The sequence below is a fragment of the Dendrobates tinctorius genome, unplaced genomic scaffold (assembly GCF_039654945.1).
Source record: "Dendrobates tinctorius isolate UK_male_01 unplaced genomic scaffold, ASM3965494v1 ptg000159l, whole genome shotgun sequence".
Taxonomy (NCBI): Eukaryota; Metazoa; Chordata; class Amphibia; order Anura; family Dendrobatidae; genus Dendrobates; species Dendrobates tinctorius.
Window position 1 is genome coordinate 10,430,305 of NW_027361826.1, and position 72,089 is coordinate 10,502,393.

General features: G+C 49.7%; 1 protein-coding gene across 1 annotated transcript; it reads right to left on the reverse strand.

The window, feature by feature from the left end:
* Positions 1–18,727: 18,727 nt before the first annotated feature.
* LOC141052304 (uncharacterized) lies at positions 18,728–23,773 on the reverse strand. The gene has a single exon (XM_073549506.1). The coding sequence runs from the start codon at positions 23,771–23,773 to the stop codon at positions 22,349–22,351; it is 1,425 nt and encodes a 474-aa protein (XP_073405607.1). The 3' UTR covers positions 18,728–22,348.
* Positions 23,774–72,089: the final 48,316 nt, after the last annotated feature.

Here is a 72,089-nt window from a genome sequence, read left to right on the forward strand (position 1 = left end):
CCTGACTTGCAGGTAGTTGCTGGGGTGAACTCTGGGTCTGGGCATCCCCGCTGTAGGTGGTTCCCTGATGAGGAGCGATCTTGAGGGTCCAGAGGCCCCTCATTAAGGGGAGGGTACTGACATGATCCATGCTGGATCAGGACTGATAAAAGGCGCAGGTAACCTCTTTTTTTCTTAAGCTGTGCTTAAGTTTGGTTTTTGCCCCCGGTGGCCATTTGGATTATTGCACTGTGGTGCCGTTTGTTCTAAGTTTGCCCCCGGTGGTGTGTGAGCGTCATTGCACTCTGGTTTCTTAGTTAAGTGCACATGATAATAATGCAGGTGTGATTGTTCTGGCTCTGCTATAAAAGAGTCACAGGTGCTGCAATCAGTGTTGGTGATAGAGTTCATTTCAACCATCCTTGGTGGAGGAAGGAGCTGGAGAGCGTTCCTTGCAGCACTGTCATAGCCCTGGTGTGGAAGGAGTCATAGGGGATTTCCTTGTAGCTCTGACAGAGCTTGGTGGCAGCGATTCAAGTGGAGAGCTGCATTCTGGTGGTGGACTCTGTTGCCAGGAACAAGCGCAACAGAGTAAAGCTAACCAGCCTCACTGGGCACTCGTTTACGGCCTTCCCTGCCATTTGCTGTATGCCAGCGCGCATACTACCCCGAGAGTGCTGCGGCCTGGATTGCTTTGGCTGCACAAGTTCATGGACTAGGGACTCAGTGGAAGGTACCAGAGACCAACAGCTGCCACCAGAAGACGAATCCTCGTTCAAAGAAGCACCTCTGTGAACATCTTTCCGGCCGCTGTCGGTGCTACAATCAAGAAAGAGTTTAAAGTTATCGGCATGTAGTCGTCAGACGTGAGGAGGTTCAGGGTTCCAACGGTGGCACTGACAACAGCGGCGCAGGTTGTCTCGTCACTGTCTCTGGGTGACGAGCAATTTTCCCGTGCCTTACAATATCTGGCATGGTACCGAGTCCAACGTGAGATGCCGCCAGAACGAGCCTTTGCGGTTATGATTGAGTCACCGTAGTAGGCAAAAACAAAAATGCTAGCTAAGTCCAGAAAACCAGAGAGGTTGGCAGCTATCGGATTGCAGACCCCTGATCCTATCACAACAACTAACAGTAGCCGTGGGGGGTTCCTACGATGCCCTAGACCCCTCGATCACAGCCGGAGAATTAAATAGGCCTAAAGAAAGAAAGGGGAAATCTAAACTGCCCCAGAGCAGACCCCAAAGCTATAGGCAGCCCCCAACATATAATGACGGTGAAGCAAGATGAAAACACTAACACAGACAGAAAGATAGACTGAGCAAAGACGGGGCCCAAGCTACCTAGATAGGAAAGGACAGGAAGGCTGCTGTCTGCAATCCGTGAAAAACCCTATGAAAAGAGCCAACAGACTGACAGTAAAAAAGGCCCTGAAGACGCTAGGCTTCAAAAAAGCTATGTCAGTACTCAGGAATATTCTGAAGACAGAGCAACCAGCAAAAGGAGATTCAGCTCATCCCAGCAGGGAATGGCAGAATCCAGAAAAGCAAGGAAAACAAACACAAAACATAAATGCAAACAGGCAAAGCCGAAAACTTAGCTTTAGGGAAGCAGGAATCAGACTGGTGTCCTAGAAGTCCACAGAGAAATCACCCGCAGGGCAGAAGGGCGTCGGCAGCCTTATATCCAGTCAGTGACTCCACTCAGCCAGTCCTCCTCATTAGGCTCAGGTGCCTGATAATCAGGCTCATTACCTTCCTTTACCAGAATAGGGAGTTCACAAGACCTCAGTGACGAAGGGGAAAATGAACTCACAACAGTACCTCCCCCTTGAGGAGGGGTCACCGAACCCTCATCCACGCCACCAGGGCGATCAGGGTGAGCCCGATGAAAGGCACGCACCAATCTTTTGGCATGAATATCAGAGGCAGAGACACAGGAATTATCCTCCTGACCATAACCCTTCCACTTAACCAAATACTGGAGTCTCCGTCTAGCCAGACGGGAATCCAGTATTTTCTCTACCTCATATTCCATGTTACCTTCAACCAATACAGGGTCTGGAGGTGCCACCCCAGGAACAACTGGTTCAACAAACCTCTTCAATAAGGACTTATGGAACACATTATGGATTTTAAATGTGACAGGAAGAGCCAAACGAAAAGAGACCGGATTAATAATCTCCAAAATCTTGTAAGGTGCAATAAATCTAGGCTTAAACTTAGGAGAAGCCACCTTCATAGCAATATTATTTGATGATAACCACACCATATCACCAATCTTAAACTGGGGACCAATGGTCCTATGTCGATTGGAAAACCGCTGGGCCTTTTCCTGGGAGAGAGATAACTTATCCACCACTTGGTCCCAGATCTGGTGCATTCTCTCCACCACAGTGTCAACACCTGGGCAGGCAGAAGGCTCCACCTGCCCTGAAGAAAATCGAGGATGAAACCCAAAGTTACAAAAAAAAGGTGACATCAAAGTGGCAGAACTAGCTCTATTATTTAAAGCAAATTCGGCCAATGGCAAAAATGAAACCCAATCATCCTGATCAGCGGAAATAAAACATCTCAAATACGACTCCAAGTTCTGGTTTGTTCTCTCTGTCTGCCCATTGGTCTGAGGGTGAAAAGCAGAGGAGAAGGACAACTGAATTCCTAGCTTGGAACAGAAAGTCCTCCAAAATCTAGACACAAACTGAACTCCTCTGTCAGATACAATGTTCTCAGGAATCCCGTGCAAGCGAACCACCTGTTGCAAAAACAGGGGCACCAACTCAGAGGAAGATGGCAACTTAGGGAGTGGTACAAGATGAACCATCTTAGAGAACCTATCACAAATCACCCAAATAACAGTCATTCTTTGAGAGACCGGCATATCAGAGATGAAATCCATTGAAATATGGGTCCATGGCCTCCTGGGGACCGGCAAAGGCATCAACAACCCACTAGAGCGAGAACAAGATTTAGACCGGGAGCATGTCCCACAGGACTGCACAAAATTCCTGACATCATGAGACAAGGTGAGCCACCAAAAAGAGCGACTCACCAGATCTCTAGTACCAAAAATACCTGGATGACCAGCCAATGCAGAGCAATGAACTTCAGACATCAATCTCTTCTTCCGCTGGTCAGGAACATACAACTTTCCACTGGGACAACGCTCAGGTTTGTCCTCCTGGAACTCTTGCAGAGCAAGTCTCAAATCGGGCGAGATGGCAGAAAGAACTACCCCTTCGCCTAAGATGGTAGCAGGCTTGGTTACCACAGGAGAATCAGCAAAGAAACTCCTAGAGAGGGCGTCTGCCTTGACATTCTTAGTTCCAGGAAGAAAAGAGACCACAAAATCAAAACGTGTAAAAAAACAAGGCCCACCTAGCCTGTCTAGGGTTCAAGCGTTTAGCCGACTCTAGGTAAATCAAATTCTTGTGGTCAGTGAGGACCACAACTTGATGTTTAGCTCCCTCCAACCAATGTCTCCACTCCTCAAATGCCCATTTCATGGCCAACAGTTCCCGATTCCCCACATCATAGTTACGTTCAGATGGAGAGAACTTTCGGGAAAAGAAAGCACAGGGATTCATTTTAGATGTTACAGGATCCTTTTGGGACAAAACAGCTCCTGCACCAATCTCAGAAGCATCCACCTCTACCTGGAACGGGAGTGAGACATCCGGTTGCCGCAAAATCGGGGCGGAGGTAAATCTTCGCTTCAGCTCCTGAAAGGAAGCAACAGCCTCCGGAGACCAATTCAACACATCAGCACCCTTCTTAGTCAGATCAGTCAATGGCTTGGCAATACTAGAAAATTTTGCTATAAATTTCCGATAAAATTTAGCAAAACCCAAAAACTTCTGGAGGGCCTTCAAAGAAGTGGGCTGAACCCAATCATAAATGGCCTGTACCTTGGCCGGGTCCATTTCAATAGTTGACGGAGACAAAATAAATCCCAAAAATGAAATCCTCTGTACTCCAAAAAGGCATTTCGATCCTTTGACATACAGGGAATTCTCCCTCAAGATCCGGAACACAGTCCAAATATGTTCCACATGAGAATCCCAATCCTTGGAGAAGATCAAAATATCATCCAGATAGATAATCAAAAATTTATCGACAAAGTCTCGGAAAATATCGTTCATGAAGCACTGGAAGACAGAAGGGGCATTAGTGAGCCCAAAAGGCATCACCAGGTACTCAAAATGTCCCTCCGGAGTATTAAACGCCGTCTTCCATTCATCCCCCTGCTTAATGCGGATAAGATTATACGCCCCCTGAGGTCAAGCTTGGTAAACCAGCAAGCACCTCTAACTCTAGAGAATAGATCCGAAATCAGGGGTAACGGATACTGATATTTAATAGTCATTTTATTGAGGGCACGATAATCAATACAAGGCCTTAAAGAACCATCTTTTTTGGCCACAAAAAAAAAACGGCACCTAAGGGTGAAGAGGATGGTCTAAAATGACCCTTCTCCAATGCCTCCTTAATATAGGACCGCATAGCCTCGTGCTCGGGTACAGATAAATTGAAGAGCCGACCCTTGGGAAATTTACACCCCGGGCTTAGTTCAATTGCACAGTCATAACTCCTATGAGGAGGCAAGGACGCAGACTCATTCTCACTAAATACATCATAAAAGTCCGCCAAATAGTCAGGAACATCATGCGACTGAGGAGAGGTGGAAAAAACCGGAGCCTCACTAAAGGGCACACCGAAAATCCCAACTCACCACAGACACAGACTTCCAATCCAAAACTGGATTATGAATTTGCAACCAGGGAAACCCCAGAACAACGGCATCATGCAGACCATGCAACACCAAAAATCTGCAATTTTCTTGATGGTCTGGGGCGACCCGCATGACCACCTGGGTCCAAAACTGAGGTTTATTTTTAGCCAAAGGAGTAGCATCAATCCCCCTCAAAGGGATAGGCGTCTGCAGAGGTGTCATCGGAAATCCACAACGTTTAGCAAAATCCAAGTCCATTAGGTTTAGCGCTGCTCCCGAATCCACAAAAGCCTTGGCGGAAAATGTGGACAGGGAGCAGATCAGATTAATTGCCAGAAGAAACTTAGGTTGAACACCACCAACAGAAAACGTGTGTGCAAAGCGTTTCTCTCGTTTAGGACAAACAGAAATAATATGCGAGGCATCTCCACAGAAAAAACACAGCTTATTACGCCTTCTGAACTCCTGACGTTGCGCCTTAGACAAAACTCTATCACATTGCATAGGTTCAGACGTCAGTTCAACCGGTGGCAACACCTCTCGTGCAATCCTGCGTTCACGTAAACGCCGATCAACCTGAATGGCTAATGACATAGAATCGTCCAGACCAGAGGGAACAGGAAATCCCACCATAGTATCTTTTACGGCTTCTGACAAACCCTTCCGAAAGAGAGCAGCCAAGGCATTATCATTCCAGGTAGTAAGGACCGCCCACTTTCGGAACTTTTGACAGTACAACTCTGCAGAATCTCGACCCTGGTTTAATGCCAACAGGGTCTTTTCAGCCTGATCAATAGCATTAGGTTCGTCATACAACAACCCCAAAGCTTGAAAGAATGCGTTCACATTAGTCAGAATAGGATCATCTGGTTTCAAAGAAAACGCCCAATCCTGGGGATCGCCACGCAGCAAAGAGATGACAATTTTAACCTGCTGCGCGGAGCTCCCTGACGAGTTAGGCTTCAAGGCAAAAAATAATTTACAATTATTTTTGAAACTCAAAAATTTAGATCGATCCCCAAAAAATACATCAGGTGTAGGGATCTTTGGTTCAACAGCATGCGAACGAGCAAGGTAGGCGGAAATTCCCAGCACTTCCGCAGCGAGCTGCTCCACACGATCAGACAATTGCTTTATCTCCATTGAGAGAAAAAAAAATTCCCCCCACGGCCTCAGAGATATAGAGGAAAGAATATACACACACTTTTTTTTATTTTTTTTTTAAACACAATTCTTTCCTGCTATTGAGTACCCTAGGATCTGCGGTATGGCAGGTGATTCTGTTATGATTGAGTCACCGTAGGAGGCAAAAACAAAAATGCTAGCTAAGTCCAGAAAACCAGAGAGGTTGGCAGCTATCTGATTGCAGACCCCTGATCCTATCACAACAACTAACAGTAGCCGTGGGGGGTTCCTACGATGCCCTAGACCCCTCGATCACAGCCAGAGAATTAAATAGGCCTAAAGAAAGAAAGGGGAAATCTAAACTGCCCCAGAGCAGACCCCAAAGCAATAGGCAGCCCCCAACATATAATGACGGTGAAGCAAGAAGAAAACACTAACACTGACAGAAAGATAGACTGAGCAAAGACGGGGCCCAAACTACCTAGATAGGAAAGGACAGGAAGGCTGCTGTCTGCAATCCGTGAAAAACCCTATGAAAATAAGAGCCAACAGACTGACAGTGAAAAAGGCCCTGAAGATGCTAGGCTTCAAAAAAGCTATGTCAGTACTCAGGAATATTCTGAAGACAGAGCAACCAGCAAAAGGAGATTCAGCTCATCCCAGCAGGGAATGGCAGAATCCAGAAAAGCAAGGAAAACAAACACAAAACATAAATGCAAACAGGCAAAGCCGAAAACTTAGCTTTAGGGAAGCAGGAATCAGACTGGTGTCCTAGAAGTCCACAGAGAAATCACCCGCAGGGCAGAAGGGCGTCGGCAGCCTTATATCCAGTCAGTGACTCCACTCAGCCAGTCCTCCTCATTAGGCTCAGGTGCCTGATAATCAGGCTCATTACCTTCCTTTACCAGAATAGGGAGTTCACCAGACCTCAGTGACGAAGGGGAAAATGAACTCACACTTTGCTCTGCAGCATATGACAGTTCTGTCCTATCAAGACTGGGCCCCCCTTGGCTTTTCTCCTGGCGTTTAGTCAACGGTCCAGTCAGTGACTTCAGTTCGGAAGCTGTCAGGGAGGAGGCGGAGGTTTGTCTGCGGATCGCCTATCAACCGAGAGTACCGCTGCAGGGGGTCTGTCAGGGTGCTCGGCCCCACAAGATACTCTGTCTTCTCAGCAGTGGCAGCTCTCGATCCGCCACTCAGCTTTCCCACATGGGCTCTCATGTTTTCCCGCGTGGTGCGCTATATCTGCCCTCCTTCCTCAAGTCAGTCACATGACCCGGTCTGTCCTGCGCTTGTAGTCTTTCCCCCACAACATGAGTAACAGTCCCTGCAGTTCCGGCACCAGTGTGTAAAAGCCATCCTGGCTCTGGCACTTCTCCTTACATTCCCCCTTTCTTTTAGCTCGCCATTCCACAGGCGAGAGTTTCTCTATTTCACGCCGGCATTCTTCCAAACCTTGGACTATCTGTTGCCATACAAATTGATCTTGATTGTAGCGAATAGGGGGTACGCCTGTGGTGGAGCGTTCGGAGTGCCATAAAGTAGAAGGAGTAGTAGATCCTCTGGGTACAACTGGTTCAGTTTGTTCTTGAGGACTGGTGGACATGTTTCCCTTGGCCGGGCTTTCAACATCAGTCTCTTCCTCCTCATCTGTTACAAGGATGGCTGGAGCTTCACATGAGGTATTCCGACAACTGTTGCGCTGGGTTAGAATCTCTTGACTCGCAGGGTCGTAGCATGTTCCTGTGTACAATGTGAGTGTGAACTCCATCTGTCCCTTCAGGCTGGATTTCATATACTGGCCCCTTGGCAACTACTCTTCGCTTCACCCGACAGGGGTGCTTCTCCCACCGGGCCGCCAATTTGTTTTGAGAGCGTTTCTCCCTTACCAGAACACAATCTCCGGCACACAGAACTGTCCCTCACAGTGGAGCAGTTTGAGGATGTTCCAGCTCCTGACGCTTGGTCTGCACCAGACGAAATAGGGTCTGTAACTGATGTCTATGTTCACGAACTCAGGAAGACACCCCCGTCCGTGGGTAGTCCTCTTCAGGCTCCAACTCCAATTCAGTGATCCCTTTCCCTGTATGAGCAAATAGGAGAGAGTAAGGGGTATAACGGGTGGTACTATGTCTTCTGATATTATAGACCCACACCAACTCAGCTACATATTCGGGCCACCGGGCCTTCCTGTCCTCTTCCAAAGTTCTTAACATCTGTATTAGGGTGCGGTTAAATCGCTCACAAGCTCCATTCCCTTGGGGATGATAAGGCGTCGTCCGGAACTTTCCGATCCAGTATAGACTGTGAAGTTCTTCCATCACTTTCCCAAGGATGCAGGCTCCCTGATCTGAATGTATGCGTTTCGGGCACCTGTACACCTGAATGAAGTTCTTACAGATGGCATAGGCAGCAGATTCGACGGTCTGGTCTCGGGTGAGAGTCAAAACAGCAAACCCCAAGAAATGATCTATTATCACTAAGCAGTGTTCATACCCTTGATGTGCTGGGCCAATGATGAGATAGTCTATCATCAGAAGTTCCAATGGAGCAGATGTCACTATGGCTTGTGTAGGAGCCCTCTGTTCAGATGGCTTAGCCAATTCAGAGGCTCGACAATGTCGGCAAGCCTCTTCCACGGCTGACTTTAGCTGGGGGTGAAAAAACAGGCGCTGCAGCCACTGAGGCCCAAGGTGAGCTCATGTGCCTCTGTAGTCACCTGGGATAATATCTTTTCAGGAATGTCTGTCTGCCAGGTACTCCCCAGTTTCTTTGGTAGCAGGGTTCCATCACTTAGCTGTAAATTTTCCCAGTGACGCAGCATCCGTAGACCACTAGGAGACAGAGCTTCCCTCTCTTTCTGACTGGGCAACTGCTCAGAAGACACCCATCGCCTGAGTAAAGCCAATTCTTCATCTTCCTGCAGCACCCGGATCCACTCGTCCAGGGACTGGTCCAATAGATGGTTCTGGTCCATCGTCTGGGTTTGCTCCCATGTGGCTGCCACCATCCTAGCAGAGTCTCGAAACACCGGAACCTCTTCAGCTTCTAAGTATTCGTTACAGTTGCGTCAAGGCTTCCCATAGTTCACTCAGGACAGGGCATCAGCATGGGTATTCTCGGCCCCACTTTTATAGGTAATCTTGTAACGGAACTTCGCAATCTGAGCCACCCAGCACTGCTCCAGGGCCACCAACTTTGCTTTCTCCAAATGAGCCAGAGGATTATTGTCCGTGCGCACATGAACTTAAGACCCAGACAGGTATTCAGCTAATTTCTTTGTCATGGCCCACACCAATGCCAACAGCTCCACTTTAAATGCACTATAGTTGTCTCGATTCCTTTCTGAATCATGTAAAGAACAGCTAGCATAGGAGATCACGCGCTCTTCTCCCTTCTGAATCTGAGACAACACGGCCCCAAGTCCGTGCAAACTTTCATCCGTGTGCAGAATGAACGGCTGCGTGAAATCAGCATAGGCCAACACAGGTGCCTCCTTCAGAGCCTGTTTCAGAGCTTGAAATGCCTCTTCTTGTCTCCCTCCCCACTGTACGGCTCGGTTCTTAGCACTCGCTGGTACCCCTTTCAACAGCTCCTGCAACGGGTTCGCAAAATATGGGCTAAATTCTTGACAAAACGCCATGAAATATCCCCTGAATCCCAGAAAAGCTCTCACATCCTTTGCGGTCTTTGGGGTAGGCTAATCTTGTACCACGGCAATCTTTTCTCGAGACGGCCTCACTCCCTCTGCGGAGACAACATGCCCCAGGTACTCAATCTGAGTGCGGAACAGATGACACTTCGGGGGCTTTACTTTTAGCCCATGTTGTTGTAGGCGACTCAGCACTTGTTCTAGCCTCCGTAGATGCTCTTCAAACGAGGGAGCAAAGACGATGATGTCATCCAGATAAATCAGGGTGGCCTCGAAGTTTAAATCCCCTAAATATCTCTCCATGAGCCTCTGAAACACGCCAGGAGCGTTGGTCAGTCCAAATAGCATCCTATCAAACTCGAATAATCTCATAGGAAGTATGAAGGCCGTTTTAGCTCAATCCTGTTCAAACATGGGCACTTGCCAGTAGCCACTCGCGAGGTCTAGAGTGGAGAAATATTTAGCATTCCCCAAAGCAGAAAGGGACCTGTCAATCCTTGTCAATGGATACGACTCTCACACCATACAGGCATTTGGGTCTCCTTCGCTTCACCCAGGGCTGTGGGGTACTCGGTGTGATGTATAATATCTGCAAGATATGTTTTCTGTTGCAATGTGCTAACAAATCCTCCATCCTAGGACATTGTAAACTGTCAGTAGTAGGAATTCCTTCCCCCCAGGTTTTACCAACCCTGCCACTTCCTCTGGAAGAGCAGGAATGTTAATTAGCTAGACCATCTTCCTCACACCATTTGGCTTCTCTCAGCTGAAAGAGAAAAAAGTGCGGGAACTAAACTTCTTTGTTTGAAACGAATAAAACTATGAGAGACTATACCATAAGAACCAAATACCCTAGAGATATGAAAATCATATTTTTGTAACCTGAGCGGTCCCAGCTTCGAGACCGCGTATGTTTCGAAGTTCTACCCTGTCCAGAACATGAGATAGGATTTGCGCCCAAATGGACGGTCATATCGCATAGATGTTTGATGTTTTCTTGATGGGCTCATTACGCTGGGAAACATGATACCACTGATGAGTCCATACCAGCTTCTCCCATAAAGTTTTAGCTAATCTAAGTTTTGTAGCCAAAACATAACTTGGATAAGAGAGGTGGGATCAACCCAGAATGCACCTCTCTGTGATGTCACATAGGAAAGTCTATAAGGCATTTCCTGGGCAAACCAGCTCAGAACAGCTGCAGAGTCCGTGCTGACAAGAACTCAGATGAGCGGAGAAGTGCAGCTCCGCCTCCACCCACCTTAGCCGCATGGTCCGCCTAAGGAACAATATGGAACTGTGAGTGCAATCTCTTTGTTTTCTCCACTTTTATTTTATACCTGTACTGTACATATTTTATGTCTCAATTTTATAGCAACTTTTATCTGTAATCACTGTCCTCTTTCGGAAAATAAATGAAATTATTTAGATCTGTCTCCATGCTCTAAGAATCGAACTATACGCCTTTGTTAGATAATCGCTACTAATTCAAGGGGTTTGCCACGGACCCTCTTAATTTAACACTGTGAATTAAGTAACCGTGACTGGTGGCAGCGCGTTGTGTACGGCTATTACGGCTTGCTGGCAGTACAGAAGGGTCTTATATTGCTGAATAAGGGTCTGCGGCCACAGCATTGATAATTCCCTTACTGCAGAAGCCTAATTGCCGGTTCACAACAGGCAGCCCGTCCGGCGACCAATTATCCTAGGTGCAGTTCCCTGACTGACCTGAGGGTAAGGGGGGCGCCGGAGAGCTGTGAGTTCCAAAGTGGAACTGAGAAAGTGGGATATACACAAATCCCCGCAGTACTTGGAAGATTGATAGCAGGGTGGGGCATCCAAATTAAACTCCCCCTGCGGCAAATTGTAGAGCGAGATTAGCTTGCTGGATATTTTTGTCACATGGTGCCAGTGGTGGGATAACTAAGATAAGCCCCACTGCGCCTGTGATAGCCGTGTGCCGGCATTGTGTCACGTCCCTCCGTCCGCTGATACACCGGTGTCAGTGGTGGGATTGTGACATAGTGGTGACACAGGGTCCGCTGTCCGTCGCGTTTTGGTGGCAGCGGGACCCCCGTTAGTCGTCGCCCGTAAGTGGACGAACGGCCGTGGGCTGTTCGTCACATATTGGTGGCAGAGCGGTGGGATAATCCTAGAGCATTAGTGATTTGGTTTGAGCAATCATTCCTCTCACTAAAGACCTGCACGGTTCCTGCGGGAATCCTGCATCATAGGTTTTGGAGAACAGACTCAGTGGTTACTAGTCCTGAGACATTAGTGTGTACTTGCAAGTATCCCCCTCCCGTTTCTTCGTTTTTCTTTTTCTATCTTTTATTTGGCAACCATGGCGGCGATGACAGTGGAGTGGTATCAGAAGCAGAAAAAGGACACCCTTGCTGGGTTATGCACGTACCGAGGCATAGACGCCGCAGGCGGAACCAAAGATCAAATGATCGCGGCTCTAGTGCAGCTGGACAACGACCAGAATCCAGCGAGCGCAGAAGTTGGCCCAAGTTGCCATGGGGCTGCAGCAGAGGCTCCACTCCTGAGCGCTGGCCCCACATTCAACCAGAACGGGGTGGACCCCTATCTGCAAATGGCCTTGGACGAACTCCCCGCCGAAGACAGGGATGGGCGGGTGAGGCTGATCCAGCAATATCGGCAGGAGGCCCAAGCCGAACGTGAGCGCCAAGCTGAGGCTGAGAGAGCCGAGCGCCAGGCGCAGAGGGCCCATGAACTGGAGGTACTCCAGCGGGGTGGGAATGCCCCCACAGCCCGAAGCAGTGAGCCCAGCAGCGTCCAGACTCCTAAACCCCGGCCAGAGCATTTTCCCGTGATGGAAAAGGATGGGGACTTGGACACATTTCTGCGAGCCTTTGAGAAAGCCTGCAGACAGTACCAGCTGCCTAGAGACCAATGGGCAAGGTACTTGACCCCAGGGCTAAAAGGCAAAGCCCTGGAGGCATTTGCTTCTCTTCCGCCAGAAGCCGATGACGACTATGACGCCATAAAGCAGGCGCTGATCGCCAAATACCGGCTGACACCTGAGGTATACCGAAAGAAGTTCCGGCACCTCCAACGTGGCCCACATGATAGCTACAGTGATGTGGTGCAAGGACTCAGGACCCACTTTGACCAGTGGATCCATGGACTGTCCGTTGAAACCTTTGAGCAGCTACGGGACCTGATGATCAAAGACCAGTTCCTGCATCTCTGCCCAGCTGAGGTCCGACAGTTCATCCTGGACCGCGAACCAACGAACGCGGACAAAGCGGCGCAGATCGCCGACAACCACGAGGCCAACCGGAAGCCCGAGACGCGGAGGCCAGTTGCCACCAGCTGGAAAGGGGGTAAGCCAGCAACCAACCCCAATGCCCCAGCTAGCCGTCCCTCCGGAGGCCCTGTCCCTGTTGCCAACAACAGGCCGGCTACTGACAGTCGCCTGTGTCACCACTGCAAGCGGCCTGGTCACTTCTCTTACACCTGTCCGGATAGGCCGAAGAACCCCCCAGCCAAGGCCCCCGGGCCCAACGCCTCTGTTCTTTTGGTGGGAGGTGTGGTTGGGAGGGCTGACGACAACGTTCAACCTGTTCAGGTGGGGGCCCGTCTTGCTACAGGCCTCAAGGACACCGGGGGTGAACGAACCCTCATCCGTCCTGGACTGGCGGCCCCTGAAGAGTTTGTTGAGGGGAAAACCCTGACTGTCACCGGGATTGGAGGCACCCGTTGTCCCTTGCCAGTGGCACGAGTTTTTCTTGATTGGGGTGCCGGGAGCGGGTTGAGGGAGGTGGGAGTGACTGAAAATTTGCCCACTGATGTTTTATTGGGGACTGACTTGGGGAGGATGGTTGCATACTATGTCCCTGACACCCTTCCCCAAACTGATAATGAGGGTAACGTTAACCCTGATGATGTTGATGATGGGAAACTGAATGTGTTACCTGCTAATGCCTTGATGAGTAATGATGCAACTAACAACCATTCTTTCCCAAGGTATGATGCTGATGCTGATGTGAATGTACCAAAGCAAACTGATAACCATTCTTTTCCTAGGAATGATGATGTTGATGTATCTGTGCCGACTGAACCCGTTAACCCTTTCTTTGAAACGGTAGATGTGTCCACAGGTACCGAGGTGCTCAGCCCCGTCACTCTGCGGAGTGAGACGGCTGAGGAACCCCTGGCAGGAGCAAGCAACGGTGCTCAAGAGAATGGGGAGGTGCATGGGGACCATGAGGAAGGTAATGCCATGCAGCTGACCAGTGCCACCGAGGAAGGTAACTGGCCCATAAGTAGCACTGCTCCTAAAGTGTTGGGGGTGGATGGGGAGGGAGAGCCCAGGGCAGCACCGGCTGGTGGGTCTGTAGAAATCCCCAGGGAGACAGCATACATAGCAGCTGTCACACGCAGTCAGAGTGCCCAGATCGCAGGTAACGCACTGTCTTCTGGACCCTCTGCTGCTACAGGAGAGACTGAACCAGAGGTGAACCCAGAGCCGGTTCCAGAGGGTCCCAGTAAAGGAGGTACCCTGACGTCACTTCTGGCAGCCTCCAGCATGGAGTTCCAGGCTGCTCTGCACTCAGATGCCAGCCTGGAGAAATTGAGAGGTCTCGCCGAGACGCCCACCTCCAAGTCTGATAAGGAGAGGGTGTTCTGGGAACGAGGAAGGTTGTACCGGGAGACAGTACCCGGAGATCCTAAAAAGGAGTGGTTGAGGGAAAGACAGCTGGTCGTCCCCTATCAGTTCAGAACTGAGTTGTTGCGGATTGCCCATGAGATTCCACTCGCTGGACACTTGGGGATCAGCAAAACAAAGGCACGGCTGTCTCAACACTTCTATTGGCCCAAGATGGGGACAGATGTAACACACTACTGCCGCTCCTGTGCCACCTGTCAAAAAGTGGGTAAGGCGGGGCCTGCTCTTAAAGCTCCCCTTATTCCTTTGCCGGTGATAGAGGAGCCTTTCCAGAGAATCGCGGTGGACATTGTAGGACCGCTGTCAGTCCCCAGCAGCTCCGGAAAGCGATACATTCTCACCGTGGTAGACTACGCTACCCGGTACCCAGAGGCAGTAGCTCTGTCTTCAACCAGGGCAGATAAGGTGGCTGACGCACTGGTGACCATCTTTTCAAGGGTAGGATTTCCCAGGGAGATGCTTACCGATCAAGGGCCCCAATTCATGTCTCGCCTAATGGAGGCTCTCTGTGAGAAAATGCAGGTGACGCACCTGGTATCGAGTCCGTATCACCCACAGACTAATGGTTTGTGTGAACGCTTCAACGGTACCCTCAAACAGATGCTCCGCATACTGGTTGAGACCCAAGGGCGCGACTGGGAGCGGTACCTCCCACACCTGCTGTTCGCTTACAGAGAAGTTCCGCAGGCCTCGACCGGGTTCTCCCCCTTCGAGCTCCTGTATGGCAGGCGAGTCCGGGGACCCCTTGGGTTGATAAGAGAATCCTGGGAAGATGAGCCAAACCCCACAGAAGTGTCCATCGTGGATTATGTCATGCGCTTCCGTGACAAGATGCAGACCTTGACGCAGTTGGTGCATGACAACATGACGCAGGCTCAGGCTGACCAGAAGCACTGGTACGACCAGAACGCCCGGGAGCGGACCTACCAGGTGGGTCAAAAGGTGTGGGCGCTGGTCCCTGTACCAACGGATAAGCTTCAGGCAGCCTGGGAAGGCCCGTACGTCGTCCACCAACAGCTCAACCCGGTCACCTACGTGGTCACGCTTGACCATGCTCGGGGTAGGCGCAAGGCCTTTCACGTCAACATGCTGAAGGCGCACACGAACGTGAAGCTTGCATCCTACCGGTCTGCAATCTGCCAGAGGATGGGGAGGAAGATTCCCTCCTGGACATGCTGGCCCAGGCCAAGGCCAATGGGTCCATTGAGGACATGGAGATAAGTGGTTCACTCACCGTGTCCCAGCGGTTGCAGTTGATGGCCACCCTGGAACTCTTCCGGCCCGTGTTCACCAACCGTCCTGGGAGGACGGAGTTAGCGGTTCATGAGGTGGACACCGGGAATCATGCCCCATTACGGCGAACACCTTATCGGATCTCTGAAACGGTGCAACAAGTCATGCGCCAAGAGATCGATGAGATGTTAAGGCTGGGAGTGATTCGACGGTCAAAAGGTGCGTGGGCTTCACCTGTAGTCCTCGTTCCTAAAAAGGATCGAACCACCCGGTTCTGCGTGGACTACAGGGGGCTCAACGCCATCACAACCTCTGATGCCCACCCAATGCCGCGCATCGAGGATCTGCTCGAGCGGTTGACAAACGCCAACTACATATCCATCATGGATTTGAGTCGGGGATACTGGCAGATTCCCCTGAGCCCTGAGGCGCAGGAGAAATCCGCCTTTATCACCCCCTTTGGACTGTACGAGTCCACGGTCATGCCCTTCGGCATGAAGAATGCCCCTGCCACTTTCCAGCGGATGGTCAACCACCTGCTTCGGGGACTGGAGGAGTACGCCGTGGCGTACTTAGACGATATTGCCGTCTTCAGTTCCACCTGGGAGGAACACCTTCAGCACCTCCAGGAGGTGCTCAAGCGTCTTCACCAGGCAGGCCTGACCATCAAGCCGGGGAAGTGCCAGATAGGCATGCGCAAGGTCCACTACCTGGGGCACCGGGTAGGCGGGGGTTCCATGAGTCCGGAGCCAGAAAAAGTGGACGCAATCGTGTCCTGGCCCACCCCCAGGACCAAGAAACAGGTGAAGTCCTTCTTGGGCACTGCAGGGTACTATAGGCGGTTCGTACAGGACTATAGCGCCCTTGCCAAACCCTTGACTGACCTCACCAAGCAGAGGCTACCCCAAACAGTCAACTGGACAGATGACTGTGAGGCGGCTTTCCAAGCTTTGAAAGCAGCCCTGTGCAACTCTCCAGTGTTGAGAGCAGTCGACAGCAGTCGCCCGTTTCTGGTACAGACCGACGCCAGCGAGTTTGGCCTCGGTGCTGTGCTTAGCCAGATCGACTCGGGGGACCAAGAGCACCCTGTGTTGTACCTGAGCCGGAAACTTTTGCCGAGGGAAGTGGCATACTCGACCATCGAGAAGGAGTGTCTGGCCATGGTGTGGGCACTGCAGCGTTTGCAGCCCTACCTTTATGGGCGCGCCTTCACGGTGGTAACCGACCACAACCCTCTGAGCTGGTTACACACAGTGTCCGGAACCAATGGAAGATTGCTCCGCTGGAGCCTTGCCCTTCAACAGTACGATTTTACTGTAAAACACAGGAAGGGCAGTGAAAACGGCAATGCCGATGGGTTGTCCCGCCGGGGCGAACCCGCTGAGGTGCGCATGGCCGATTACCGAGAGGTAATGCCTCCTTAGCGCCCTCTTAAGGGGGGAGGTGTGATGTATAATATCTGCAAGATATGTTTTCTGTTGCAATGTGCTAACAAATCCTCCATCCTAGGACATTGTAAACTGTCAGTAGTAGGAATTCCTTCCCCCCAGGTTTTACCAACCCTGCCACTTCCTCTGGAAGAGCAGGAATGTTAATTAGCTAGACCATCTTCCTCACACCATTTGGCTTCTCTCAGCTGAAAGAGAAAAAAGTGCGGGAACTAAACTTCTTTGTTTGAAACGAATAAAACTATGAGAGACTATACCATAAGAACCAAATACCCTAGAGATATGAAAATCATATTTTTGTAACCTGAGCGGTCCCAGCTTCGAGACCGCGTATGTTTCGAAGTTCTACCCTGTCCAGAACATGAGATAGGATTTGCGCCCAAATGGACGGTCATATCGCATAGATGTTTGATGTTTTCTTGATGGGCTCATTATGCTGGGAAACATGATACCACTGATGAGTCCATACCAGCTTCTCCCATAAAGTTATAGCTAATCTAAGTTTTGTAGCCAAAACATAACTTGGATAAGAGAGGTGGGATCAACCCAGAATGCACCTCTCTGTGATGTCACATAGGAAAGTCTATAAGGCATTTCCTGGGCAAACCAGCTCAGAACAGCTGCAGAGTCCGTGCTGACAAGAACTCAGATGAGCGGAGAAGTGCAGCTCCGCCTCCACCCACCTTAGCCGCATGGTCCGCCTAAGGAACAATATGGAACTGTGAGTGCAATCTCTTTGTTTTCTCCACTTTTATTTTATACCTGTACTGTACATATTTTATGTCTCAATTTTATAGCAACTTTTATCTGTAATCACTGTCCTCTTTCGGAAAATAAATGAAATTATTTAGATCTGTCTCCATGCTCTAAGAATCGAACTATACGCCTTTGTTAGATAATCGCTACTAATTCAAGGGGTTTGCCACGGACCCTCTTAATTTAACACTGTGAATTAAGTAACCGTGACTGGTGGCAGCGCGTTGTGTACGGCTATTACGGCTTGCTGGCAGTACAGAAGGGTCTTATATTGCTGAATAAGGGTCTGCGGCCACAGCATTGATAATTCCCTTACTGCAGAAGCCTAATTGCCGGTTCACAACAGGCAGCCCGTCCGGCGACCAATTATCCTAGGTGCAGTTCCCTGACTGACCTGAGGGTAAGGGGGGCGCCGGAGAGCTGTGAGTTCCAAAGTGGAACTGAGAAAGTGGGATATACACAAATCCCCGCAGTACTTGGAAGATTGATAGCAGGGTGGGGCATCCAAATTAAACTCCCCCTGCGTCAAATTGTAGATCGAGATTAGCTTGCTGGATATTTTTGTCACATGGTGCCAGTGGTGGGATAACTAAGATAAGCCCCACTGCGCCTGTGATAGCCGTGTGCCGGCATTGTGTCACGTCCCTCCGTCCGCTGATACACCGGTGTCAGTGGTGGGATTGTGACATAGTGGTGACACAGGGTCCGCTGTCCGTCGCGTTTTGGTGGCAGCGGGACCCCCGTTAGTCGTCGCCCGTAAGTGGACGAACGGCCGTGGGCTGTTCGTCACACTCGGTACCGGGCCGGTGTCAGGGGGATGATGTGTCACAGCAGCGGTGACCCGGTCCATGGCCCTGGGCCCCAATATCAATGGCGGTGATGGTTGTAATGTAGTTTATAAGGAAAGTTCGTGACGCCACCTGTGGTGTTTGGCAAGTAAGATGTTAGCCAACGCTGCGTACAGATCCTCTGGGGCTGATGGTGTGTCGCAGCTTAGATGGTGTAGCTCCCCACAGGTGAAGCTGTAACCCCAGGGCAGTGTATAGGTGGTTGGCACGGGGATGTAGCAGTGCCGACAGGGTAGGAAGCAGACACGACACAGCGGGGTGCAATTTCTGTACCTTTACTTGATAACTGCAGTCCAGGGTCCTGATTACAGATGGTATTGGAGCAGGCTAGCGTGGAAGCAACTCAGGGTTTCTCTCTCACAGATGGGCTGTGCAGTCTCCTTCCTAGCTCTGTATGGTGTGAAGCACTCCAGTCCTTAGTCACTCTGAAGTTCCTCCTGTCAAATGTTCCTAGACTTCCACTTGCACGGCAGACCGCTGTAGCCTCTCTCTCTGGGACTCCTCTCACTCTGAATCCCCGGCTCTCTACCCATTTTGCTGTTGTGCCTCAAGTCTTAGCTGGGAGCAGGGCATTTACAGCCTCCTACTCCTCTGGTATCTGTGGCAGGACCGTTAGTATCCATACCACCGTGGAGTCCAGACTCCAGTTCTCTGCGCTCAAGCTGAGGGAGCTCGCCTTCTCCAGCTCAACCTCCAGCTTCGCATTCCACGTCTGCACACTTCACCCTCCGCAGACTATCTAACTCCTACTTCCTCCTGGCCCACAGAGAGCACTCCTCCCCTGAATCCTGGGTCAGAGCTCCCCCTGCTGGCCAGGAGTGGAACTATGTTGTATGTATGGATGAACTGTGAGAGAGACTCATCATTGCCTCCAAGCCTGACATTACCCTCCCCTGGAGGAAGGCAAAGCCAGTGTGGCGACCATACTCCTGGGGGTGCCACATTCCCCCCTAGTGAAAATCAGCACTCCTGGGCTGAACAAAGAAAACATGAATAACATATAAACATTTAGACGATAATAATTTGTACAAGATTGAAAAAGGGAAAAATGTACAAAAACCAAGTGTTTCCAAAAATGGTCCTATGATGATAAATCCAGCATCAATGTCCATGGTCCATTCCTGGGCAAATGGTAAAATATATATACACAGAAAGTTTTTGACCGCACACAAGTCCTGTGGTTCAGTGTCCATAAAAATTCAAAGGAAACTCTTACAGGTTACCTGTAGGCACAAAAGCTTGAAAAACAGTTACATATTTACATTTTAACAGTTTCAACATTTACATTTACTTTATATGCGGAACCTAACTGGTAGCATTCCCTTTGTGGTACGAGTGGATCTACGTAACACTGGTGCTGTAGTGTTTGAGGTACTGGGTACACTACTAGGGATTATACCTGGCACAGGGATATGTGATTGTCTAGTGACTCTTGGACTCCCCAGGGGTGCAACAGGTTCACCACTGGCAGGGCAAGGGTTCTCTGGCTCCACTGCTGGTGTGGCTTCTGCTACCTGATTCTCCTGATCCTCTCGAGTCATGTCCTCCTGTGCTTCCTCTTGGGGGAATAACAACACTGGTACCACTATTGCATCATTAATTCTAGTCCAATTCGCAGGGAATTCCCCAAGCACTGTGCTGACCTTCTTTTATTCGGCCTCTACGGGATGAAGGTTATCTGATTCTTCTTTTCTCTCTTTTAACTGGTCAGGGCACAACTTCAAATGATCCCTGGATACCGCTGCTGAGGTCTCTCCTCCATCTTTACTAACAAGGCATACTTTAGCATTATCAAAGTTTGAGGGCAGAATGGTATAAGGTTCAGCCTTCCATTGATCATCCAGCTTTTGCAACCTCCTCTTCCTTTTGAGGAAGAGTTCTCCCGGCAAAAAGGGGACAGCAGGTGCATTCTGATTGTAAAGCTTCTCCTGCTTTTGTCTTGCCTGGGCCAGACTCTTCTCTACGCACTCCTGTACTCTTCTGTACTGCTGCTGCCTCCCCTTGTCCCAGTCAGCATCTGGCGACGTGGCCTCCGGCGTGAGGACTCCCATGTCCAAATCCACAGGCAGCCTACCCGGTCTTGCTCTCATCAGGTACGCTGGAGTACAGTTGATAGAGTTTACTGGAATATGGTTGTAGTGGTCTACCAGATCTGGCAACTTCTCAGGCCACAGATTCCTCTCCTCCATGGGCAATGTCTTCAGCAGGTCAATCACCACCTGGTTCATCTTCTCGCACATGCCATTGGTCTGTGGGTGATAAGGTGTTGTCCGGATCTTCTTACAACCATACAAGTTGCAGAACTCATGGAACACTTCTGCCTCGAAAGCCAGACCTTGATCTGTGATTACTCTTTCAGGATACCCATGTGGCCTACAGAAGTGCTGTTGGAAGTCTCTTGCTGCTGTCCTGGCAGTGAGATCTTTGACAGGCACAACTACCAGGAATCTTGAGTAGTGGTCCACAATGGTAAGAGCATAGCTGTAGCCCGACCAGCTTGGAACCAGCTTCACATGGTCCAGGGCTACCACTCGAGGGGCTGTTTCGTGATGATTGCTTGCAGGGGAGCTCTCTGGCTGTCTCGATCCTTTCTGCGCAGGTTACATTGTCCACACTCCCAGCACCACCTCTCAATGGCTTTCCTCATACCAGCCCAGTAAAACCTCTCTCGAAGCAATGCTTCCAACTTCTTCCATCCGAAGTGTCCAGCTCCTTGGTGGTATGCTTCCAGGACCATTGATGCCTCTCTTCTTGGGACCATTACCTGCCAGACTAGTTCATGTGTGCGGACATTGATACTCCTCTGACACAGCTTCCCTTCGTAGATAAACAGTCGGCCTCTCCTTCCACAGCTGCTGGGTTTCTTCAGTAGCATCCGACTCCGGACGTGAGTCAGCTCGTATCAACAGCTCTTTCACCAGGCAGACTGCAGGGTCACCATCTTGCGTTTCTGCCCAGTCGCGATGTGGCAAAGGATTCAGGGTGACCTCCTTCAAGCCAGACCGTCTGTCTCTCACTCCTTGAGCACGGTGAGCCACCAGTGGCCTATGGAAGGGAGGTAGCTTTATCTCTTCAAGAGCCTCAGGGTCTTCTCCTGCATCTGGTAGGTTGGGCATCCTGGACAGAGCATCAGCATTGGCATTCTTGTGCCCTGCTCGGTACTTGATAGTGAACTCGTAATTGGACAGCAGGGCCATCCATCGCTGCTCCAGTGCACCAAGCTTTGCAGTGTCCAAGTGTGTCAACGGATTGTTGTCCGTGAAGATTGTAAACTTGGCGGAGGCTAGGTAATGCTTGAATCTTTCGGTGACAGCCCAGACTATGGCAAGGAACTCCAACTTGAAAGAACTGTAGTTATCAGGGTTCCTTTCGGTGGGACGCAACTTCCTGCTGCCGTAGGAGATCACTCTTTCTTTTCTGTTCTGTACCTGAGACAGTACCGCTCCCAGTCCCACATTGCTGGCATCTGTGTACAGCACAAAGGGTTTCTCATAATCTGGGTAGGCCAAAACTTCGTCACCTGTGAGAGCCATCTTCAATCTGGTGAAGGACCTCTCCAACTCTTCAGTCCATTCAAAGGTGGAATTTTTCTGCTTGTTCTTCTTGGACTGCCCCACCAGAAGGTTTTGCATAGGGGTGGCTAGTTCAGTAAAGCCCTTGATGAATCTTCGGTAGTAGCCTACCAGTCCAAGGAATTGGCGTACTTCATGAAGGTTGCAGGGCTTCGGCCAGTCCCTGATAACTGTGACCTTGTCAGGATCTGGTGCCACACCTTCTGCACTGACCACATGACCGAGGGCTTGGGCTTCAGGAGGTGGCATTTGGAGGGCTTCACCTTCAGGCCAAAATTGGACAAAGCTTCAAACACTCCAGTTAGGTGTTACAGATGCTCTTCATTGGTTTTGGAGAAAACAATGACATCATCCAGGTACAGCAGGACCATTTCAAAGTTCATGTGTCCCAGGCAGCACTCCATCAGCTGTTGAAATGTCCCTGGAGCAGTGCAGAGCCCAAATGGCATATAATTGAACTCACAGAGACCCATTGGAGTGGTAAATGCAGTTTTCTCATTATCTGCCTCTGCCACGGGAACCTGCCAATACCCACTGGTGAGATCCAAGGTGGAAAAGTAATTAGCAGTTTTAAGTGCAGCTAAGGATTCCTCAATCCTAGGTAATGGGTAGGTATCTTTATGTGTAATGCTGTTAATTTTCCTGTAATCAACACACATTCTCATGGTACCATCCTTTTTCTTTACAAAAACTATTGGAGCTGCCCAGGGGCTACAACTGTCTCTGATAACCCCAGCCTCCTTCATCTCCCTCATCATACTCTTAGGACACAGGTACTGTGTTGGGGGTATAGGTCTATACCTCTCCTTTATGGGTGGATGATTCCCCATGGGGATATGATGTTGAACCCCTTTTGCCTGCCCATAATCTAGTGGGTGTTTGCTGAATACCCGCTCATACTCTTGTGTCACTCTGTAAACCCCATTTCTCTGGTATGATGGTGTAGAGTCAGTTCCCACCTGCAGTTGCTGACACCACTCTTCCAGCTGCTTCACAGGGCCACTGTCCTCCCCCTGATCAGATGAGACCAAAGGCTCTGCTGCCTGCAAAGAGTTGTTGTTAACGGTGAGCAGCTTAGCAACTGTGGCGTACCGAGGTATCGTGGCTTCCTCTTCCCCACAATTCAGAAGACATACAGGTACTCTCCCTTTCTTGACATCAAGCACCCCTCTGGCTGTCAGGACAGTGGGCCTGCTTTCGGAGTATACTGGTTCTACCAATGCCTGGTAATCTCTCCCTCTAAGACCTATAGCTACCCGACACCAGACCAACATTTCACATCTGGGGGGTATTTCAAAGGGGAAGGCATCACTCACTCTGACGCTGCCAATCTCTCCGCCAGAGAGTTCCACCTGTTGTCTTTGCATCAGGGCTCGGATCGCCTTCTTCAGGACTCTTTGTTCTCCGGAACCAGAAATCTCAGCCACCTGTTGCAACAAGACAATAACCTCGGACAGACAGTTTTCAATTACATTGGTACCAAGAGTCATCATAGGGTTACATTCACGTCTATCAATATCAACAATTATCAGACCTTGAGACTTTAGTTCCACCCTCCCCACTTTAACAGTAATCACCTTACATCCAATCTGCGGTAAGGTCTGACCATTACTAGCAACTACTGTCAGTTCATCAGTGGGACCACGGGTGAGTTCAGAATCAGCCCAATATCTCTTGTACAGAATGTATGGCATAGTGGTCACCTGGGAGCCAGTGTCCAGCAAAGCGTTCATGGGGATGCCGTCAATCACCACAGGAAGGATTGGTCTCCCTCCCACATACTTGGCTCTCCAGTTCCTTGGGCCTGGGGATCCTACTCCTGGGGGTTGGCCCTTTGTCCCAGGGGTTGCTCGTTTAAAGGACAGTACCTTGCAAGATGACCTGCCTTGTGACAGCGACAACAGGTGGGACGTCCGTCCTGGTCATAGCGATCGTTGTTCCTTCCTCGAAGTGGCGGGGCTCTCCTCCTCCAGAGCCACGGGACATCCTCTGGTCTGGAAGCAAGCTGGATCTTGTCTTTGGAGGACACCTGCAAGGACTGCACGGTTTTAGTGAGTGCAGCCATTCCTTTGATCAACTCCTGGACCTGTAGGCGTAGCTCCTCAGTTGAATCCTAGTCAAAAGTCTGTGCATTGGCCTCCACAGGGATGGAAGGAAAGGATGTTGCTTCCTGATGATAGGTGATCGCTGGGCGTCTAGGGGGCGCTGGACGGCTGTCAGTGGATTCCTGCAGTACCCGGATAGCCCTGTCCTTAAATTCAGCAAATTCCAGAACAGGGTTTTGCAGGGTTATTATACGCAACTGTCCTCGGTGGGTACTGGAGAGGAGTCCTTCAATGAACTGCTCCTTCAACAGTTTATCTTCTTCCTTTACGCTACCAGGATCAACTTGCTTAACTGCTCGCAGCGCCTCCTGCAGGTTGAAAGCATATTCCCTGATGCTGTCCTCTGTCCTCTGCTTGCAGCCAAAGAACCTCATCTTGATTTCAGCGGCAGTGCGGGTGTCAAAAGTGCTCTTCAGCTTGGCCAGGACCTTTACCACTGTCTCTTTATCAGTGTCCTGCCAGGCTTTCACTTCTCTCAGCGCTGCACCCATGAGCTGTCCAATCAGGATATTTACTTTCTGGCTTTCAGACAGGGGTAAACTTTAAACAAGCTGCGCAGTCTCTCTTTAAATTCACTCAGGGTATGTGACTCACCCGAGTACTGCGGTAGCCAGGCCGCTCCCGGTATGTAGGGCATACACAGCGGCATGATGGGGACCACCGCTACAGGCGCTCCTCCCGGCGGGACCGCGGGGTTGGCGGCGGCATCCGCCGCTCCATCGCCTTGTGGCGCGGACATCTTCTCCCCCCCAGTGAACGTTAGCCAGGGATGGGGGTTGTATGAGCTCACCGGCGGCCGCTTCACAGGCCCGATTCTCCAGGTCGTAGGCCTCAGCTCCTCCTCTTGCGCGCTCTTCTCTCTTCCCGCGTGGCACTTCACTGCTTCGCGCTCTGTGGCAAGCTCCGCCCACGAAGGCCTGCCTCTTTCTTCCCGCGCGTGCCAAGCAGCGCGGCAATGGCTGCAACTGGCACCAAATTCACACAGTCTTTTAAACACAGTGAGTCACCCTACTAGGGCTGTGGGGTACTCGGTACTGGGCCGGTGTCAGGGGGATGTGTCACAGCAGCGGTGACCCGGTCCATGGCCCTGGGCGCCCAAGCAATGGGGAGATGTAGTTAATGGTAGGATAGTTCGTGACGCCACCCGTGGTGTTTGGCAAATATGGTGTTAGGCCAACGCTGCATACAGATCCGCTGGGACTGATGGTATGTGCAGCTTAGAGGGTAAAGTGTTATGAAAGAGTCACCGTAGGAGGCAAAAACAGAAATACTAGCTAAGTCCAGAAAACCAGAGAAGTTGGCAGTTATCGGATTGCAGACCCCTGAACCTAACAACAACAACTAGCAGTAGCCGTGGGGGGTTCCTACGGTGCTCTGGACCCCTCGAACACAGCCGGAGAACTACATAGCCTAAAGACAGAAAGGGAAATCTAAACTGCCCCAGAGCAGACCCCAAAGCAATAGGCAGCCCCCAACATATAATGACGGTGAAGCAAGATGAAAAAACTCTCACACAGACAGAAAGATAGACTGAGCAAACGATGGGGCCCAAGCTAACTAAATAGGACAGGATAGAAAAGCTGCTGTCTGCAATCCGCCAAAACCCTCTCAAAACAAGAGCCAACAGACTGATAGGGAAAAAATCCCTGAAGACGCTAGGCTTCAAAAAGACTATATCAGTACTCAGGTATTTTCTGAAGACAGAGCAAAAAGGAAATCAGCTCACCCAGCAGGGAAAGGCAGAAATCCAGAAAAACAAGGCAAAACAAAACCAAAACACAAATGCAAAAAGCAGAGCAGAAAACTTAGCTTTTGAGGAGCAGGAATCAGACTGGTCTCCAAGAATCCCTCAGAGAAATCACCCGCAAGGCAGAAGGGTGTCGGCTGCCTTATATCCAGTCAGCAATTCCAGTCACCCAGTCATCATCATTCTGCTCAGGTGCTTTGTAATCAGCCTCACTACCTTCCTTCACCAGAAGAGGGAGTTCATCAGATCTCAATGGTGAAGGGGAAAATGAACTCACAACAGTAAAGCTCCCCACAGGTGAGCTGTAGTCACAGGGCAGTGTAGATGTAGCTGGCACGGGGATGTATCAGTGCCAAAAGCGTAGGGAACAGACAAGACACAGCGGTTGTAGTTTTTGTACCTTTACTGAGTATATGCAGTCCAGAGTCCTGATTACAGATGGTATTGGGGCAGGTTAACCTGGAAGCAGATCAGGATTCTCTCTCAGCAGAAGGGCTGTGCAGTCTCCTTCCTAGCGCTTTGTAGTGTGAAGCACTCCAGTACTTATTTACTCTGAAATGCCTCTCTTCAGGTGTTCCAAGTCTTTACTTGTATGACAGACAGCTGTAGCCTCTCTCGGGGACTCCTCTCCTGAGTCCTGGCTCATTAGTCAATTGCTGTTGTGTCCCAAGTCTTTGCTGGGTGCAGGGCATTTACAGCCTCCTACTCCTCTGGTATCTGTGGTAGGACCGTCAGTATCCGTACCACCGTGGAGACCAGGCTCCAGTTCTGTGCGCTCTCAAGCTGAGGGAGCTCGCCTTCTGCAGCTCAACCTCTCAGCTTCGCACCTCTTGTTTGCACACTTCACCCTCCGCAGACTATCTGATCCTTCTTCCTCCTGGCCCTCAGAGGAAACTCCTCTCCAAAATCCTGGTTCAGAGTTCCCCCTGCTGGCCCGGAATGGAACTGTGTTGCATGCATTAGGTTAACTGCTGGAGAGAATAATCACTGCTTCCAAGCCTGGCATTACCCTCCCCTGGAGGAAGGCAAAGCCAGTGTGGCGACCATACCCCTGGGGTCGCCACATTCCCCCTAGTGAAAGTCAGCACTCCTGGGCTGAACAAAAACATGAAAAGCAACATATAAACTTTTAAACAACAATAATTGTACAAGATATGAAAAAGAGAAAAATGTACAAAAACCAAGAGCTCAAAAATGGTCCTATGATGATACGTCCAGCATCAATGTCCATGGTCCATCCCTGGGCAAATGGTAAAAGTTTTTGACCACACAAGTCCTGTGGTTCAGTGTCCATAAAACAAACCAAAGAGAACTCTTACAGGTCACCTGTAGGTACAAAACTTGAAAAACAGTTACATATTTACACAATTTCAATAATTACATTACTTTATATACGATATCTAACTGGTAGTATGCCTTGTGTGGTGCGGGTAGATCTGCGTAAGACTGGTGCAGTGGGTAATGTACTGGATACACTACTGGGTGTTCCACATGGCACAGGAATTCTAGATTGTCTAGTAACTCTTGGACTCACCATGGGCATAACAAGTTCACCACTGGCAGGGCGAGGGTTCTCTGGCTCCACTGCTGGTGTGGCCTCTGTTGCCTGATTTTCTCGATCTTCAAGGTCTTCTTGAGTCCTATTCTCCTGTGCTTCTACTTGGGGAAATAACAACACCGGCACCACAATTGCATCATTAACTCTAGTCCAATTCACAGGGAACTCTCCCAACACGGTACTGACTGTCTTTTCTTCCTCTGTGTCACGTTTGCCATGTCTGTTTGTCTCAAGAACTCCTGGAGCGATGTGCATGCGCATGCTTTGTCTGCATGTCCCCTAGAGCAGTGTGCACACTCACCTCATGTCTGAGCTACAGGATGCCTGCGCGTTTCTGCTCTGCCTTCTGTGATCTTCTCGTCATGTCTGGAGTCCTTGATCATGTGACATTTCTTAAGATCCTGCACTGTCTGGTTCTGCAATCATCATCTCGTCATGTCTAGAATCCCGGATCATGTGTTCTTCCTAGGATCCTGCACTGGTTGGTTCGGTGATCATCTCGTCATGTCTGAAACCCTGATCATGTGACGTTTCCTAAGATCCTGCACTGTCTGGTTCTGCTATCATCTCGTCATGTCTAGAATCCCGGAAGTGCTCCCCTGGTCCTGACCTGGAGGAGGAGGTGCTATGCCCTATATCAGGCCGCCTCTTCCTATGCTCAGGGCCTGATTATTGTGTTGCTTCCCTGCAAGGCTCTGGGTCTGTGGGGTTGCTCCCTCTATTCTGTGCCCTTGCACTTTGCTCTGTAGTGCGTCTCTGCACACGCTCGGTGCTCGTATTCCGCCTCTTGTCTTGTGCATGTCTTGTGTTGTCTCTCGTGCCATGTTTGTCTTTGCCTTGTAGTCTTTCTGCTGTTCTTTGTCTTAGTCTGTTTTGCTATGTCTCGCCTTAGCTATGCTTTGACTTGTAGTCCTTCCTGTGTTCTCTGCCTCGCCTGTTTTGCCATGTCTTGCTTTTGCTATGCTTTGACTTGTAGTCCTCCCTGTGTTCTCTGCCTTGCTATTCCTTGCTTTGTGTTCCTCCCTATGGTCTCAGTCTTTGCTTGCTCTGCCTCGCTCTCTCCTTTTGGTGGTGCGTGTGCCAGGGAGCACTACAGAGCATTTCGCCTCTCCTTAGTGCTCTTTCCTATGTCTAGTCCCAAGGTCTTCCCTTGGCACGGCTCTGGGCTTCTGCCTACGCTCCGCTGCTAGACTCTGTCCTCGCTCTGACCTGGCTCTGTTTCTGCTTGTTCCTTGCCTTGTTCTCTGCCTTGTCCTTGCATTGAACCCCGGCGTGGGTTCCCCTTGGCCGTCTCCTGTGCCGTGGTAAGTGCCACGTGTTTGTGTACAGCCGTGTGCACCGGCCAGTGTGGCGTGCCCCCTGCGTGGCTCCTAGCACGCAGCCCTTCCTTGTGCCCTGGCGTGGCTCCTAGCACGCACCCCGCCTTGAACCCTGGCGTCGCTCCTAGCACGCACCCTGCCTTGAACCTTGGCGTGTCTCTACACGCACTCTGTCTTGTACCTTGGACCCTGGCGTGTCTCTACATGCACCCTGTCTTGTGCCTTGGCGTGTCTCTACACGCACTCTGTCTTATCCTATGCTTTGGCGTGGCTCTACACACGCACCCTGTCTCGTTTGTGAACCTTGGCGTGTCCCCTACACACGCACCTTGCTTTGAACCCTGGCGTGTCCCCTACACATGCACCTAGCCTTGACCCCTGGCATGTCCCCTACACACGCACCTAGCCTTGGACCTTGGCGTGTTCCCTAAACACGCACCCTGCTTGGATATCTGTCGTGCCTCCTTGCCTGAACCCTGGTTTGCCTGCCGGATGCCCGGAACCTGCCAACCGTTGCCAGAAGTCCGGAACCAGATGACTACGGCCTGATGTCCGGAGCTGACGTCCGCAGCCTGATCCCTGGACTCTGTCGGTTTGCCAGCAGTCCGGAGTCCGATGCCATCATGCCATTACCTGTACCTCGGCGTGCCACCTGGCACGTACCATGTTATGGACCTTGGCGTGCCCACGCGCGCACCTTGCACGTTTTGCTTGTTTACACTGTATGTGATCCTGAGTTATTCTAATGAAGTTACCTTGCACCTACGTCTTGTCTCGTCTTGCTTCCTGCTCGTTCTCCTTCTGCAGGACTCTTTGTTCTCCGGAACCACCAGTCTCAGCCACCTGTTGCAACAAGACAATAACCTCGGACAGACAGTTTTCAATTACATTTGTACCAAGAGTCATCATGGGATTACATTCACGTCGATCAATATCAACAATTATCAGACCTTGTGATTTTAGCTCCACCCGGCCCACTTTAACAGTAATCTCCTTGCATCCAATCTGTGGCAAGGTATGCCCATTACTAGCAACTACTGTTACTTCATCAGTGGGGCCACGGGTGAGTTCAGAATCGGCCCAGTACCTCTTGTACAAAACATACGGCATAGTGATCACCTGGGAGCCAGTGTCCAGCAAAGCGTTCATGGGGATGCAGTCTATCACCACAGGAAGGATTGGTCTCCCTCCCACATACTTGGCTCTCCAGTTCTTTGGGCCTGGTGATCCTACTCCTGGGGGTTGGCCCTCTGCCCCAGGGGTTGCTCGTTTAAAGAACAGTACCTTGCAAGATGACCTGCCTTGTAACAGCGGCGACAGATGGGACGTCCGTTCTGGTTGTACCGATCGTTGTTCCTTCCTCGAAGTGGCGGGGTTCTCCTCCTCCGGAGCCACGGGACATCCTCTGGACTGGAAGCAAGCTGGACCTTTTCTTTGGAGGAATCCTGCAGGGACTGCACGGTTCTGGTGAGTGCAGACATCCCTTTGGTCAGCTCCTGGACTTGAAGACGCAGCTCTTCAGTTGGATCTTTATCCAGAGTCTGTGCATCAGCCTCCACAGGGACGGAAGGAAAAGATGTTGCTTCCTGATGGTAGGTGATCGCTGGGCGCCTAGGGGGTCGCTGGACGGCTGTCAGTGGACTCCTGCAGTACCCGAATAGCCCTGTCCTTAAATTCAGCAAAGTCCAGATCAGGGTCAGAATACGTAACTGCCCTCTGTGGGTACTGGACAGGAGCCCTTCAATTAACTGCTCCTTTAACAGTTGATCTTCTTCCTTTACACTGTCAGGGTCAACTTGTTTAACTGCTCGCAGCGCCTCCTGCAGGTTGAGAGCATAGTCTCTGATACTGTCCTGTGCCCTCTGTTTACAGCCAAAGAACTTCATCTTGATTTCAGCTGCAGTGCTGGTGTCAAAGGTGCTCTTCAGCTTGGCCAGGACCTTTGCAACAGTCTCTTTATCGGTGTCCTGCCAGGCTTTCACCTCCCTCAGTGCTCCACCCGTTAGCTGTCCAATCAGGATATTCACTTTCTTGCTTTCAGACAGGGGGTAATCTTTAAACAAGCTGCACAGTCTCTCTTTAAATTCACTCAGGGCGTGGGACTCACCCGAGTATTGCGGTAGCCAGGCCGCTCCCGGTATGTAAGGCATGGATAGCGGCATTATGGGGACCGCTGCGGCGGGCACTCCGCCTTGCGGTGCTGCGGGGTTGGCAACAGCGTCCGCCGCTGCATTGGCTTGTGGCGCGGACATTCTCTCCCCCCTAGTTAACATTAGCCAGGGCCGAGGGTTGCGGGAGCTCACCGGCGGCCGCTTCGCAGGCCCAACGCTCCGGGCTGTACGCCTCAGCTCCTCCTCCTCTCGCGCGCTGTCCTCTCTTCCCGTGCGGCACTTCTCTTTGCACTCTGCGGCAGGCTCCACCCACGAAGGCCGCCCCTCTTTCTTCCCGCGCGCGCCAAGCAGTGCGGCAATGGTGGCAAATGGCACCAAATTCACACAGTTCACAAACAGTCTATGGCACACAGGACCCGGGGATACCGGGCTCCGTAATCCTGTTTGTGACGCCAAATTGAGTCACCCTCCCAGGGCTGTGGGGTACTCGGTACCGGGCCGGTGTCAGGAGGATGTGTCACAGCAGCGGTGACCCGGTCCGTGGCCCTGGGCACCCAAGCAAGTAGCCTCTCTTGGGGACTCCTCTCCTGAGTCCTGGCTCATTAGTCAATTGCTGTTGTGTCCCAAGTCTTTGCTGGGAGCAGGGCATTTACAGCCTCCTACTCCTCTGGTATCTGTGGTAGGACCGTCAGTATCCGTACCACCGTGGAGACCAGGCTCCAGTTCTATGCGCTCTCAAGCTGAGGGAGCTTGCCTTCTGCAGCTCAACCTCTCAGCTTCGCACCTCCCATCTGCACACTTCACCCTCCGCAGACTATCTGATCCTTCTTCCTCCTGGCCCTCAGAGGTTCCCCCTGCTGGCCTGGAGTGGAACTGTGTTGCATGCATTAGGTTAACTGCTGGAGAGACCCATCACTGCTTCCAAGCCTGGCATTACCTTCCCCTGGAGGAAGGCAAAGCCAGTCTTGCGACCATACCCCTGGGGGCGCCACATTCAGTCTATGGCACACAGGACCCGGGGATACCGGGCTCCGTAATCCTGTTCGTGACGTCAAAAATTGGGTCGCACCCGCTTCACCCAGGGCTGTGAGGTACTCGGTACCGGGCCAGTGTCAGGGGGATGATGTGTCACAGCAGCGGTGACCCGGTCCGTGGCCCTGGGCCCCAATATCAATGGCGGTGATGGTTGTAATGTAGTTTATAAGGAAAGTTCGTGACGCCACCTGTGGTGTTTGGCAAGTAAGATGTTAGCCAACGCTGCGTGCAGATCCTCTGGGGCTGATGGTGTGTCGCAGCTTAGATGGTGTAGCTCCCCACAGGTGAAGCTGTAACCCCAGGGCAGTGTATAGGTGGTTGGCACGGGGATGTAGCAGTGCCGACAGGGTAGGAAGCAGACACGACACAGCGGGATGCAATTTCTGTACCTTTACTTGATAACTGCAGTTCAGGGTCCTGATTACAGATGGTATTGGAGCAGGCTAGCCTGGAAGCAACTCAGGGTTTCTCTCTCACAGACGGACTGTGCAGTCTCCTTCCTAGCGCTGTGTGGTGTGAAGCACTCCAGTCCTTAGTTGCTCTGAAGTTCCTCCTGTCAAATGTTCCTAGACTTCCACTTGCACGGCAGACTGCTGTAGCCTCTCTCTCTCTGGGACTCCTCTCACTCTGAATCCCCGGCTCTCTACCCGTTTTGCTGTTGTGCCTCAAGTCTTAGCTGGGAGCAGGGCATTTACAGCCTCCTACTCCTCTGGTATCTGTGGCAGGACCGTTAGTATCTGTACCACCGTGGAGACCAGACTCCAGTTCTCTGCGCTCTCAAGCTGAGGGAGCTCGCCTTCTCCAGCTCAACCTCCAGATTCGCATTCCACGTTTGCACACTTCACCCTCCGCAGACTAACTAACTCCTACTTCCTCCTGGCCCACAGAGAGCACTCCTCCCCTGAATCCTGGGTCAAAGCTCCCCCTGCTGGCCAGGAGTGGAACTGTGTTGTATGTATGGATGAACTGTGAGAGAGACCCATCATTGCCTCCATGCCAGGCATTACCTTCCCCTGGAGGAAGGCAAAGCCATTGTGGCGACCATACTCCTGGGGGCGCCACACATTGAGCTTGCGATAGTCCACACAGGAACGTAGCATTTCATCTTTCTTTCAGGCCAGCACAATGGGGGCAGCAAAGGGGCTTTGGCTTTCTCGAATCACCTGTCTCTGCAGCATCTGAGATAACATCCTCTTCACCTCCTGATACATTTGAAGAGGAATTTGACGATAACTTTCTCTGATAGGCGCGTCGTTTTCAGTGGGTATCGCATGCGTAATTGCTGTGGTGCATCCAAAATCATCTTTGTGCTTTGCAAACACCACCTGATACTTCCCTAGCAGTGCCTCCAGCTGTTGAACCTGCTGCGGCGCAAAGTCAGTCAGCTCGGCTCTCATTTGATCCAAAATACGACGTCCCTCCTGCAAATGAAGTGGATCAGGTGATAACGTTGTTTCCATGGTCACCATCCAGGGATCCGCTTGTTTGATGGAAAGCTGTACTGCATGGGGCGGCACCAATTCTTCTGGCATGCACATGACCTGGGCCACCTCACACCTGGGCGGTAAAGTGACGTCCTTCTCCCCCCAATTTACACAGCGTACGAGCACTGTTCCGTCCTGTACTGTAGCCAAAGTCCTAGCCACCAGGATCCCTGTTAGCAGCCGATTGGGATTACTCAGCTCAAACAGGACCTCCACTCCATCCAGAGGGATGCAGGCCCGAACGGGGAGAGTCAGCACTGTTTGACCCTTTGGTAAGACTCTGTTGGAAGCAAAAGGGGCAATTATTTTTCCTAGTGCCTTTCCTCCGCAGGAAGTCTCCTGAGATTGGGCCGCTCTTATCAGCTGTTGAAAGATCCATCTTTGCGGAGTTTGGGTACTCCATTATCTTAAAAATATTTCGGGGGACTCATCATTAAGAAGGTTCCAAACTCCTTCAGTACATTCATGCCCAACGTGACGGTATGCTCTTTATGTACTTCTCCAGCTGTCAGCACTAACCCTTTTCGCCCCAAGTACTTACCGCAGATCACAACATTCATCTATACCACCCCAGCAATCTGGATGGGCAACTGATTGGCCACCGTGAGCCTAATCACTGGTCCCCATTCAGGCTGCAAGGCCTCAGTAAAGTGGGCATCGTGGTCACTTGGTAGCCCATATCAACTAAACAACGTACGGCTCGTCCGTCCACCTCCGCCCAGACCAGGGGGCACGTGGACACCATACAGGTGGGACTTCTAGTGCTCCTTCTAGACAAAACGGGCTCTGGGCGGTGTCCCCTAAGCTCGGAGCCAGCTAGTTTAACAGACGGCACTGAAGGGTTCTTCCCCTCCGTGTACACCACCGAGATACATGTCTGTTATGAGCTCATTTTCTGCTACACCAGTTGAGAGTTCTCCTTCAGTTCTCCCTCTGGTGGTGACAGGAGGTAGTGAGGTTGGTTTAATTGGTAGTGATCTGCCATCTGGTGAGGAGGATAACGATTGGATCTCTGGAGTTTCAGACTGGATATAAGACAGCCGATGCCCTATTCAGGTGCTGGTGATTCAGTCTGCTTCTCAGGTCTTGGACTCAGCTCTGTTCCAGTCTTCTCAAGTTAAGTTTGTTTTTGCTAATGTTCACACTTGCTCTTGTTGTTCAATTCAGTTTTTTGTGTGGTCAGCCAGCCCGGCTGGGCTGTGCTGGATTTCCACTCTTATTTATCTGTAATTGCCAATTTGCTTTTTTTTTGTCCCTTATTAGATTGGCCTCTTTTTGCTCTGTCTCAGAATATTTCAGAGTGCTGATATAGTGGGAGAAGTCTAGTGACTTCAGGGTTAATTTTGCTATCAGATGTGTTGGACATTATTTTTGGTAGGGTTTTTGGCAGATTGCAGACAGTGTCTTTCCTTTCCTGTCCTTTCTAGTTAGTTTGGCCCCATCGTTTGCTCAGCCTATTTTCCTGCCTTTGTATGTGTTTTCATCTTGTTTCAGCGTCAATACATGTGAGGGGCTGCTTTGGGGTCTGCTCTGGTGCAGTTAGTTTTCCTCTTTTCCTGCTTTAGGCTTATTTAGCTCTCCACTTGTGACGAGGCGTCTAGGACCAACGTAGGAACGATCCACGACTGCTGCTAGTTGCGTGGTTAGAATCAGGGATCTGCAGTCTGCATAGTTACCAAGCTCTCTGGTTTTCTGAGACTTAGCTTGTGTTGTTTTTGTTTCATCGGCGACCCATTCATAACAGAATCACCAGCCATACCGCAGATTCTAGGGTACTCAAAAGCAGGAAAAAATTGTTTTAAAAAGGAAAAAGAAAAAAGAGTGTCGAATTTTTTTTTTTTTCCTCTTTTTCTCTGGGGCCGTAGGAGGATTTTTTTTTTTTTCCTCCTAATTGAGATTAAGCAACTGTCTGATCGTGTGGAGCAACTTGCTGCTGAAGTGCAGGGAATTTCCACCTACCTCATTCAGTCATGTGCTGCTGAGCCCTAAATTTCTGAATTTTAAGAATAATTGTAAATTATTTCTTGCCTTGAAGCCTAACTCATCGGGGAGCTCTGTGCAGCAGGTTAAAATTGTCATCTCCTTGCTGCGCGGCAATCCCCAGGATTGAGCGTTTTCTCTGACACCTGAAAATCCTATTCTGACTAATGTGGATGCATTTTTTCAGGCCTTGGGGTTGTTGTATGATGATCCTAATGCCGTTGATCAAGCTGCGAGAACCCTGTTGGCATTAAACCAGGGTCAGGATCCTGCAGAGTTATACTGTCAAAAATTCCAAAAATGGGTGGTCCTTACTACATGGAATGATAGTGCATTGGCAGCCCTCTTTCGGAAAGGTTTATCAGAGACCGTAAAAGATGTTATGGTGGGATTTCCTGTTCCCTCTGGTCTGGATGGCTCTATGTCATTAGCCATTCAAGTTGATCAGCGTTTACGTGAACATAAAACTACACGGGAGGCGCTGCCACCTTTTGAACAAATGTCAGAACCTATGCAATGTGATGGGGTTTTGTCTAGGGTGCAACGTCAGGAGTTTAGAAGGTGTAATAAGCTATGTTTTTTCTGTGGAGTCGCGTCTCATACTATTTCTGTCTGCCCTAAACGAGAGAAACGTTTTGCACACACATTTGCTGTGGGCAGTGTACAACCCAAATTCCTTTTGGCAATTACTCTGATCTGCTCCTTGTCCACGTTTTCCACTTAGGCTTTTGTGGATTCAGGAGCAGCTCTGAATCTGATGGATTTGGACTTTGCTAAACGTTGTGGTTTGTCCATGACGCCTCTGCAGACGCCTATTCCTTTGAGGGTTATTGATGCCACTCCTTTGGCGGAGAATAAACCTCAGTTTTGGACCCAGGTGATAATGCGAGTTGCCCCAGACCACCAAGAAAATTGTAAATTTTTAGTGCTGCATAATTTGCATGATACTATTGTTCTGGGTTTCCCCTGGTTGCAAACTCATAACCCTGTTTTGGATTGGAGATCTGTGTCTGTGGTGAGTTGGGGTTGTCAGTGTGTTCTTAGTGACACTCCTGTTTTCTCCACCTCTCCCCAGTCTCATGAGATTCTTGATTATTTGGCTTGTTTTTCTGATGTATTTAGTGAGAGTAAGTCTGCGTCTTTGCCTCCTCATAGGAGTTATGACTGTGCAATTGAGTGAATACCCGGGTGTAAATTTCACAAGGGTCGGTGTTGTGAGTTCATTTTCCCCTTCGTCACTGAGGTCTGGTGAACTCCCTATTCTGGTAATGGAAGGTAATGAGCCTGATTATCAGGCACCTGAGTCTAATGAGGATGACTGGCTGAGTGGAGTCACTGACTGGATATAAGGCTGCCAACGCCCTTCTGCCCTGCGGGTGATTTCTCTGTGGACTTCTAGGACACCAGTCTGATTCCTGCTCCTCTAAAGTGAAGATTTTTGCTTTGCCTGTTGCATTTGTGTTTTGTTTTTGTTTTCCTTGCTTTTCTGGATTCTGCCATTCCCTGCTGGGGTGAGCTGAATCTCCGTTTGCCTGTTGCTCTGTCTTCAGAATATTCTTGAGTACCGACATAGCTTTTTGAAGCCTAGCGTCTTCAGGGCCTTTTTCACTGTCAGTCTGTTGGCTCTTATTTTCATAGGGTTTTTCACGGATTGCAGACAGCAACCTTCCTGTCCTTTTCTATCTAGTTAGATGGGGCCCCGTCTTTGCTCAGTCTATCTTTCTGTCTGTGTTAGTGTTTTCATCTTGCTTCACCGTCATTATATGTTGGGGGCTGCCTATTGCTTTTGGGTCTGCTCTGGGGCAGTTTAGATTTCCCCTTTCTTTCTTTAGGCCTATTTAATTCTCCGGCTGTGATCGAGGGGTCTAGGGCATCGTAGGAACCCCCCCACGGCTACTGCTAGTTGTGTTGATAGGTTCAGGGATCTGCAATCCGATAGCTGCCAACTTCTCTGGTTTTCTGGACTTAGCTAGCATTTCTGTTTTTGCCTCCTACGGTGACTCAATTATAACAGGTCGGCTTTTCAACTTATCTGTACCCGAACATGATGCTATGCGATCCTATATTAAGGAGTCATTGGAAAAGGGTCATATTAGACCATCCTCGTCACCTTTAGGCGCTGTTTTTTTTTGTGGCCAAGAAAGATGGTTCATTAAGACCGTGTATTGATTATCATTCCCTTCACAAGATGATGGTTAAATATCAGTACCCGTTACCTCTGATGTCTGATTTATTCTCCAGAGTTAAGAGTGCCTGCTGGTTTACTAAGCTTGACCTCAGGGGGGCGTATAATCTTATTCGCATCAAGCATGGGGATGAATGGAAGATGGCGTTTAATACTCCGGAGGGACATTTTGAGTACCTGGTGATGCCTTTTGGGCTCTCTAATGCCCCTTCTGTCTTCCAGTCCTTTATGAATGATATTTTCCGAGACTTTGTGGATAAGTTTTTGATAATCTATCTGGATGATATTTTGATCTTTTCTAGTGATTGGGATTCCCACGTGGAACATGTCCGGACTGTGTTCCGGATTTTGAGGGAGAATTCCCTGTTTGTTAAGGGATCGAAATGCCTCTTTGGTGTACAGAGGAATTCATTTTTGGGATTTATCTTATCTCCATCAACTATTGAAATGGACCCGGCCAAGGTACAGGCCATTTATGATTCGGTTCAGCCTACTTCTTTGAAGGCTCTTCAGAAGTTTTTGGGTTTTACTAATTTCTATCGTAAATTTATAGGTAATTTTTCTAGTATTGTCAAACCACTGACTGATCTGACCAAGAAGGGAGCTGATGTGCTGAATTGGTCTCCTGAGGCTGTCTCAGCATTTCAGGAGCTTAAGCGGAGATTTACTTCAGCTCCAGTTTTACGGCAACCTGATGCCTCACTTCCATTTCAAGTGGAGGGAGACGCTTTTGAGATTGGTGCAGGAGCTGTTTTGTCCCAAAAAGACCCCGTGACTTCTAAGATGAATCCCTGTGCCTTCTTTTCTCGAAAGTTCTCCCCATCTGAACGCAACTATGACGTGGGGAATCGGGAATTGTTGGCCATGAAATGGGCATTTGAGGAGTGGACACATTGGTTGGAGGGAGCTAGACATCAATTTGTGGTCCTCACCAATCATAAGAATCTGACTTATCTGGAGTCGGCCAAACGCTTGGATCCTAGACAGGCTAGATGGGCCTAGTTTTTCACGCGTTTTAATTTTGTGGTCTCTTTTCTTCCGGGCACTAAGAATGTTAAGGCAGACACCGTTTCTAGGAGTTTCTTTGCTGATTCTCTTAATGTGACTGAGCCTACTACTATCCTAGGTGAGGGGGTAGTTCTTTCTGCCATTTCGCCTGATTTGAGACGCGCCCTGGAGGAATTTCAGGAGGATAAACCTGAACATTGCCCTATGGGAAGATTGTATGTTCCTGACCAGTGGAGAAAGAGAGTGATGTCTGAAGTCCATTGCTCCGCATTGGCTGGTCATCCAGGTATTTTTGGTACCAGAGATTTGGTGAGTCGGTCGTTTTGGTGGCCTGCCTTATCTCGTGATGTCAGGAATTTTTTACAGTCCAGAAAAAACACAGCTTATTACGCCTTCTGAACTCCTGACGTTGCGCCCAAGAAAAAACTCTATCACATTGCATAGGTTCAGACATTTGTTCAACAGGTGGCAACATTTCTCGTGTAATTTTACGTTCACGTAAACGCCAATCAACCTGAATGGCTAATGACATAGAATCGTCAAGACCAGAGGGAACAGGAAATCCCACCATAGTATCTTTTACAGTTTCTGACAAACCCTTCCGAAAGAGAGCTGCCAAGGCGCCATCATTCCAGGTAGTAAGGACCGCCCACTTTCGGAATTTTTGACAGTACAACTCTGCAGAATCCTGACCCTGGCTCAATGCCAACAGGGCTTTTTCAGCTTGATCAATAGCATTAGGTTCATCATACAACAACCCTAAAGCTTGAAAAAATGCGTCCACATTAGTTAGAATAGGATCATCAGGTGTCCAAGAAAACGCCCAATTTTAACCTGCTGCGCAGAGCTCCCCGATGAGCTAGGCTTCAAGGCAAGAAATAATTTACAATTATTCTTAAAATTCAAAAATTTAGACCGATCCCCAAAAAACACATCAAGAGTAGGGATCTTTGGTTCACCAGCATGTGAATGAGCAAGATAGGCGGAAATTCCCCGCACTTCAGCAGCGAGCTGCTCCACACGATCAGACAATTGCTTAATCTCCATTAAGAAAAAATTCCTACTACAGCCCCAGAGAAAAAAAGGAAAAAAATATACACTAAAAAAAAAAAATTCTGACCCTTTTTTTTTTTTTTTTACAATTCTTTCCTGCTATTGAGTACCCTAGAATCTGCGGTATGGCTGGTGATTCTGTTATGAATAAGTCACCGGAGGAGGAAAAAACAAAAATGCAAGCTAAGTCCAGAAAACCGGAGAGGTTGGTAGCTAACGGATTGCAGACCCCTGATCCTATTCACACAACTAACAGTAGCCGTGGAGTGTTCCTACGGTGATCCTAGACACCTCGTCACAGCCGGAGAGCAAAATAAGCCTAAAGAAAGAAAGGAGAAATCTAGACTGCCCCAGAGCAGACCCCAAAGCAATAGACAGCCCCCAACATGTATTGTCGGTGAAAACAGATGAAAACACAAACACAGACAGAAAGACAGGCAGAGCAAACGATGGGGCCCAACTAACTAGATAGGAAAGGACAGAAAAGATGCTAGCTGCAATCCGCAAAAACCCTACCAAAAATGTCCCAACACGTCTGATAAGAAAAACGGCCCTGAAGTCACTAGACTTCAAAATCCCTATATCAGCACTCCGATATATTCTGAAGACAGAGCAAAAGGGACTTAACCGATCAGAGGCAAAATGGAAATTCAGCAAAGCCCCAGCCGGGGCTGGCTGAACACAAAACTAAGCAAATCAGACAAAATCTCATGGAACAATAACAGAGCAAAACTTAGCTTTCAGAAGACAAGAACTGAACTGGAGGCCAGAGTTCAGAGCAGAGAAATCACCAGCAACCTTACAGGGCGTCGGCAGCCTTATATCCACTCAGATATTCCGGATGTCCAATCGCAATCCACCTGTTCAAATGACAGGTTTCTCCCATCCAAATCAGTTTCACCACCTCCTTTCACCAGCAGAGGGAGTTCATCGGACATCAAAGGTGAACGAGAAAATGAGCTCACAACAGTTTACCTCATGGCTGCTTCTCCATACTGCAGACATTCATTCCCTCCAGGGAACTATCAGGCACGTGCAGCCATTAAACACAGCGTTCACTTGCTGTCAGGAAGACAGCCCCATCTCTCTCAGACGGGACCTTCCAAAACGGACCAACTGGGTCCCTGCATTCACTCCATGTGACCTACCCACCTTATATGATCCATAGCCACGCCCACCGGGTCACATGGCTATGACATAATCATAGGTCCTTCAACCACTCATACACACTTTACAATAGCATTCTTAAACACTCCCCCTGGGTGGGTTTGTAGGTAACTGGTTCCACCCGTCTCACCAGTTACCTGGAGACTTCCCAAACACATTGAAACAGCACCTCAGCAGTATCACTGCTGATCAACAGACACACAAGTCTCCATCCCAAGGCCACCCACCTTGAGATACATAACGGTCATTCAGTATTCTGCCACTCATCCTCTCTCCTGGGACATCCACACAGCGCCCCCTAGCGGACACAGTGGTCACTACACCACACCTTATAACTTCCTAACAAAAAAAAATTTTGTTTCCAAAATTGTGCTGATGTAAAGTAGCCATGTGGGAAATGTTATTTAGTAACTATTTTGTGTCACATAATTCTCTGGTTTAACAGAATATAAATTCTAAATTTGAAAATTGCGAAATTTTCAAAATTTTCGCCAAATTTTTTATTTTTTTCACAAATAAATAAAAATAAATAAAAATGATCGACCTAAATTTACCACTAACATGAAGCCAAATATGCCACGAAAAAAACAATCTCAGAATCGCTTGGATGCATTGAAGCGTTCCAGAGTGATTACCTCATATAAGGGACACTGGTCAGAATTGCAAACAATGGCCTGGTCAAAATAGGCTTGGTCATGAAGGGTTTATCTGTTCGTCCGTCTGCTCCGTGGTGACATACCTATTCCAGCACGCTTCTTACATTTGGCGTAGTCGACAGGATGTGACACGAAGCCGTGGACGGAGCGGACCAAGCAGTTAGGGAAGGCCCCAAGACTAGCATTTCCCTTGGAGCCATGTTGAATAATCTGCCGAGGTTTACGAGGAACAATGTGATGTTGTGGAACTGGACTGAGAGAATTCAGGTGTTACTGCGGATGCACCCCTTGGCACCAGCACTAGAGGCAGAGATAGCATTGATGGCCCTAGAGGGGGAGGCACGGGACTCTGTCATGCATAGACTCCCCCGGGAAAGAAATACTCTGGACAAGGTGCTGCATATTCTAGAGGAGACACATGGGGACTCCACTGACGTAGGGGGAACTCCGTATGCGACTGTTCTATCGGGTGCAAAGAGAGGGGGAGACTGTGACTCAGTTTATGAACGCCCTACAAGAGCTCCACACTGCTATTAAATGGAAGGAAGGGGTAGGCTTAGGGTCAGTAGACGTGGTGCTAAGAGATCAGATGGTGACGGGGCTGCGTGATGGAATGATGAAGCAGGCTATGCGAGAGCGCCTGTGGGTAATCCCAGACATGACCTTCTCTGAAGTTGGTAGTAAGGCGAGCATGCGCGAGCAAGAAAAGGACGTGACAGGGTCAGTGGGAAAGGTGCGGAGCGGGGAGGCAACCACCGCTGCAGACAAAGTCCCCCAATGGGTAGAAGACCTGAGAATGGAGATCAGTCAGTTCCGCGAAGAAATGGCGGCTTCAAAGAGGACTTGGGCTGAGAGGCCCGGTTCACTGGGGCAAGATAGAGGAGCTTTTCCCCGAAGAGAAGTGGCAGCCACACAGAGGAGACGTCCCCTCACCTGCTATACTTGTGGAGAGCCCGGTCATATTGCCCGGTGGTGTCCCCAGCGGAGCCAACCATCCTTGCGGCCTCCATTAAACTAGGTGGCTCTGAGCACGAGGGACACTGCGCGGAGTGTGAAGAGCGGAAGAGGAGTGAAAAGAGTCCCACCAACCTTGTTTCCATGTGCCCCCTGGTCTGGGCCGATATCAACGGGAGAGCTGTGCAGTGCCTGAGACACCGGTTCGCAAGTGACCACCATGCCCGAAAATTTTTTTCGTAGACACTTCACAGAGGCGCTGCGGCATGAATGGAGCCCAGTCATTAGGCTTACGGCGGCCAATCACCTGCCTATCCCGGTCGCAGGGGTGGTATGGCTGAACATAGAAGTCTGTGGAAAAGATGTGGCGAGAAAAGGAGTAGTGTTGGTAGACAGAGAAGCCGCTAGGGATTATACCATAACCCTGGGCATGAACGTGCTTAAAGACCTCAGAAATATACTTCTCAATGAGTCCTCAGACCAATTCCTACAACAATGGAGCGACCAGACCCCACAGAAGAGGGTTTTTCAACAGTTGATTCGGACAGCCCAGGTCCGGGAAATATGCAGCAGCGGAAAAGAACTAGGCAAGATCATCATCCCCACTTCTTTGAATCGAGTGTTGCCCCCTGGACAGACTGTGCTCCCCCTGCCAGTGCGAGTGGGTGTCCCTCTAGAGGGAGTGGAGGTACAAGTGGAGCCCAGCCAAGCTGATCAATTGCCATCAGGGATACTGGTTGCACGGACTTTGGCCACTGTGCGGGACGGCACCATTCTCGTGCGCTGTGTGAATTTGGGAGAGACTGACGTGACTCTGCCCCCCAGAGGAGAAGTGGCCCACATCCTAGGTGTACCAGATGAGCTGGTGCCCTCCGAAACAGTACAGCTGACTGCAAAGCCAGAAGACCCGTGGCTGGTGACTGTAAAGGTAGAGACCACTCCAGATCCCAGGTTGCTGCAAGAAGGCAGACAAATTCTAGAACAAGTGCGGGCAGAACTCTCAGAACTGCCTTCTCATCAAGTTCCTCAGGTGGAGGCCTTGTTAGGAAAGTACCTGGACTGGAGGTGTTCGTAAAAGATGAAGATGATTTTGGGCTCACGATGGCCATCACCCACGAGATACCCACTGGGGATGCGGCACCAATACGAGATATCGCCAGATACCCCCACAAATGTATCAAGAGGTAAAGGGAATGCTGTCGCAGATGCTGAAGAAGAGAGTGATCCATGAGAGCCAGAGCCCGTGGGCTGCTCCCATCGTCCTGGTGTGGAAGAAGGATGGAACTTTACGCTTCTGTGTGGAATACCGCCGGCTCAACGCTTGTACGGTGCAAGATTCATATCCACTGCCACGGATAGAGGAGTCCCTGTCGGTGCTGGGAAATGCCCGGTATTATTCTACGCTGGACCTAGCCAGCGGGTATTGACAAATACCCATGTCTGAACAAGATCGAGCCAAGACAGCTTTCATTCTTCTGATGGGATTATATGAATTCGACTGCATTCCTTTCGGGCTAGCTAACACCCCGGGAACATTTCAGCGTCTCATGGAGAGATGTCTAGGAGACTTGAACTTTGAAGCCACTCTGATTTACCTAGACGATATCATCATCTTTGCTCCCACCATTGAAGAACATCTCCGAAGAATGGAGCAAGTTCTGAGTCGGCTACAAAAGTACGGGTTAAAAGTGAAACCCCAGAAGTGTCACCTCTTCCGGACTCAAATCAATTATCTGGGGCATGTTGTCTCTGTCAAAGGAGTGAGGCCTTCTCAGGAGAAAATCGCTGCGGTACAAGAGTGGCCGACCCCAAAAACCATGAAGGATGTGCGAGCATTCCTGGGACTCACGGGATACTTCCGACTCTTTGTAAAAGACTTTACCTGCATCGCAAACCCCCTCCTGGAATTATTGAAAGGAGTACCCTCATGTGCGAAGAACAGGAACATACACTGGGGAAAGCAACAGGAGAAAGCATTTCAGGCCCTGAAGAAAGCCCTGACCGAGCCCCCTGTGTTGGCCTATGCCGACTTCACGCAGCAGTTTATCTTACATACTGATGGAAGTCTACAAGGACTCGGGGCAGTACTCACAGATACAGGATGGAAAGGAGCGTGTCATAGCATACGCCAGTCGCTCCTTACATGACTTGGAAAGAAATCCGGATAATTACAGCTCATTCAAGCTGGAGTTGTTGGCGCTGGTGTGGGCAATGACTGAAAAGTTAGCAGAGTATCTGGCCGGCTCAGAAGTCCACGTGCGGATGGATAACAATCCATTGGCTCACCTCAAAACAGCAAAGCTGGGGGCCCTAGAGCAACGTTGGGTAGCATGAGTGGCAAAATTTCGGTACAAGATCTCCTACAGGAGGGATGAAGAGTTGGAGGCTGTAGAGGTTCCAGAGTTTGGAGGAACTGCCAGGCCGGTGGCAGCGACGCGGGAAACAGTTCAAGAAAGGACACAGGAGAATTTGTTGGAACAATCCCGTGATGAGTGGGTCCGAATACAGCAGGAAGATCGGAGATAGCTCAGCTGAGACGGTGGCCCGTAGCTGAACAAGTGCCTGGTCAGAGTGAGAGGACAGCTATGTCCCCAGAGATGTTACGGATGCTGCGCCAGTGGGAGCAGCTGCAGTTGCGGGATGGTATCCTGTACAGGAAAGTGTACCTACAATCTGAACTGAGTCTCGTTTGGCAGACGATCATCCCCTCGTCCCTGGTAGAACAGGTGGCTAAGGAGACGCATGAGAAAGGAGCACACTTCGGGCCAGAAAAAACATTCCAGTAGCGGCAATGTTTGTTCTATTGTCCCCACTTGAGGAACATCGTGGAGAGAGTATGTCAGTAGTGCCGGAATTGTGAACTAGTCAAACTGCTGGAACAGCGAGCCCCCACAGAGACAGTGAGATCCTCTGCTCCCATGGAGCTACTGGCCATAGACTACTTGACGATCGGGCCAGCGCATCAGGGCTATGAGCATTGCCTAGTGATGATCGACCACTTTTCCAAATTTGCTGTGGTCACGCCCACTCGGAACAAGACTGCTGAGTCTGCGGCCTATGCTATCTGTAAACATGTCATCCAAGTGTACGGGTGTCCCAAGCGAATCCATTCTGATCAAGGAGCCTGCTTCCTTGGGAAAGTGATGGAAGAGTTACATCAGCTGTACAAAATCGATAAGTCTCGGGAACGGAGCTTGTAAGAGATTTAACCGCACCCTGATTTAGTGCTGAGGGCACTGGAAGAAGACCAGAAAGTGTGCTGGACTGAGTCTGTCCTCGAATTAGTGTGGGCGTACAACAACAGTAAACACAGTACCACAGGATTCACGCCCTATTCACTGTTCTTCGGCCGGCCCGGGAAGGGACTGACTGAATTGGCGCTAGAGCCTGAGGAAGACAACCCGCAGACGGGGGTGTACTCCTGGGTTCGAGAAAATCTTCGTTGGCTACGGACCATTCAACAGCTGGTTCAAAACCGACTACGTGAATTTGAACACCCTCAGGTCACTCCCCAGAAGGGGAGAGCCCTACGACTGGGGGATCGAGTTTTAGTAAGGGAGAAGCGCCCCCACAACAAGTTGGAGTTCCGGTGGGAGAAGAGCCTGTACAGGGGGAAGCGATGGCTCGGTGGACGGGGACCCGTCTATGAGGTTCAACCTGAAACAGGTGAAGCGCTTCCCATCCGCACACTACAACAAAATATGCTGCGTCCCTGCTTGTCTCGAGACCCTCCAGTAGTACCATCTGCCCTGGTACCCCAGTAGCTGAACCAGTGTCATGATCCCAGTGCAGGATTTTGAGCTGCACACCTGGGGTTAATGTCTGGAGCTCGGTGCAGGTTTTGACCTGCACACCTGGGGTTAATGATTGTGGCCTCTTTCTGGTTCTGGGAGAGCTCCTTAAACCCCTGGGAAGCTTCAATCCCTGCCAGTTATACTTTTGCCTTTGGCCTAGTGTGCTGACCTGTTATGAATGAGTCACCGTAGGAGGCAAAAACAGAAATACTAGCTAAGTCCAGAAAACCAGAGAAGTTGGCAGCTATCGGATTGCAGACCCCTGAACCTAACAACAACAACTAGCAGTAGCCGTTGGGGGGTTTCCTACGGTGCGCTAGACCCCTCGATCACAGCCGGAGAACTACATAGCCTAAAGACAGAAAGGGAAATCTAAACTGCCCCAGAGCAGACCCCAAAGCAATAGGCAGCCCCCAACATATAATGACGGTGAAGCAAGATGAAAAAACACTCACACAGATAGAAAGATAGGCTGAGCAAATGATGGGGCCCAAGCTAACTAAATAGGACAGGATAGAAAAGCTGCTGTCTGCAATCCGCCAAAACCCTCTCAAAACAAGAGCCAACAGACTGATAGGGAAAAAATCCCTGAAGACGCTAGGCTTCAAAAAGACTATATCAGTACTCAGGTATTTTCTGAAGACAGAGCAAAAAGGAATTCAGCTCACCCAGCAGGGAAAGGCAGAAATCCAGAAAAACAAGGCAAAACAAAACCAAAACACAAATGCAAAAAGCAGGACAGAAAACATAGCTTTTGAGGAGCAGGAATCAGACTGGACTCCAAGAATCCCTCAGAGAAATCACCCGCATGGCAGAAGGGCGTCGGCTGCCTTATATCCAGTCAGCAATTCCAGTCACCCAGTCATCATCATTCTGCTCAGGTGCTTTGTAATCAGCCTCACTACCTTCCTTCACCAGAAGAGGGAGTTCATCAGACCTCAATGGTGAAGGGGAAAATGAACTCACAACAGTACCTCTCCCTTGAGGAGGGGTCACCGAACCCTCATCCACGCCAACAGGGCGATCAGGGTGAGCCCGATGAAAGGCACGCACCAATCTTTTGGCATGAATATCAGAGGCAGAGACCCAGGAATTATCCTCCTGACCATAACCCTTCCACTTAACCAAATACTGGAGTCTCCGTCTAGCCAGACGGGAATCCAGTATCTTCTCTACCTCATATTCCATGTTACCTTCAACTAATACAGGGTCCGGAGGTGCCACCCCAGGAACAACTGGTTCAACAAACCTCTTCAACAAGGACTTATGAAACACATTATGAATTTTAAATGTGACAGGAAGAGCCAAACGAAAAGAGACCGGATTAATAATCTCCAAAATCTTGTAAGATCAAATAAATCTAGGCTTAAACTTAGGAGAAGCCACCATCATAGCGATATTTTTTGATGATAACCAAACCATATCACCAACCTTAAACTGGGGACCAATGGTCCTAGGTCTGTTGGAAAACCGCTGGGCCTTTTCTTGGGAGAGAGATAACTTATCCACCACTTGGTCCCAGATCTGGTGCATTCTCTCCACCAGTGTCAACACCTGGGCAGGCAGAAGGCTCCACCTGCCCTGAAGAAAATCGAGGATGAAACCCAAAGTTACAAAAAAAAGGTGACATCAAAGTGGCAGAACTAGCTCTATTATTTAAAGCAAATTCGGCCAAGGGCAAAAATGAAACCCAATCATCCTGATCAGCGGAAATAAAACATCTCAAATACGACTCCAAGGTCTGGATTGTTCTCTCCGTCTGCCCATTGGTCTGAGGGTGAAAAGCAGAGGAGAAGGACAACTGAATTCCCAGCTTGGAACAGAAAGTCCTCCAAAATCTAGACACAAACTGAAGTCCTCTGTCAGATACAATGTTCTCAGGAATCCCGTGCAAGCGAACCACCTGTTGCAAAAACAGGGGCACCAACTCAGGGGAAGATGGCAACTTAGGGAGTGGTACAAGATGAACCATCTTAGAGAACCTATCACAAATCACCCATATAACAGTCATTCTCTGAGAGACAGGCATATCAGAGATGAAATCCATTGAAATATGTGTCCATGGCCTCCTGGGGACCAGCAAAGGCATCAACAACCCACTAGAGCGAGAACAAGGTTTAGACCGGGAGCAAGTCCCACAGGACTGCACAAAATTCTTGACATCACGAGACAAGGCGGGCCACCAAAAAGACCGACTCACCAGATCTCTAGTACCAAAAATACCTGGATGACCAGCCAATGCAGAGCAATGAACTTCAGACATCACTCTCTTCTTCCACTGGTCAGGAACATACAACTTTCCACTGGGACAACGCTCAGGTTTGTCCTCCTGGAACTCTTCCAGAGCACGTCTCAAATCGGGCGAGGTGGCAGAAAGAACTACCCCTTCGCCTAAGATGGTAGCAGGCTTGGTCACCATAGGAGAATCAGCAAAGAAGCTCCTAGAGAGGGCGTCTGCCTTGACATTCTTAGTGCCAGGAAGAAAAGAGACCACAAAATCAAAACATGTAAAAAACAAGGCCCACCTAGCCTGTCTAGGGTTCAAGCGTTTGGCCGATTCCAGGTAAATCAAATTCTTGTGGTCAGTGAGGACCACGACTTGGTGTTTAGCTCCCTCCAACCAATGTCTCCACTCCTCAAATGCCCATTTCATGGCTAACAGTTCCCGATTCCCCACATCATAGTTACGATCAGATGGAGAGAACTTTCAGGAAAAGAAAGCACAGGGATTCATTTTAGATGTTACAGGATCCTTTTGGGACAAAACAGCTCCTGCACCAATCTCAGAAGCGTTAACCTCTACCTGGAACAGGAGTGAGACATCAGGTTGCCGCTAGAGTTGAGCGAAACGGGTCGAAAAATTTCAAAAGTCGCCGACTTTTGGCAAAGTCGGGTTTCATGAAACGAAACCCGACCCTAGGATGAGGTCGGCCACGAGGTCGGCGACTTACGCGCCAAAGTCGCATTTCAAAAGTTTGTTTTGCGCTCTTTCAGCCAATCAGGATCCACGGACACTGTGGGCAACGTGATGACATAGGCAGGGGTCACCACCATCTTTCAGAAGGGCATGCAAGTGATTGGCTTGCTTTGGTGGGCGTCACAGGGGTTATAAAAGGGCGTGCTCGCCGACCGCCATCTTACTTCTGCCGATCTTAGCATAGGGAGAGGTTGCTGCTGCTGATTCTGTAGGGAGAGCGTTAGGCAGGGAAGAAGAAAAAAAAACTGCTTCTGCTGCTAGCGATTTTGCCTGTACAACACACCAGTCACTGTGTGTGCAGTGCAAGGGGAGGCTATATTGTGGTGGATCAGCGGTGTTGGTTGTTAGGCTGCCTTCTAAGGCTTCCTGACAGCTGCATTGCTGTTTACCCACTGCTCTGCAAACTGCTTTTTTAAAAGCAATCCCAATTTTTTTTTTGTCCTGCTGAGGTACTGAGCGTGCATTTTTTCACACCATACAGCGGTGTACGCTCCTCACACAGTACCGTGTAACGGCTGTTATCACAGCCACAGTGAAGCTATCTGTGTGTCACTCTGTGAGAATAAGTCAACGACATGTTCCGTTCTTACAGACCTGCACCTACTAGTTTTGTTTAGCTTTCAAACAGTTAAATATATTTGCTGTTTGATCACATTCAAAACTATAGAGAGACAGCGTGTGTCAGTCCGTATACTTAAAAAACACGGAGCTTGACAATTTTACGTACACTGGACAGCCGTGTACGTGCACGCTCCTCTCAGTACCGTGTAACGGCTGTTATCACGGCCACAGTGAAGCTGTGTGTCACTGTGGAAGGATAAGTGGAGGACTTGTTCCGTTCTTACAGACCTACACTCTAGGGAGATTCCTATTCTGCCCAATTCTACATACACCTTGTAGTTTGTGATACACTAGCCAATTTCTGCCTGTGACATAGCGCTCTGATATTCAGTGGGCCTCACACAATCCAAAAGTGTCCAGTGTCCACTAGTCTGTGCAGAAATTAAAAATCTCCCTTATCCTGTAGTCACTTTTTTCACACCTGTGCCATCGAGCCTGTGACATAGCGCTGTGATATTCAGTGGGCCTCACACAATCCATAAGTGTCCAGTGTCCACAAGTATGTGCAGAAATTCAAAATCTCCCCTGTCCTATAGACACCTTGTACCTTGTTTTACATTACTATATAGTTTGTTGGATTTTGTCTACATTTCTACAAAAAATGAGGAAGGCTGGTGGAAGAGGCCGTGGAATTGGGCGGGGGTTGGCAGCTGGTAATGATGGTGTTGGTGGTGGATCTGATGGTAGTGGCAAGAGCAAAATAGGACCGAATGCAGGAGGTGTTGAGCCTGCGTCATCGTCTGGCTCCATAAGGCTTCGAAGGCTTAGTTTTCTAGGAGTTGGCAAACCGCTTTTAAAGCCAGAGCATCAGGAAAAAGTTTTGTCTTACATTGCTGACTCAGCCTCCAGCTCTATCGCCTCCTCTTCTGAAGTTGTAAAAAGTAAAAGCACTGAGTCGTCATTGGAGGATCTTGTTCATGAACCACACCTTTCCTTGTGTCCTTCACCCCAACCAAGATTGAAGGATGACGCAGGCCATACTACTGATTACTCCATGGAGCTGTTTTCACATACCATGCCTGGATTATCAAGTGAAATGGTGAATTACCCAGGCCAAGATGAATCTGACATGGAGTGCACTGATGCACAGCCGCTGATGGATGATTCTGCTGGTACATTCACTCAGAGCACTACATTGTCCTCGCAGTGTACAGAGCCAGATTCTGACCCTGATGAGACTCAGGTGCCCCTTCCCGCACACTATACCACCATACACGGTGACACAGAGGAAGGTGCACATGACATTGAAGAGGAGGTGATGGATGACCCAGTTGTTGACCCAGATTGGCATCCATTGGGGGAAGAGGGTGCTGCTTCCAATAGCTCAGATGAGGAGCATCCACAGCAGACATCGACATCGCAACAGCTGTTATCTGGCAGGCCCGGAGCACTCCAAAGACAGGTTCCAAAAATCAAAAGAGTTGCTGGACAGCTTGTCCAGAGGGTCAAAAGATCACAGCGTGCTAGGCCGCAAAATGTCTGCCAAAGTAGGAAGAGTGCAGTGTGGCAGTTTTTTGAACAAAATCCTTATGATCAGGCCAAGGTTATCTGTAAGAAGTGCGCAAAGACCTTTAGCCGAGGGAAAAATCTGAAAAATTTGAATACCAGTTGCATGCTTAGACATTTAACCACCATGCACTTGCAAGCGTGGACACAACACCAAACCTCAAGTGCCACATGTGCAACTGATCACAAAGAAGGTAGTCAGCAACGCTACATTGTTTCCCCCACTGTAAGCCCACCGGTTAGCACAGCAGCAAATGTTGAGGTGTCGTTGCAAGGCCACAGCAGTCAGGGAATCCCACTGTTATATCAACGAAATACTGAATCTAGGCCATCAGAAAGAACACCAACTCCATCACCATCATCAACCCTCTCTCAGTCCGCCCTGTCCACCGCTACTTCCACCATATGCAGCTCTCAAGTCCAGCTCACCCTCCCAGACACTATGAGTAGGTCAAGAAAGTACTCAGTCTCTCATCCGCGTACACTGGGTTTGAACGCCCACATTGGCAAACTAATCTCGTTTGAGATGATGCCCTATCGGTTGGTGGAAAGCGCAGCTTTCCGCGAACTCATGGCCTATGCAGTACCACGCTATGACCTACCCAGTCGCCACTTCTTCTCTCGCAAAGCCATCCCAGCCCTCCACCATCATGTAAAAGACCGCATTGTCCATGCACTCAAGCAGTCAGTGAGTGGAAAGGTGCACCTCACAACTGATGCATGGTCCAGTCGGCATGGCCAGGGCCGTTACATGTCCATCACTGCGCACTGGGTTAATGTGGTGGATGCAGGGTCCACAGGGGACAGCGGTGGTGGGACAGTGCTGCCTAGCCCACGGTATAGGAAACAGTTGGCTGTAGGCGTTCCACCCTCCTCCTCCTCCTCCAGAAGCGAAAGCTCGTCCACAGAGCGCAGTCGTACGAGCACTCCATCTGCAGCTGCCACTGTTGCACACGAGGTGTCCCCCTATCGAGCAGCTAGTGGAAAGCGTCAGCAGGCTGTGTTGCAGATGATGTGTTTGGGCGACAGACACACCGCCGAGGTGCTGGCCGAGTACTTGAAGCGACAAACTGAGTCATGGCTGGGCAGTGTACATCTTGAGGCAGGCAAGGTATTTAGTGATAACGGCCGTAATTTTGTGGCAGCCATAGCCCTTTCAAAACTCAGCCACATACCTTGCTTGGCTCACACCTTGAACCTGGTGGTGCAGTGCTTCCTCAAAAATTATCCGGAGTTAACAGCCCTGCTCCATAATGTGCGAAGACTGTGCGCGCACATCCGCCGGTCGCCTGTACACTCCGTTCGTATGCAGAAGCTGCAGCGATTGCTCCACCTTCCCAACCACCGCCTCATTATCGACATTGCAACAAGGTGGAACTCCACCCTGCACATGGTGGAGCGGCTGTGCGAGCAGAGGCAGGCCATAATGCATTTGTGGGAGGATACACGGCCAGGCACTTTGAGAGCAGACATGGAGTTGACAGGTGTGCAGTGGTCGAAGCTGAAAGACCTCTGTAAAGTCCTTCAGTGTTTTGAGGAATGCACACGGCTGGTAAGCGCAGACGACGCCATCCTAAGCATGAGCATCCCACTTATGCGTCTGCTCATGCAAACTTTGACGCACCTTAAGGAGCAGGCGTCTGCAGCCAATGTTGATGAGGAGGAAGAGGAGGAGGGAATCCTTGATGACATTCAGCCATTGTCTGCTCAGGGACCTCTCCTGGACGAGGTGGAGGAAGAAGAGGAGGAGGAGGATGATGATGGGGATGATTACTTAGGGGAGGAGGATGCATCTCGTGGGGCAAGTGAAAATGTTGGCGTGGCAAGGTCTGGTACAGGGTTTGTGCGTGACTGGAGGGATTTGGATTTGCCAGAAAGTGCTCCTCCAACCAGCACTCGCAGTGCATCATTGACACCGGGAACATTGGCCCACATGTCAGATTATGCCTTGCAGATCCTAAAAAGGGACCCCCGCATTGCCAAAATGATGAATGATGACGACTACTGGTTGGCCAGCATCCTGGATCCACGCTATAAAGGCAAATTACAAAACATCATGCCACAGGAGAACCTTGACCTAATATTGGCTAATAAACAAGCAACTCTGGTAAATCGGTTGCTTGAGGCATTCCCAGCACACAGCAGCGGTGATGGTTCTCACACGAGCCGTACGGGCCGGGGGCAGCTTGGCAGAGGTGTTCGTGGTGCACACAGCAGAAGTGGCGTTGGAGACAGGGGTTTCATGACAATGTTGTGGACTGATTTTTCAAGTACCGCTCACACAACTGGTAATACTGCATCGATGGAAAGTGACAGGAGACAGCAGTTGTCAACTATGGTTACAAACTACTTTTCCTCCCATATCGATGTTCTCCCACACAGGTCATTCCCCTTTGACTATTGGGCCGCTAAACTGGACACCTGGCCTGAATTGGCACAATATGCCTTACAGGAGCTCGCTTGCCCAGCTGCAAGTGTGCTATCGGAAAGAGTCTTCAGTGCAGCTGGATCAATCCTGACAGAAAAAAGGACCCGTCTGTCAACCCAAAATGTGGATGATCTAACCTTCATTAAAATGAACCATGCATGGGTTTCCAAGGATTTTGTCCCACCTTCCCCTGATGACACATAGGGTGACAGAAAAATGGCTTGCTTTGGTCCACCTCTTCCTGGGACTTGACCTATTTCACCTTTTGCATCAGCTGAATGTCCAACATCAACATATGCCACTTTCTAAAACTCCCTAACTGTGCTGCCTCCCCCCCCCCATGGCCGGGGTCACCACCTAGCGCATGACACCGTGCGAGTGCCGTTGCCCTGGACAGGTGGGTAGGCCGACTCTTGGGCGCGGGCACTGGCACAGGGTCCCTCATAGTGCAATCAAGTGTCTCTGACGGTGGTGGTGCACACCCGCCGTCAGACACACCGCCGTACTATGAGGGGCCCAGTGCCAGTACCGAGGCCCACGAGTGGGCCCCCCTTGCTTGGGCAGGGCCCCAGCATTTGCAATCTTTACCTCTCCCTGCTCCTCCACTGTGTAGTCTGGGCCGTCAAATCCATACTGTGCCTGACACTGTCTGAGCCTGCCTCCTGATGTATAGACATATATTTTGAATGTGTACGCTATCCATACATGTTATCCGTGGATACGGTACCCTTTCTCACCTTTGTGCAATCACGTGCAATCCATACTGGGCCTAACACCGTCTGAGCCAGCCTCCTGATGTATAGACATATATTTTGAATGTGTACGCTATCCATACATGTTATCCGGGGATACGGTACCCTTTCTCACTTTTGTGCAATCACGTGTAATCCATACTGGGCGTGAGAACGGCTGGCGAGCTGTTAAGCAAGCTACAGCACCTGTGGTTTGCACACGTAAGTTTTTCATTTTTTCAGGAATGACGGTTAGGCCTAATTCCAGAACTGCGGTTGACCTGCACTTACTGGGAAATCATAGTTCGCGGGTAATAATTGTAATCAGTGATCCCCATCACTAACGTTGTTCAGCGGGTTATCTGCACCTGTAAGCGACAAACGCTGGCCTTTTCAGTGTAGCGCACATGCAGCCACGGACATGTAAGGGCATGACACACCAGTTATTGACCAATCTCATGTGCCAGAGCCTCACGTGTCCCTCTAGTAAGCCGGACTCGGACCGCGGGGCATGACGGAGTCTCGTTCGTTAACGGAATTAAGCTTGCAATGTGTGCATCTTTTCTGTAGCTGGCATGGTTGAGGTTTCCCAGGTGGAGTCGAATTTAACCGTAGGCTCCACTCCTTGTGGCGCCCTTCTGGACATTCCTTTAAGGTTCAGCTTTGCAACCATACTGCCCACGTAAAACAAACACTTTGCCTTCATGAACGCTGTTTGGAGGGTCATGACTCATGGGAATAACGCCGCCCAATCAGTTAACCTGCTAGAGAGATCCTTCGTTGCTCCCAAGCATGACATCACACTCCCTAGGAGGAAGGTAATGCCACTGTGGCGACCGTACTCCTGGGGGCGACACAAGTGCACTGATGCCCAGCCACTGCTCGATGAATCTGCTGGTACATTGACCCAGACCACTACATTCCCCTCGCACGCTACACGGCCTGAATCTGACCCTGATGAAACTCAGGTTACCCTTCCCATATACAGTTCCATCTTACACGGTGACAAAGAGGAAGCTGCAGATGAAAGTGCAGGTTCGGCCCACCCGCCATCAGACACACCACCGTACTATCAGGGGCCCTGTGCCAGTGCCGTCGCCAACGAGTGGGCCCCCCCTGCTTGCTCAGGATCACAGCACTTGCAAGGTTGAAATACTGTGCAGTGAGATGAAAGATGGGGACGACGAGGAATCCAGACTAGTACAGGGATTCCCTAGCGAGGAGACTTATTTGATTGTTTTCAATGTTGGGACAGCAATTTTTGGGGAGCACTATACTCTGGAGAATGATAGATGGGGCCCACCATACACTGGAACATTCCAAAGGTGGACATCAGACACTGGAGCAGCATTTACAGGGCCCATTATACACTAGAGCATTAGAAATGGGGCCCATTATGTTTGGAGCATTATTTGGGCCCATAAGACAGTGGAGCTTCATCCATGGGGACCAACATATACTGTAGCATTATGTGGAGCTCATCATATACTGTTTCAAACATTATATGGGATCAATGATTCTGTATGGAGAAATAGATGGGCCTCGTCATGAGATGTAAAAAGTGAAGTATTTTTCATTGTACTATACCGCTATTTCTCTGCCGTATCGGAGCATGATGAGTTGTGGTATGTGTTAAAGGGGCGCTCTTTCGCCCAGGGCACATGAAAACCTGGAGCCAGCCCTCCCCCCCCACAACTTTAGCCAAATAACCCCCATTTTTCAGTGCGTAACTTGTATTATGAAGTTAATTAAGGTTGACAAGCTTAAGTAAGAAGAATTGATGCTTTTGGCATTCAAATGGGCACTGTAGGTGTGTTTCCTGTCCTCCTCTCACTGCCGACTTTCATTCCCCATTGACTTACATTGGGTTACGTGTTTCGGGACGACCCCGACTTTTCCCTATAATCGGCCGATCTTGCTCGACCCGACTTTTGGAAAAGTCGGGTTTCACGAAACGAAACTCGACCCTAAAAAACCAAAAGTCGCTCAACTCTAGTTGCCGCAAAACCGGGGCAGAAGTGAATCTTCGCTTCAGCTCCTGAAAGGAAGAAACAGCCTCCGGAGACCAATTCAACACATCAGCACTCTTCTTAGTCAGATCAGACAATGGCTTGGCAATACTAGAAAATTTTGCTATAAATTTCCGATAAAAATTAGCAAAACCCAAAAACTTCTGGAGGGCCTTCAAAGAAGTGGGCTGAACCCAATCATAAATGGCCTGTACCTTGGCTGGGTCCATTTCAATAGTTGACGGAGACAAAATAAAACCCAAAAATGAAATCCTCTGTACCCCAAAAAGGCATTTCGATCCTTTGACATACAGGGAATTCTCCCTCAAGATCCGGAACACAGTCCGAACATGTTCTACATGAGAATCCCAATCCTTGGAGAAGATCAAAATATCATCCAGATAGATAATCAAAAACTTATCCACAAAGTCTCAGAAAATGTCTTTCATGAAGCACTGGAAGACAGAAGGGGCATTAGTGAGCCCAAAAGGCATCACCAGGTACTCAAAATGTCCCTCCGGAGTATTAAACGCCGTCTTCCATTCATCCCCATGCTTAATGCAGATAAGATTATACGCCCCCCTGAGGTCAAGCTTGGTAAACCTGCAAGCACTTTTAACTCTGGAGAATAGATCCGAAATCAGGGGTAACGGATACTGATATTTAATAGTAATTTTGTTGAGGGCACGATAATCAATACAAGGCCTTAATGAACCATCCTTTTTGGCCACGAAAAAAAAAAACGGCACCTAAGGGTGAAGAGGATGGTCTAATATGACCCTTCTCCAACGCCTCCTTAATATAGGATCGCATAGCCTCGTGCTCGGGTACAGATAAATTGAAGAGCCGACCCTTGGGAAATTTACACCCCGGGCTCAGTTCAATTGCACAGTCATAACTCCTATGAGGAGGCAAAGACGCAGACTCATTCTCACCAAATACATCATAAAAGTCCGCCAAATAGTCAGGAACATCATGCGACTGAGGAGAGGTGGAAAAAAACGGAGCCTCACTAAGGGCACACCGACAACCCCAACTCACCACAGACACAGATTTCCAATCCAAAACTGGATTATGAATTTGCAACCAGGGAAACCCCAGAACAGAATCATGCAAATTATGCAACACCAAAAATCTGCAATTTTCTTGATGGTCTGGGGCGACCCGCATTACCACCTGGGTCCAAAATTGAGGTTTATTTTTCGCCAAAGGAGTAGCATCAATCCCCCTCAAAGGGATAGGCGTCCGCAGAGGTGTCATAGGAAATCCACAACGTTTAGCAAAATCCAAGTCCATTAGGTTCAGGGCTGCTCCCGAATCCACAAAAGCCTTGGCGGAAAATGTGGACAGGGAGCAGATGAGTAATTGCCAGAAGAAACTTAGGTTGAACACCACCCACAGAAAACGTGTGTGCAAAACGTTTCTCTCGTTTAGGACAGACAGAAATAATATGCAAGGCATCTCAACAAAAAAAACAAAAAAAAAAAAACACAGCTTATTACGCCTTCTGAACTCCTGACATTGCTCCCTGGACAAAACTCTATCACACTGCATAGGTTCAGACACTTGTTCAACAGGTGGCAACACCTCTCGTGCAGTCCTGCGTTCACGTAAACGCCGATCAACCTAAATGGCTAATGACATAGAATCGTCAAGACCAGAGGGAACAGGAAATCCCACCATAGTATATTTTACAGCTTCTGACAAACCCTTCCAAAAGAGAGCTGCCAAGGCATTATCATTCCAGGTAGTAAGGACCGCCCACTTTCAGAATTTTTGACAGCACAATTCTACAGAATTTCGACCCTGGCTCAATGCCAACAGGGTCTTTTCAGCCTGATCAATAGCATTAGGTTCGTCATACAACAACCCCAAGGCTTGAAAAAATGCGTTCACATTAGTCAGAATAGGATCATCTGGTTTCAAAGAAAACGCCCAATCCTGGGGATCGCCACGCAGCAAAGAGATGACAATTTTAACCTGCTGCATGGAGCTCCCTGATGAGTTAGGCTTCAAGGCAAAAAATAATTTACAATTATTTTTGAAATTCAAAAATTTAGACCGATCCCCAAAAAACACATCAGGAGTAGGGATCTTTAGTTCAGCAGCATGTGAATGAGCAAGGTAGGTGGAAATTCCCCGCACTTCCACAGCGAGCTGCTCCTCACGATCAGACAATTGCTTTATCTCCATTGAAAGAAAAAAAAAATTCCCCCTACGGCCTCAGAGATATAGAGGAAAAAATATACACACTTTTTTTTCTTTTACAATTCTTTCCTGCTATTGAGTACCCTAGGATCTGCGGTATGGCGAGTGATTCTGTTATGAATGAGTCACCGTAGGAGGCAAAAACAGAAATACTAGCTCTAAGTCCAGAAAACCAGAGAGGTTGGCAGCTATCGGATTGCAGACCCCTGAACCTAACAACAACAACTAGCAGTAGCCGTTGGGGGGTTCCTACGGTGCCCTAGACCCCTCGATCACAGCCGGAGAACTACATAGCCTAAAGACAGAAAGGGAAATCTAAACTGCCCCAGAGCAGACCCCAAAATATAATGACGGTGAAGCAAGATGAAAAAACACTCACACAGATAGAAAGATAGGCTGAGCAAATGATGGGGCCCAAGCTAACTAAATAGGACAGGATAGAAAAGCTGCTGTCTGCAATCCGCCAAAACCCTCTCAAAACAAGAGCCAACAGACTTATAGGGAAAAAATCCCTGAAGACGCTAGGCTTCAAAAAGACTATATCAGTACTCAGGTATTTTCTGAAGACAGAGCAAAAAGGAATTCAGTTCACCCAGCAGGGAAAGGCAGAAATCCAGAAAAACAAGGCAAAACAAAACCAAAACACAAATGCAAAAAGCAGGGCAGAAAACGTAGCTTTTGAGGAGCAGGAATCAGACTGGACTCCAAGAATCCCTCAGAGAAATCACCCGCAAGGCAGAAGGGCATCGGCTGCCTTATATCCAGTCAGCAATTCCAGTCACCCAGTCATCATCATTCTGCTCAGGTGCTTTGTAATCAGCCTCACTACCTTCCTTCACCAGAAGAGGGAGTTCATCAGACCTCAATGGTGAAGGGGAAAATGAACTCACAACACTGACCCCTGTGTGCTTGTTTGTTGGTATAGCTTGTTTATATGGTTCTGACCCGGTTCTGTTTCCCGTTGTGAGTTTGCCTGTTGATTTTGTACTGCGGTATTATCTCTGTGTATGACTCATTGCCTGTGACCTGACTACTCTCTGCTCGCCCCTCTTGTACCTTTGCAGCTATCTCTGTGTGTGACTCATTGGCTACGTCTTGACTATTCTCCCTGTCTATGCCCCCTGGTAAATTTGTCTCGCAGTTACCCTGCTAGGAGTTATCTTGCAGCTTCTAGCTCTGTGGAGTTTAGGCCACGCCCCTAGCAGTCACGTGCTTCAGGTCCTGCGGCTCTGAAGTACGCATCTACTCGGCTGCTGCCCACTCCACAGGTATCTTTGAGCACTGTTCGCTTTACTCAGGACACGCGCACTGGCTCAGTGAGCAAGTTCAGTGCGGTGTTCCTGACATTATAACTGGCCTACAATTTTTTTTTCTCTCCTCAATTCTGCAGCATGGACCCAATGTGTGCTTTATCTGAGCAGGTGAAATGCTTGACTCAGCCGCTGCAGAAGCTTAGTTTGAACACCAAGCTCTGGCCCAGTCCCAACGGCGGGTGGAGTACTCAGTTCAGGGGGTGCTTTCTGCAGGCTTCCAGCAGGTGGGGAATAGAGATGTCATTTTAGTCCCACCCGAATCCCCGGTTAAATTGCTAGATACATTTTCTGGTAACAAGGATGATTTCAGGGCATTTAAGGAGGGCTGTAAGCTCTTTCTCTTTGAGACCCCGCTCCTCTGGGGATGAGAAACTGTGACGTCCGTCTGCGGTTCTGGGCTGCAGCCATACAACACCCCGAGAAACACTGATACCCTTTACCCCTATACAGGGATCTGGATTTACAACAGAGCCCAGGACGTAGCTGTCTGAATATGAGCAGCGGCCAGAGCAGGACGGTCGTCAGAGAGGGGTTAAAAAACGGGACCAAAAGCGTAGTCAGGAATCCGAGTCTTAACCAGGGAAACAGCAGAAGTACAAAAACAGCGGGCAGTAGCAGAGTCAAATTCAGGCCAAGGTCAGAGTCATAAACCAGGAGGACGGCAGAGGTACAGAATCGTTAGGCAGTAGCAGAGTCAGAATATCCAGGCCAAGGTCACAAACCGGGAGAATAGCAGAAGTACAAAATCGTCAGGCAATAGAGGGGTCAGAAATCCAGGCTGAGGTCAGAGTCCAACAATAGTCAATCACCAAGTAGCGCACAGGGGAACCAAGAATATATTCGGCGGCTTGCAAGCCCAGTCCCAAGGTATTTGAGGGATCAGGTCACCCCTCACAGGTTCCTGGACTGATGATGTCATCAGTACCGCCCCCAGGACCAGGCCAGATGATGATGCAGTAACCTTCTGATGACTGACAGAGGGGCGGAGCCTGCGCCCACCAGATGCCTGTGCAGGTGCCCTTACTCTGTCAGCACCATAACTCACAGGCAAGCCATGGCGCCTCCTAGTGACCGCGACCGGAACAGCAGGCCCCGAATTTAAAGGCAACGTGACCGGCGCCTCCTAGAGGCTAAAGTCGGGACAGTAGGCCCTGAGTCTGATGTGACGGAACCACGGCCTCTCCCAGTGGCCAAGGCAGGAACAGCCGTCCCTGAGTCTGATGACAAAGTGGCGGTCCGGCGCCTCCTAGTGGCCGCGACCGGAACAGCAGGCCCCAAGTCTGACGGCGACGTGACAGTACCCCCCCTCCAAGAGGGGCCTCCGGACCCTCAAAACCTGGTTTGTCAGGCTGAAGGAGGTGAAACCTTCTAATCAACCCCTTGGCATGGATGTCACTAGCGGGGACCCAGGACCTCTCCTCCGGGCCGTAGCCCTTCCAATGCACCAAATATTGCACAGACTTTCTCACTAAACGGGAATCAAGGATACCCTGGACTTCGTACTCCAAGGCACCCTTGACCAAAACTGTAGGAGGAGGGGACTGGACGGGATGAATTGGGGAGCGGTACACCTTGAGTAGGGATTTGTGGAAAACATTAGGTATTTTAAACGACTGCAGGAGCTTTAAACGAAAGGCTACCGGATTAATTACCTCTAAAATCTCATAGGGACCAATAAACCTGGGGCCCAGTTTAGCAGATGGCACCTTAAGCTTAATGTTTTTGGTAGACAGCCAAACTTTGTCCCCAACTCCTAGGTGCGGCCCCAAGGACCTCCGTTTATTTGCGGCCGAAGCCTGCCTGACCTGGGACCCTTTCAAGTTTGTGTTCACCTCCGACCAGATTGTCCTTAAGTGACGTATGGAATTCTCTACTCCCGGGAGCTCTGACATCTTGGCCGAAAATGAACAAAAACGTGCGTGCAAACCATGATTGCAGAAGAATGGGGTGGTTTTGATAGATTCCTGGTATTGGTTATTTAGAGCGAATTCAGCTAATGGGAGATGTTCCGCCGAATCGGACTGATGTTCCGAGACATAGCAGCGAAGATATTGCTCTAGAGCCTGGTTTGTAGCCTGGTTGGTACGCTCCGTTTGACCATTGGTCTCAGGGTGGTAAGCGGAGGAGAAGGATAATTCAATACCAATACGTTTGCAGAATGCCCTCCAGAATCTAGAAACAAACTGGGTACCTCGGTCGGACACGATATTCTCTGGAGCGCCATGCAGTCGTATTACATGAACAATAAACAACTTACTCAGTTTCTGAATTAGGTAATCCAGAGAGGGGCACGAAATGACATTGCTTACTGAACCTGTCCACCACCACCCAGATACATGTCTTCCCTTCTGAGGGTGGTAGGTCAGTAATGAAGTCCATGGAGATGTGGGTCCATGGACTCTCTGGAGCGGGCAAGGACTGGAGCCAGCCAGCAGGCCGATTATGAGGGGACTTGGCGCCAGCACAGATTTCACAAGCTAGTACATAATCCTTACAGTCCTTAACTACCATTGGCCACCAAAAATTCCTAGTCACAAGTCTGACGGTATTATTGACACCAGGATGGCCTGCCAGGACAGAGTCATGCGACTCCTTCAGAACTTGTAGGCGAAATGGTGCTGGAACAAACAACTTCTGGGGGGGGGGGGTGTCAAGTCAGGGGCTGGTTCTGGGGATCTATGGATCTCCTCCAGAAGGTCCAAAGACACGGCCGACACAACAATCCCATTGACCAGTATTGGAACTGGCTCCGAGTCCTCAGCCTGTGAGGGGCAGAAGCTTCGAGAGAGAGCATCAGCCCTCACATTTTTAGTACCAGGACGAAAGGTGATTAAAAATCAAACCTAGAGAAGAACAAGGCCCACCTCGCTTGTCTAGGATTTAATCTTTTAGCTGACTCCAGGTAAGTCAGATTCTTGTGATCTGTAATCACAGTGATCTTATGTTTGGCGCCTTCAAGGAAGTGGCGCCATTCCTCGAAGGCCATTTGATCGCCAATAATTCCCGATTACCTATATCGTAATTTTTCTCAGTGGCAGAGAATTTGCGGGAGAAAAAGGCACATGGGCGAAGCTGAGTGAGTGATGCAGTGCCTTGCGACAGCACTGCTCCCACTCCGACCTCAGAGGCATCCACCTCTACAATAAACGGGCGGTCCAGATCAGGCTGAACCAAAACTGGGTTGGCTACAAAGCACTCTTTTAACGTAGCAAAAGCCTGAATTGCCTCAGGGTTCCAATTGGTCACGTCTGCCCCTTTTCGGGTCAAATCCGTGAGTGGTTTAGCAATTTCGGAGAAACCCCTGATGAATTTTCGGTAATAGTTTGCAAACCCTAAAAATCGCTGCAGCGCTTTTAGCGACTTGGGTTGCACCCAAGCTTTAATAGGTAGGATCTTGGCAGGATCCATACGGAAGCCTTTGCTTGAAACCATGTATCCTAAAAATTGTACCTCCTCTGCAAAAAAAAAAAAAAAAAAAAAAAAAAAACACATTTCTCCAGTTTAGCAAACAGGGAGTGTTCTCGCAGTCTCTGCAGTACAGAGCGAACGTGCTGAGCATGTGTCACAGGGTCAGCAGAGTAAATCAAAATGTCATCTAAATACACGACGACATACACCCCACAAATGTCCCTGAAAATGTCATTTACAAAGTGCTGGAACACGGCAGGTGCATTACTGAGACCGAACGGCATTACCAGGTACTCAAAGTGGCCAAGGGGTGTATTAAAGGCAGTTTTCCACTCATCACCGTTTCTTATGCAGACTAGATTGTATGCCCCCTGGAGGTCAAGTTTAGTAAACCAACGGGCTCCCATTGACTGATTAAAAAGATCAGGGATGAGTGGAAGCGGATACTGGTTCTTTATGGTGATTCCATTCAATTCCTGGTAATCAATGCAGGGTATGAGACCACCATCTTTCTTTTCTACAAAGAAGAAGCCAGCTCCAACTGGGGAAATGGACGGTCTAATAAACCCTTTTTTTAAGCTATCTGCTATGTACTCGTTCATAGCCTGACGCTCTGGACCTGAGAGATTAAATATTCTTCCCTTAGGGAGACGGGCATCCGGAATCAGGTCTATGGGGCAATCATACTCTCTGTGAGGGGGTAGCTTTTCAGATTCTGCAATAGAAAAGACTTCCTCAAAATCTCTGAAGGCAAACGGTATGCAGGGGGGTTTAACCTTAACTTGGTTTATTGCTAGGGATATGCAATTTTCCTGACTCTGTGGACTCCAGCGTACAACGTCACCCAAGTGCCAGTCGATGACAGGATTATGCTGGCATAGCCATGGCATACCCAGAATAACTGCAGAGGATAAATTGTCCATCACAAAAAATGACACAAGCTCAGTATGTAATGCACCCACAGACATAGCAACTTTGGCAGTAACAAACTTAACCCCCTCCTGAATAATAGACGTGCCATTAATAGCCGTGGTTTTAATAGGGGCATTAAGTTTTAGTAATGGTACACCCAGATACCTAGCAGTCAAAGAATCCATAAAATTTCCTTCAGACCCACTATCCACATACGCGTTTAAACAGAGAGTTTTCTGACCAAATAAAACTGAGATAGGTAAAACTTTCGCCGCATCTGCGGGCAATACCTGAGCCTCTGGACAACCATAGCCAGAGTAGTTGCCCAGAGGCCGATGTCCCAGGAGCATGGATCTCTGACGTGCAGCTCTCTCCCTGAGGACTCCAGACTGCAGCATGCTTGTGCAGGAGAATGAGAGTGATCTTCCAGGCTGTGCAATGCAACAGGTGTTCAGGCCAAAAATCAGCTCAGTCAGGAGAAAGAAAAAAAAAAGTTCAGGGAAACTGCCTTTACATATGTTAGGAATATACATAAGAAGCAGTTTTATTTTATGGCCAGATATAATGTGACGTCCGTCTGCGGTTCTGGGCTGCAACCAGACAACACCCCGAGAAACGCTGATACCCTTTACCCCTATACAGGGATCTGGATTTACAACAGAGCCCAGGAGGTAGCTGTCTGAATATGAGCAGCGGCCAGAGCAGGATGGTCGTCAGAGAGGGGTTAAAAAAACGGGACCAAAAGCGTAGTCAGGAATCCGAGTCTTAACCAGGGAAACAGCAGAAGTACAAAAACAGCAGGCAGTAGCAGAGTCAAATTCAGGCCAAGGTCAGAGTCATAAACCAGGAGGACGGCAGAGGTACAGAATCGTTAGGCAGTAGCAGAGTCAGAATATCCAGGCCAAGGTCACAAACCGGGAGAATAGCAGAAGTACAAAATCGTCAGGCAATAGAGGGGTCAGAAATCCAGGCTGAGGTCAGAGTCCAACAATAGTCAATCACCAAGTAGTGCACAGGGGAACCAAGAAAATATCCGGCGGCTTGCAAGCCCAATCCCAAGGTATTTGAGGGATCAGGTCACCCCTCACAGGTTCCTGGACTGATGATGTCATCAGTACCGCCCCAGGACCAGGCCAGATGATGATGCAGTAACCTTCTGATGACTGACAGAGGGGCGGAGCCTGCGCCCACCAGATGCCTGTGCAGGTGCCCTTACTCTGTCAGCACCATAACTCATGGGCGAGCCATGGCGCCTCCTAGTGACCGCGACCGGAACAGCAGGCCCCGAATTTAAAGGCAACGTGACAGACCGGCGCCTCCTAGAGGCTAAAGTCGGGACAGTAGGCCCTGAGTCTGATGTGATGGAACCACGGCCTCTCCCAGTGGCCCAGGCAGGAACAGCCGTCCCTGAGTCTGACGACAAAGTGGCGGTCCGGCGCCTCCTAGTGGCCGCGACCGGAACAGCAGGCCCCAAGTCTGACGGCGACGTGACAGAAACAGAGGGTGGGGGTGGTGATGTCCCTGCTTAGGGGGTCCCCACAAGCCTGGGCATTTTCGCTTTCCTCTTTTGCCCTTGAGAGAATGTCTGTGGATGCATTTTTTGAAACCTTAGGACTTATCTATGATGAGCCTGATAGAGTGCGGTTGGCTGAGGACAAAGTGATGAGTGTCTGTCAGGGGGAGCACTCGGCCGAATGGTTCTGTACTGAATTCAGATGTTGGGCAGCGGAGATTTCCTGGAGTGACGCCGCCCTGCGGGTGCTGTTCGACAGAGGCCTGTGTGAACGTCTGAAGGATGCTTTGGCACTTCATCCTCCGCCTGACTCCCTGGAGGATGCCATGGTCCAAGCGGTTCGCATGGATCGCAGGCTGCGGGCTAGAGGCATTATGCAATGGGAAACGCCCTTATTCTTCAGGGGAAATGAGACCCAGACTCTTCCTATGGCTATGGAGGTGAACGCTGTCACCTGTGAGGGAAAGGAAAGAAGACGCCGCCGGGAAAAGCATTGGGGTTCTATTGTGGGAAATCTGGACATTGGAAGATGGACTGCCCCTCCTGTCCGTCATCCTCCAACATGGCGGGAAACGACTAGGTCTGGGTAGTAGTTGAGGAGGTTACCCAGACCTTCAAGTACAATTTTCCTCATGTGCAAAAATGGTGCTACAGGTGGAACTGGAACTTGGTTATGGCCCTGTCCAGACTACTGCTTTTATTGACTGCAGTTCTGCTGTGAACCTGATTGATACCAAGGTTATGACTCTTAATAAAATATGGACAGTCAGGCTTCACGATCCTGTTAAACTTGTGGCAATTGACTTGTCGCCTCTTACCCAAGACGGTATCTGTTGCAGGTCTGAACTTTTTTCTCTAAAAGTGGGTTCCACTCATGTGGAAAAACTAAGTTGTCTTGTGCTAGATAACTTGCCTGCAGGACTGGTACTGGGGATGCCTTGGCTTCAACGCCATAATCCTACCATTGATTGGGTTACAGGGGAAATCACTCAATGGGGATGCAATAATAAATGTGGTAACCTGGGACATCTTGTAAACGCTGTTAAATCCGTGTCTGTGTCGTCTGTCGGTCTGGAAGGTATTCCGGAGTACCTGAAAGATTTCGAAGATGTTTTTTCCAAAAGTGAGGCTGAGGCGCTGCCACCACATAGACCCTACGATTGTGCCATTGATTTAGTACCTGGAGCCAAGTTACCTAAGGCTCGTGTCATGGTCACGTGTGTCAGGACGCAGATGTTTCCGCAAGGCGAACCCATGTGACACACGTGACCCTGGATACACCGCCTCCAGTGGGGCGAATTTAAATAATAAAACGTGCAGGTGGATACGCCGCCTCCACCTGGCGAATTTGGGTATTACGCTTTATACATACAATAATCAAATAATAAAGGGGGAACCTGGGAAACTATAACAATGGTGGGCCCTGCGATAGGGAATGGGGAAATGGAGACCTCCTAAGCTCCCCTGAGCCAGTGTCCCTGCACTCCTTACATTCCCTAAACAGGCTCCGCACCTGTCGCCGCACGCGTACCTTAACGCCCTTGCTCACCCTGACCCTAAACCCTCACTAGGGAATGGGTCGGTGCGGAGACTAATCCCACCACTGCACTAATAACACACATGAGGAAAGAGACAATACAGGGGAAACACCACTTAGCTTTGCTCTGTTGCGTGCGCTCCTAGCAACAGAGCCCTCCACCTGAGTGCATCTTCTCCTCCACCTGGATCCATCACCATAACAGGATCCTTCACCTTAGTGCAGCCTTGGAGCAGAGTCCAACACCAGTTGCAGCTGCTTAGAACCAGAGTCCCAAGGAAGTGTTCAGCTTCTGCCACGAAGTCAAGCATGCTTGAGTCCAGCTCAGCGGCCAAGTCCCACATGGTGAGTGCCACTATCCATAGTAGCCACTCCACCAGACCATGCAGACACTTCCCGCTGACTCCATCACTGTGACCCCACCACGCCATGCCAGCCCTTCGTCCAGACACCATAGCTGCAACAAGTCCCCCCTGGCTAAGCTGCGCAGGACTCCTCACCAGCTCCATCCTTCCTCCAGGCTCTCCACTTCAAAGTGAAAGCAATCTCACAATATCACAGGCAGTGATTGCACACCCCTAGCACACCTTTATAGGGTGTCACACCTGATCCCTAATTAAGTGCACAAAAACCTAAAGTGCAATACACCTACCCACCACCGGGGACAGTCAAGACACCTTGGAACTTTCCAAAGTAAAAAAAGTTCACCCAGTGCAATTTAAAACTTTCAGATCATGACAGTACCCCATCCTTAATGAGGGGCCTCTGGACCCTCAAGACCACCCCTCATTAGGGAAACACCCACAGCGGGGACGCCCAGACCCTGAGTTCACCCCACCATTACCTGACACTTCAGGTTTATGACAAACGCACCGCTGGTATTGGCAATAAAGTTCATTTTGGAGGCACCACTCATCTCCACAGCGCCGACCTGGGGAACGAGTTTATGTATGTGTATGTTTGTTTGTTATGAGCTGATCAGGCTCCACAACACACTTCCACAAGATGTTTTTTGGTGGCACACATACATGCTCGTTCACACACAGGTCCGGACCTGAACGTTTATTGCATACATTCGTTTGTCATAATTGGTGAACTCATTCTGAACTAGACAGCAGAGGCGTCCCCCTGCATCACCACACTCACACCCCCGCAAATCACCAAGGGGTCACCACCCTCCAACCCTCTTCACCATGAGGTCTGCACCTCCCAGGGTTGGTTAATGGCGAGGGTTGAGATTTGTCCCTACTCCCCCGCAGCACACCTGCTTCTCACACCAGGAGGAGAGGGAACGCATATGGAGGAAATATACACTCACTGGCCGCCTCCACACGGCCAGGAGGGGCGGCTTCTACGGTGGTATTTGAAGATTTGGCGTAAACCCCGCGGACTCTACATCAGTCTGCTCATCACTGGAACGCACCCCTTCACCTCGGGGAACACCAAGCAGCTCCGTGGGGCACCATTCCTCCCACCTGCCTGGGTACGCCCACGTGCATGAGCAAGTCCCGCTCCCCAGCAGCGACTCCAGGGGCTTTTGCCAGACCCGCAATTTGCCAAAGCCGCCATTGTAATTTCCTGGTTACCTGAGCAGAGGCCCCAGACCGTGATAACTGCTGCTGCAGCGGCTCTAAACACCTTGCCGCTCCCCACTCACATCAGTGAGGCCCGGCAGCAATTACTCAGCGGTCTCCACATGGCCAAAGCTCACCAGAAAAAAAACTGAATGGCCTGTGATAATGTCATGATCACGTGTGTCAGGACGCAGATGTTTCCGCAAGGCGAACCCATGTGACACACGTGACCCTGGATACACCGCCTCCAGTGGGGCGCATTTAAATAATAAAACGTGCAGGTGGATACGCCGCCTCCACCTGGTGAATTTAGGTATTACACGTTATACATACAATAAACAAATAATAAAAGGGGGAACCTGGGAAACTTTAACAATGGTGGGCCCTGCGATAGGAAATGGGGAAATGGAGACCTCCTAAGCTCCCCTGAGCCAGTGTCCCTGCACTCCTTACATTCCCTAAACAGGCTCCGCACCTGTCGCCGCACGCGTCCCTTAACGCCCTTGCTCACCCTGACCCTAAACCCTCACTAGGGAATGGGTCGGTGCGGAGACTAATCCCACCACTGCACTAATAACACACATGAGGAAAGAGACAATACAGGGGAAACACCACTTAGCTTTGCTCTGTTGCGTGCGCTCCTAGCAACAGAGCCCTCCACCTGAGTGCATCTTCTCCTCCACCTGGATCCATCACCATAACAGGATCCTTCACCTTAGTGCAGCCTTGGAGCAGAGTCCAACACCAGTTGCAGCTGCTTAGAACCAGAGTCCCAAGGAAGTGTTCAGCTTCTGCCACGAAGTCAAGCATGCTTGAGTCCAGCTCAGCGGCCAAGTCCCACATGGTGAGTGCCACTCTCCATAGTAGCCACTCCACCAGACCATGCAGACACTTCCCGCTGACTCCATCACTGTGACCCCACCACGCCATGCCAGCCCTTCGTCCAGACACCATAGCTGCAACAAGTCCCCCCTGGCTAAGCTGCGCAGGACTCCTCACCAGCTCCATCCCTCCTCCAGGCTCTCCACTTCAAAGTGAAAGCAATCTCACAATATCACAGGCAGTGATTGCACACCCCTAGCACACCTTTATAGGGTGTCACACCTGATCCCTAATTAAGTGCACAAAAACCTAAAGTGCAATACACCTACCCACCACCGGGGACAGTCAAGACACCTTGGAACTTTCCAAAGTAAAAAAGTTCACCCAGTGCAATTTAAAACTGTCAGATCATGACAGCTCGATTGCTCAATTTGTCTGGGCCTTAGCGCCAAGCCATGAAGGAGTACATAGCTGAGAGTCTCCGCAAAGGGCATATCAGGCCTTCTGTGTCACCTGTGGCAGCAGGGTTCTTCTTTGTGAAGAAAAAAGATGGTGGTTTGCGGCCGTGCCTCGACTTTCGGGAACTGAACAAGATAATGGTTAGGAACTCTTACCCGCTTCCCCTCATCCCAGACTTATGTAACCAGTTAGCTGGGGCCCAATGGTTCTCCAAGTTATATCTACGGGGGGCCTACAATCTGATAAGGGTTCGTGAAGGGGACGAGTGAAAAACTGCATTCCTCACATCAGAAGGACTCTTTGAGAACCTGGTAATGCCGTTTGGGTTAACTAATGCACCCGCTATTTTCCAAAATTTCATCAATGTTGTGTTTTCTGATCTGATAGGCCGTTTTGTTATTATTTATTTGGATGACATTTTGGTGTATTCCCCGGACAGTCAATCTCACTTGCAACATCTAAAGACAGTTCTCCAGAGACTCAGGGAGAACCAATTGTTCGCTAAATTGCAAAAATGTTCGTTTTTTGTACAGGAGCTGTCTTTTTTGGGGTTGATTGTGTCCTGTGAGGGGTTTCGTATGGATCCTAAGAAGGTGCTGGCGATCGCTGACTGGGTTCAGCCTCGAGAACTCAAGGGGCTCCAGCGCTTTTTAGGATTTGCGAACTATTACCAGAGGTTCATTAAAGGTTTCTCACAAGTGGTTAAACCACTCACAGATCTTACCCAGAAGGGCGCTGATGTAAAAAATTGGTCTGTACTCACTAAGGAATCCTTCTCAGCAATTAAGAAATGTTTCATGTCTGCCCCAGTGTTGGTACAACCTGACCCGTCCAAACCATTGTGGAGGTGGATGCTTCTGAAGTAGGGGTGGGGGCTGTGCTGTCCCAGGGTCCGGCCACCCTTACCAATCTCAAACCCTGTGCCTTCTTCTCCAAGAAGTTCTCTTCAGCTGAGAAAAACTATGATGTAGGCAATAGGGAACTTCTTGTGGTCAAGCTGGCGTTTGAGGAATGGAGGCACTTTTTGGAAGGGGCGGCTCACCCTATCACGGTTGTCACGGATCACAATAATTTGGCATACCTTGAATCTGCTAAGAGGCTTACTCCTAGACAAGCCCGTTGGTCACTTTTTTTTTCACGATTTCAGTTCTCCATTACTTTTCGACCAGGGTCCAAAAATGTTAAAGCGGATGCCCTGTCCAGAAGTTTTGATCCAGTGTCTCCCCCTGAGCCGCCGTCTTCCATTCTTCCCCCAGGGGTGGTAGTGGCGGGGGTCTCAACTGAGTTGGAGCAAGAAATTGTAAGGGCTCAGGCCCTAGCTCCGGCAACCAGGCCAGGGGATAAACTGTTTGTTCCTGATTCATTGCGGCCTAGACTTCTGCAGGAGTTTCATGAGTCTAGGCTGAGTGCTCATCCAGGTATCACGGCCACTAGAGAGGCAGTAGCCAGGGGTTTTTGGTGGCCTTCATTAAGGTCCGATGTCAAGGAATTTGTTTCTGCTTGTGGCATGTGTGCCCGTTCCAAAAGCTCGCATAACCGACCGGCTGGGGAACTCATACCTTTACCGGTTCCTGATAGGCCATGGACTCATCTTTCCATGGATTTTATTACCGCCTTCCACCTTCCAGGGGCAATACCGTGATCTGGGTGGTGGTGGATAGGTTTTCTAAACAGGCCCATTTCATTCCCTTGGCAGCATTACCCTCAGCAGAAACATTGTCAAGGTTGTTTGTGCAGCATGTGGTCCGATTGCATGGGGTACACCTGAATGTTGTGTCTGACAGAGGTGTGCAGTTTGTGGCCAAATTTTGGAGGGCGTTCTGTATGAATTTGGGCATCTCACTCTCCTTCTCATCGGCATATCACCCAGAGAGT

Excerpts from the sequence above, each read along its gene's own strand:
- LOC141052304 (XM_073549506.1), bottom strand. The coding sequence starts at position 23,773 with ATGAACGCTTTGCTGGACACTGGCTCCCAGGTGACCACTATGCCATAC.